Source organism: Dermacentor andersoni, chromosome 5 (genome assembly GCF_023375885.2).
Source record: "Dermacentor andersoni chromosome 5, qqDerAnde1_hic_scaffold, whole genome shotgun sequence".
NCBI lineage: Eukaryota > Metazoa > Arthropoda > Arachnida > Ixodida > Ixodidae > Dermacentor > Dermacentor andersoni.
Window position 1 is genome coordinate 188,816,620 of NC_092818.1, and position 71,624 is coordinate 188,888,243.

Here is a 71,624-nt window from a genome sequence, read left to right on the forward strand (position 1 = left end):
AGACAAAACAATGTAGACAGGCAATGTCTACTTCGTCTTTGTTCCATCATGTCTAGCTTATTTTGCACTGGACAAACTTAGTACTGAAAAGAATGTATGAAATAGCCCACGAGCGAATTCTTTTGCCTACCTTGTGCTGGGCAAAGTGGTAAATGGAATAAAAGATGATACAAGGAGAGAAGAAATAAAAATAGACATGTGGGTAATGAAGCCAACACTGTGCGAAAGTTGGGATTTGGGGTAATGAGTCCTGTCGGGGGGTTGTTCAAGGACTCGACCTAAAAAACGGGGATGGGAATGGGGGGGGGGGGGGAAGCTGGAGTTTCAGGTGAGAGGAGCGATCGAGCCAATTCAAGTATCATGCGGCTTAATTAATTCGACTACCTCTGTGTGCTTAGTCCACATTAATAAGTAGGACGCTATTTAATTCAGTTCAGTTTGTTCACATCGTGCAGATGTGGGAAATCTTGGGTGAAAAACGAAACAATTCGCTTGAAGAAAGCTCGAGCCCCCGTGTAGAAAGCACACAACAGAGGCGTACAAGCGTTTTACATACATGCAATGAAAGGGTAATGTATATATACGTGAATTGACAGTTTCTGAGGACGTTACTAAAAAGGCTACAAGATTTAACAAAATTCACGAGGCAAAAAGTTGTAGTTTCTAGTTTGAAATCCCTCAGTCGTTGATGATAAACGGAAGAGTACAGGAAAGCATTTGATGTCAAGTTCAGCACATTTGTTTATCTCGAAACAAACTATAGCACTGGCTTTGAACTCTTTTAAAAAAAGAAGCTACTGTAAAAATACGTCTTTAATATCTCGCCAGGAGCGGGTTCTCAGTAATATTGTCACGGGTTTAAAACTATTTACACGATGTGTTTAGACGATGCGTATATAAACAGCAGCCCAGAATCCCGAGAGGCTGTTGCCACTTCGTCGTCCTCACGGTCGACTACCTTGTCCTCTTTTTCCACAGTAACAATATTCCACTACTTCGTAAGTGTTCAACAAGTTAGGCATAATTACAATAACTTTTGCCGTCCGTATTCAGTTCAGCAAAAGGGAATGGTCCAGAAATCTTGATTGCTTACGAAACGAGTAGCAAGGAACATTGGCTCTTAGAGAGGGAGATTTATAACAGCATACTGATTATATTAGACAGACCTTTTTATATTTGACAGTTTAAGTTTCAGTCATAAAGTTTGTACGCTGGTGGACATTAAAACGTCGAAACAACTAACTATACGGGCGCGATAATCAGACTCAACTACAGACCGACAAGGTTAGATAACCATTACGCTGTTCTACAATACAATGGACAGGGAAACTTAGTAAGCTTTAGTAACACTTTGTGGGAATACCCACACTATGCCAGCAATGCATGGAGTAGCTACGGCTACAAATGAAAAATTTTTCGCACAGACCACAAATTTAAGCCACGATCTGAATAGTCATTAAAAGTGAATAAAAAAATTCAAGAGGAGCGAAGCTCTACCTTTGTATCGTGGTAATTAATCTCCACGAAAAAGTAAGAGGGAAAGCCTTAGATCATGTTTACTTTCTTTCTGTCCTTACGGCGGCGCGTCATTTGTCTTTTGGCAACGCTATTCGAGTTATCAACGGAGTCGGATAGACTGCATGGTGATATTTTTTTTACCTCTGCAAACCTTGTAATAGGCAATATTTTGCTCATTTGAGCTATATGGGACTTCTTTATATGCCCAAGAAAGCGCCATGGAGCCGCGCAGAAATGCCCACCTAATGGTAGGCCTGCCATATCAGCAGTTTTTGTTAGATTCCCTGAAAACGACAAAACGCTCGTGGTCACTTTAACATGTGATTTGCCTTCATTTTGCATTCACTTGTGATGCTCCAATTATTATTATTGTTCATTTAAACATATACAAACATCACAAAAGACAAAGAAAAGTGGACTAGCGTATCCTAAAAGAAACATGCATGGCCAGCCACTTGCGGAGGCGAGAGAGAGAGAGAGAGAGACGGGAAAAGAAAAAAAGAGAACACGACAACACATCGCACACTGACACGCAGAGTAGACGCATTACAGACGCATGTCTACTCCCGTAGCTGACAATAATTCTTGTACAGCTTTGTGAGCCTCATATAGAGTTGAAGCACACCCTTTTAAAAAGAAGTTTTCTTTAGCGCAGTTCGGGCAAAATTAAGTTGTTGGAACTCGCATACCAGCACATGGCAACAGCTATTGAATGTCGGACATTATATCAACAAGTGTTCAAGCGTTTCGCTGCAGCATGCACAAGCAATGCGCGAGGGGCTCGGCGCATGTCCTTGTCGGAGAAGGTGATTTGCAACATTAACGCATTTTATGCGTAACTTGAGCAGTGAAGAGCTACTGCGGCGAGTTGAAGCGTGGCCAGAGATTGGTGTAGGATACGATTCTACGTGACGCGTTCATTCGGATGTGACCTCTGTGGTTCGCGTATAAGCAGTCTAGCGTCGTGGCGTTAACGCAAATTGGTCAAGGGTGTGCGCTGACGTGCACCGCCAGAGCATCAGCTGCCTCGTTTCTTGAGAGACCAGTGTGGGATAGTAGAGACTCTTAGCGTGTCCGCTATTCAGGCAAACCGGGGCGGTTTGGGCGGATTACCGGATGGTAGGGGCGTAAACGTGAGTGGCCGGAGTGGTGCAGTCGCCTGGTGTTGTAGAGCTCAATCACACAAACACAGAACTAAAATTGCAGCAACCTACTTTATTCTGCTTCGCTGCTGGTGCAAATTTTCGGCAACGGCGTAATTGTGTTTACAATTACGCCGCTGTCGAAAACTTACACCCCAGCTAAGAAGAATATAGTAATTGGCTCTGTGTTTAGGTGGTCGAGCTTTGCATAACCAGCTGGCGCCATCAACCTGGCCGTTCACGTTTACGCCCCCGACCATCCGGCAATCCGCCCAAACCGCCCCGGTTTTCCGGAATAGCGGACACCTCAAAGGTCTCTAGAGGGGGGAAGAGAAAAGTAGAAGGCAGGGAGGTTAACCAGAATAACGTCCGGTTGGCTACCCTACACCAACCGGACTCTAGTATCCATTAAAACATAACTGTTCTTCCCGCAGGGGTGATTTATTGCGTCGTGTTAAGCATAATTTGTGTAAAAGTGGTGTCACTATTGGCGCTATACAACCGACTGGGATCTCCATGGGAGTAGACTAAAATAACAGCTTTTGATAATTCAGATTTTGTATTATGTACTTGAGTGCCATATTAGCTCAATATTTCTACATATGTTGGACATGCCGCATAATCTGTTCGGATAAAACGTTGTGCTGCAGGCTACGCGCCATAAAACACCGAAGTTGTACTACTTTCGTGAACAGAGGCGTCTGTGTAAACTTTAGTAAAATTTGTATATGTGTTTTCTTCAAGGGACACTGTCAAATTGGCGTATACCTGAAAGGCATACAGGTGTTTTTTATCGAACTCCTGGAGCACTTAACTCTACGAGCAGCCGAGGACGGTTGTGTTCTCGCTAAAGGGCCGCGTCTTCTTTGACATTCACAATCTCAAGGAAGGCAGACGTCATTTTCCCTATGCACGGCTCTGGTTAGCCGACGAGTCGCTTAAAGAACTTCTTGCCGTCGTGGACCCGACAGAAGCGATCATGTGATGTGTTGATCAGCTTCTCAAATGGAGACTGGATCCGCAAGGCAAGCTCCAAACAACGGTCGTTCCTAAAAAATACTTAGCCTTCTAACATTTGGTGGAATGAAAGCCAGTCTTGGCTTTGGTTTGACCCAATGTTGAGAGGCTAAACATTCTTGAAGGACAGACGCTTCTTGTGACCTGCTTTGTGGATCTATAAACAGTGGGTTACAATATCGCCCTTTTATTACGCACTAATAGAAGACAGTAACGTCGCAATTTCCCGGTTTTCTAAAAACCTACTTCGCCACTTTATGTAGTACTAAGAAAACGCAAAAAAAGAACCCTTAGATTGGCACTTTTCAACAGATACGTCGTATTCGTTGACTAGAATGCGTACGCAGCCGTTCACTCCTTCACGAGGAAGGGCTTGAAGAGGTTGCAGGGTTCGCTGAGCTTCCTTCGCTTGAAACTGTTAGGCTTCATGGTGATGAGCTCGGGGTGTTCGCCTGAGTACTTGGGCCATGTTTCGTTTGAGGCTGGGAGCGGAATTTTTCTGCAGAAGAACACGAAAGAAGTGACAGTCTATCAGTTTCGGCTTGTGAAGTTAAGCGCTACCAAAGCAAGGTAAAAAGAAAATGATTATTGATTTGTTAGATGATACTGATAATTATTTGTTGAGAATTAATGAGGCTCAGAGGATAACACACTAGTTGACAGTCCCATACCGAAATTATATATAAGTGAAAAAAACAGCAAATGGAAAATTTGGTTCCTTATGAAATGAAATTTGAAGGCAGTATACTGAAGTTTTTTTCCATTGCTGTTCTTGCCACCAAAGGTTCCATTACCTTTCGTTCGAGCACCTGCAATATGAATATGATAATTATAGAAGCAAGTGTAGAGAGGAACGTACAACCATGTCCTTAGGTAGAACATGCACGTATGTTAGTTGGTACTTCTTTATAAAATGCTCAGTGTGAAGCAAACAATGATGACACAGACACATAGACACAGTGTTGTTACCGTGTCAATGGTCTGGTCGTTTACTTCAGGCTAACCATGTAAGAAAGAAAAACCTTGGCCCGGCCATGCAGACTTCGTTTTAAGATGTATTAAACTAACGCAGTCGTTTTCTCTATGTCTTTCGTTGCTAGAGGTGAGGAATTCTGGACAGGAATAACCAGCGTCTTCAGTAGCCGGGAGCACAAAGCACACGTTGAAACGCTGCTCTTTGGGAATAAGTAACTGCGCAGTAAACAAAAAGAAAATGAGGCAAAAGTTGATTATTTCGCCCATTTGGTCGTAACAAATGTGTTACTATACAAGTATCTTTCTACCAAGCTTTGCCTAAACACTCACGAAGTTAAAACAACGGGGCTCTAAGAAAACCAACAAATGATTACTTGGAAAACGAAAGCCACAATTTGCGCAGAAGATGCCGTGTCAAGTCGAACTATGAATTGGTCATACATAGTTTAAGGCCATGGTTATAGTTTGCTGAGAGCAGCACACCTTGAACAGGCGCATGCTTTCCCCGAGCTGCAGTTTCCAATGCTGTCAGAAAAGCTAGCGGAAATGTGTAGATATAAACCTGTTCGTGCCAAGGATCGCCAGCTGGCGTAGTGGTCGATTGGCCTTGCTTGCGTGCACGTACGTTGTCCGATGGTGGGAGCGATCCTTGTTCTCCCAGCACAACAGCGCGACGATCAAATTCATAGGCAGCAATTGCATACACACTTCTCTCGTGCCAACGGTAAGTAGCTCTTCGAGACAATTGGCATCGCGTAGCAGGTGCGTGGGAGAGAATGTGCGCGCCAAACCTCATATGCACGTGCCAGTTCCCATTAGTCTTCAGACGCGGAAATGAAACGGGCGAATAAGAATTTGGAGGACGCTTAAGCTTCGCCTTTGAGAGTGGAACGCGATAGCATTCAAAGACCCCTGACTGCTTTTCACGCTTCCTGGCAAGTGCGGTTTATCTAGCCGTAACGTTTACCGGGAAACGCTGGCGGCGAACGCTATGCACGAAGGCAAGCTTTCTGGTAGAAACGTGGCCTCTTGCGTGGGTCGATTTCCTGTTATTGTTTCGCACTTTTATTATTTCAGGCTGAGAAGGGCTAACATAAAATATATGCACTGTCGGTTGATTTTTGCTCATTAGATTTGTTTGTGCGCTGCCGTTGTCAAAATTCCGAGGAATTACTACGTAAAGAATGAAAGACAAGCTATGAGAAACTTTGGTGCTAGAAGAGGGGTTGGATATGCGTGGTCCGGAATTCGGTTTGGAATTATTTTTGCCGAAGCAACGTCGTACGCTGGACGCCAACGCCGGATTTTTCGCGACACGGGGTCCTTAACGCCATCACGTTAATAGTCAACCTTACCGTTGTCTTTTGTGTCGCACTTCTATCTTCCATGCATCTCTCCTCATCATTCTTCCCTCGACAAATATCAGACGTCGCCTTCACCCTCGTGAGCATCATCTTCGTCGACGCCTCGTAGTGTGCATTTCGGCGTAGCTTGTGAACAGGTGCAGCGTACAAAAATAAATATTGCATGACATTGAATTTGCGCCTTGTGCGGTGCAGAAACATTGCATGAACATGAACATGAATGAACATGAACATGAGTGTAGTTTCATAGCACCTAATAACCGCTTCACATGGATTCCAGCATGCACGGTGGATCTGTGTAATGATCTTCCGTCGCGTCGGTTGGATGGAGTCATACATGTCATTGCTTGGGTTGTAGTGGGAATGGTAAATATTTAGAACCTTAAAAGCACCCTTCACTGGAAAAACTTCACGGAACGTATATTAGTCAGACTGCGCAACGTGGACGACTGTCTGAACACAGCAATAAAAGTTTGACGTAGTGGGAAGTAGCTATATTAGGAACATAAGAGCATTCCCAATTTTTAAGAAAGTAACAAACGAACGCTGCCAAGAAAATGAAAATAAAAGAAGTAGTTACAAGAAATTACGATAGGCGAACTATTGTGTTATGTACAAGCAAACATACTCACCCTTTCTTGATGAATGAAGACCAAACATCAACAATTTGTCGCATGAATAAATGCTCTTCAGGCGTGAATCGAACTGATTTCACGAATTCCCTTGTTTCTTCAGTCAAAGGTGGCGTAAACCTGCTTTCATCTGAGAAAAATGGTAGGACACCAAATGTGAACGGTAGTTCTTCGACGTGCGTGGGACCGTAGTGCTTAGGCCATAGACTATATGATGGCCGATGGTCGAACTCATACATGTATGTGGCAACGCCTTCTTTCGCCGCTGTTGTGGCGAAGAAATGTGCAGGGCAGTTAAACAAAACGTCTGCGAGTAGAGTACCAACCGTTCTTATCACATTTTCTTCGTCATGCTGTACTTCAGGACCACCAAAGTAATGTTCCGCAATCAAGTTAGCTCTGTCCATAGGAATCTCAAAGACTAGGTAAAGGGCGAAGGCGATTCCCTTTCTGTAATCTTCAGTCAATGCGGAGTCCAAGTCCGGGGCAGCGTTACGGATGATGTCTATGAATAGGGCCCCTTCCTCAGACGTAGTACCAATAAACATCTCGTCAACATGTATTTTCTTCCAATTTTCTTCAGAGAGAAGGTTTGCTGGAAGGAATTCATCTCCCGAGTCTGGTACGAATAGTTGGCTTTGTATAGATTTAGAACCGATGGCACTGTAGATTGTCTTAGCGTCAAGCTGACGAAGGCAATTCAAGATTTCCGGCACTGTCTTTCGAGTTTCTACTTCAGAGTCATAACAGCCCAACTTTTCGGCATGGTCACGAAACAGCAGTGAACCCGAAAAGGCCACGCCGATGATTAGTGTGATCGGCGTGCCACTTTGAAGGATGGCCCTTTTGAAAAGGCCACGGCTGGCGGCCGACGTGCTGTGCAGTCCCACGCTCATGGCTCCCGCGCTGTGCCCTATAAGAGTGACATCGTCGGGATTGCCTCCGAAACATGCGATATTCTCTTTGACCCAGCGCAATGCTGAGAGCTGGTCGTAGAAACCGATATTACCAGGTCGGCCGTCGGGTGATGCGGGGTAAAAGCCCAGGATGCCCAGTCGGTGGTTGAACGTGACGTACACGACATCAGAAAGCGCAACAAAGTTTGCCGGATCATAAATGAAGAGCCCGGCGTCTCCCCACTGAAACGCGCCTCCGTATATGAAGACGACCACGGAAAGGTTTTTCCCGCTGCAACAATGTTCTCCGTCGCAGATGTGGGATGGCCTCCACACGTTCACGTGAAGGCAGTCCTCGGTTGCCACAGGGTAAGTCAAACTCACGTTTCGAAGCGGAGTGAAGTCGGTCTGCCAACATGCCATGGTCTTCATAGTGACATTCAAGACGCCATTCCAAGGTTTCACCGGAAGGGGTTTTCGAAATCTCAGCCGTCCTATCGGTGGCGTCGCGTATGGTATTCCGTAGAACGTTTCAACTTCTCCATACTCAACGTGCAAGCGTTGTCCGGCCACGAATCCTGAAGCTGTGCGGACGGTCGGCGTGTTGAGTGACGAAATTTCGTGTAGAGAACAGAAGGTGGCCAGATACGCCAGGAGGCAGGCAACTGAGTTCATTTCGTTCACACCGATCTTTTTTGGCGGTTCTCGATGAAGATCCTGTCGCTGTGCAATGCGGGAAACACCCGTAGCAAGAGGATGCACGAGCGACTGACTGCCTTTTAAGGCTGTTGCTCTGTAGCACTACAAGACGGGAATAAAACACAAAGTACAGGAGCCTAGTACGCGCGGCGCACCCTTTCCTTTGGCGTGGCTGGAGCCATTGGGTATCATGCGGACAGCAAACCCCCTGAAGGCTTCAAGCGGTATAGTGAAGTGGCTCATCATCGCACTTAAAGCTTTTCCTCTGAGGTTCCAAGGACATTTTGTTTTCTTTCCTGTGTCACGGTTCACAGACATCACGCACCTGTTCGCACACCCTCTCCTTTCATATAGCTCTCTCTTCTTTATTGTTTTACTTGGCTGAGAAGAGGCATGAATGAAGCTAGAAAATACTGCTTCCGCTTCATGCCGCGTAGAACTTGCCGATCGCGAGCCAAGCGCATCGAGTAGGTATGGCAGATTTCTCAGTAAAACCTTATTTACATTGTCAGTTTTCTTATCTGCACCCGAACACGGAATATCTATAGGTGCGGCTTCCACTGACAAGCGTTGCGCATATCCTTAGTAGGTTTCGGACACACAAATATCAGCCCTACTGAGAACCATTTCTTTCGTTAGGCTACATCACCTGTGATAAGTCCACAAACTGTAGCTCACTAAAATGCTATTGCGCTTTGATGCATTTCCGTTAAGTGGTACGAACCATATGTTCTCCTTGCCAGAGTCAGATACAGCGTCATTTGTGTGAATCTGATGCCCTTGCAGAGACTGAGCAACGTTTCTACTTGGTGTTCTTAGGGGTCTGTTTTTACTCCTTGCTCAACTTGCTGCAGCCGTGACATAATGAGGTAGGAACCCAGTACTCAATAGTTTGACATCGTCTTGACCTCAAATAAATAAATCTGAGGTAAATAATCACAACAGAGAATCCCCCAAAGCGCAGTATATACTATACCAGCATTTTGTATGCATTGTGGTATGAGGTGCACAAAGCTACAAAAGCGGTGTTGCGACTTTTGATGGCTACCGGATTGAGCGGTTGTATGGGATACCTAGCTGATAACTTTCATTACGTTGGTGACACCAACACTGCACTCTCCTCCTCTTAACCTTTTCTCCCCTTTTTCCATCCTCCAGCACAGGGTTGCCAACTAGACTCAGTCCTGGTTAACATTCCCGTCTATCATTTATTAGTTCTCTCCCCCCTCTCTCTATGCAATATTATTGCTTTTTTATGGTGTCACCTCTAATGACATTGACATCAGCGCTATGTTACAGGTGATGCATAAAGATGACCACGCAATAAAATAAGAGAAAAAGGAAGCACTTTGATGAAGTTTTTGCAGCTGCTTCTGGCAATAACGGTGACAAGGGAAACCACTCCCGTTCTCTGGACTCCTCTGAGTGCTCCCTCATTAATTTCACGTCGGTGGGCACCCGCTGATTTCCTCTGGGGCGTGGATGAGCCGCTGTAGTTTTTCTTTTTTCGCCATTGAGTACCCGTCTCCTAATTGTCGACAACATGTTGAGGTGATGTGAAGATGCCTTCTGAGGCGTTTCAGACACAAACAATTCTTATATATGGTATATATAACTGAGCCTCGCTCAACTGGTTTGAGTGTACCAACGAATGCACTGATTGGGTGCACTGGTGGCCTCACTTGCAACACAGAGGAACGCGCTCACCAACTGCATGGCTGCTGCTGCAGCGCTCTTGATTGCGATGGTGAGGTTCATGATAATGATGATGATGGTTATGGTCATCAAGTATGGTGAACAGGCCAAGAACCAGGCGGAAGAAGAGCAATGCCGTTTCTTTATCACGAGTAGTTGGCTCATTCTTTTTTGTATCTCTCTTGCCCCCACCCCCTTTCCTTCCCCTCCTATAGCCCCAGTGCTCTAGACATGCATTTTATTTCTTTCCTCCCTTTATTTTTACATTTTGCGATGAAGAAGCAGGTCTAGAAGTTATCAGAAATACATACAGGAAGTAATTACTTGCTGAAAAACCGTATTGATGACGTTATATGCCGCAAAATCAAGTGTTCGTTGCCTTCCCAGGCAGCTACAGTGGTGCGTGCCGCGACGCACGAGACAGACGCAAGCGAACTCCGAGGACAAAGAAGCGAAGCTGCATGCGGGAAATGAACCGCAGAAAACAAGAAAAAGAGATGGAGCACAAGCGGCGGCGGTGGTTCTCCCAAGCGACAGAGAACAGGATATGGTTGTATCGGCGCACATCGATGAGTGAATGATAGCATTGAAATGTCTCGTCAGTGTCGCAAACGCTACACGCGTATCGCATTTTCTTGCGATAAAAAAAAAGAACACGTTTGCGATACACCTTGAAAAGAAGCAATTGCCATACATGCAAGTATGCAGGAAGCAGACACGTTGCGTAGTAGAGCTAGCTCTGCGGTCGTGGTTCGGCGTGTATGTTGATCCAGCGCATAGAAACGGGTACTTGCGTTTGTCTTGCGTATAGCTTTGCAGAAGCTCTGACTCACGCGAAAGCCGGTACCGAGCCGTACCAAAGCCTGACGCGTATGCACCATGACAGCTTGGGCTGAGTGCGGAGTCGTATTTGAAGCGCACGGTGCCGCGCACATTTTGCGTGAGGTAGTGCGAATCTTGGGTGAAACTCTTGGTAATTGTACACCCTCTGTTAGCCTTACTACGCACCATATCGTGATTTCTATTGTTTGTCGTCTATCTGCTATTTTTACTAGTGCTTCACGTTTTTCAATAAGGTCTTGTTTTCATGCTTTTTTTCGAAAGTTTCCTCTCATTCGCACCCAAGCATGCGACAGGCAGGCTAGTAAACAAGCAAGCAAGCAAGCAAGCAAGCAAGCAAGCAAGCAAGCAAGCAAGCAAGCAAGGAAGCAAAGCGAGGGAGCGAGGCAGCAAGCAAGCAAGCAAGCAAAAAAAAAATTTCGAAGTTAATGGTTAAAAGTTAAAGGCGGCTTCAGGCCATCATAACACAACTCCTTGTACTCTATATGCTAAGATGCAGAAGCACACGAGTCTTCTTCGAGTCAAACGCGCCGGCGGCATCTATACATGACTCGTCGAACGTTCCAGCACAATTGACGGTGTCCACGTGACTTCCAGAAAGTACTGCAGAATACGTGTAGCGCATACAATCTGATCACACAAAGTTCGGCGAGAACACACAAAACAAACAGAATCAACGATAACATTCGAGTAAGTTCCAAATGACCCAGGCGCGTCTTGCCGTGAGCGATAACTTCTAGCTGTTAACGGGTGAAATGCAGTCCCTCGGAAAATGGTAAGTACACGTGCCAATATAATGGACTTGCCTGTGTTTAGATTCACTTTTATGTTTGCTTGACATGCTGTTACTTTCCTCAACACTGGAGACAGCTCACGGTGACCTCAGGGCAGGGTGAAATAATTCCCAAGGAAACGCTGCAGCAGTGGAGTTTGGTCACCCACTCTATAGTTGTTAAGGGCAGATGCGTTACAAACCGTTGATGGAATCGATAGCGTGTATGAATAAACGAGAGAAGGTCGAGGTAAAGTTGTCTGCATACTGAATGAGACATTCAGAAATATATGCTGTACAACTGCAGGGGACCATGGTATCAAAGACCACTTCAGAAATCTTATTGTAATGGCCTAATAATTACTTTTCCGCATTTCGAAGCTTTATTTCTGTCTTGCAAATTGTGTCGAGAGGCTTTGTTCGAGGCACTGCATTAATATCAGGTTACTCGGTAACTTCTACGCCTTACTGATACCGCGTTGCCCGTCATCGTGCATGACTTATGCCATTGGAAAATGTAGACAGGCTACACGTAATGCACGTTGCAGGCATAATAGCTGCTGTTGCGCAGCACGCCGTGGCATTCGCCTTGCCTACTGACTGAGTTTGCGTGCGTACGCGGAACGACATGTTTAGTAATTTAGGACATTGCACTTGAACACCTACGAGAAAACCTGTTCGTCTTGAGGAAACTCCGTAAAACCTGTGCACGAATATGGTTACAAATGAAGGTTTTCATTTTTTATTCTGCTTACCACCATTGCACTAGGCGCGCTTTAATAGCTGTGGCTGTAATCCAGGAGATACACGAAGCAACTTAAAACAAAGTGAAAGAAAGTAACAGTCTTTTTTCTACCGCTACATGCGTAACAAGTGATTGCACGCAGCACATGTACTTTTATCCACATCAGTCGCAGTGTGCGCATTTGCGTACGCGACATCGTTCCACCATTTCTGTCTCGTGGTGCGCAAGGAAAAATTACGGCAGAAACCATCCTTGATGATTATCTATGCCAATGCGAAGCATTTCTTTCCTGCGGCACGTGATGCAACGCCCTAACGAACTCACGTCCTCCTTAGGAAACGCTTGCTCGAGGACCGCCACTTGCGCGGGCTGCGGCACCGTGACGGAACCAGAGGCAGCCACAGACACCACACGTCGCACCAAATTCGTCTTCGACAGCGTGCTTTTGAAAGTACGCGTCTGCGCCCCGCAACGTCCGGTTCCCCAATCAGGGCCACTTAGTATCAGCGGCCGCTCGCTTGGCCTCCCATTGTTCTTCGGCCGCGCGTCGCTTGTCTAGTTGCTGGCGCTCCACGGCCACGCGAATGCCGCCGTACAGTCTCCTGCGTCGACGCTTCGGTACACATCGCAAATCTCTGTAGTCTCTGCAGAGTCCTCGCGCTATTCCGCTCCTCTTCCGCTTGATACTTTCGAGGGCCCATTGTTGTATCTGCAAGTGGAGATCACCAACACAGCGTAACCGAGCCACGCCTATTCGTGGCGCGCACGCCCGTGCGAGCGAGGGGTGCAAGAAGGTGCCAAGCCATTAGCGGCGTGTGCGCGGGCGCGTGGGGGTGCGCGCCTCGGCGACAAACTACCTTGGACGGCTAGGCAAAGAAATGCTTCGCATTTAAAGACCAATCTGCTTATTCAACGTGACTCCATTTCGTTTTAGTCTGCAGAGTATTGCTATGCACGACCGCCTCACTAGAGGCGCTACTAGTTTGATGAGATGATCGAGTAGCTTTGTCTCGTCAGTAATGTCGAAGGAATAGATTTTCCTTTCTGCTTCTGCACTGTTTTATGTATTTCTGGGAATACTGCCTCAAGAATTAAATAAATTCGGCAGTATTACGTGCCAAAACCACGATATGATTGTGAGGCACGTCTTAGAGGGGAACTCGGGATTCATTTTTGACCAGCTGGGTTTCTTCAACAAGCACCTCAATCTGACTATATAAGCTTTTTATAGGCTAGCTGTATATGGCTTGGGTACCACATTATTTTCTTGTCCGCACACAAAACTACCGTCATCAATGGCTCATACCACCGTAAACAAGCAAAACATGCAATGGCTCATAGCCCCGTAAGGTTCCTGGCTACTCACTTTGCGTCGGTTAGTTGCGATCCCACTACCCGTATGGTCGTTATCGGTGATTTCAATGTGGATGTGTCGGGATCGAGAAGGGAGCGGTTGACGTGTTGTAGACATATCGCTTGCATTGCCACATCGATCCGGCCTAACCGACCACCCAGCGCCTTACGTGCGTCGATTTGACATTAATAGATAGTTTTAGAATTGGGGATCCAGAGTTCGCGTTGCGTTGGTTGCTCTTGGGCTTAGAGGAGCAGCAGAGTTCGAGAATTGGGTCAAACGCAGACAGCGTTGGGTCGAGCGCTCAGGACGCCGCAGTGGGGAAAATAGAAAGGCGCTTGAAAGCAAAAAAAGGAAGAAATGCTTTTCTTATAAGTGAAAACAAACCAAACGCATTTTTGAGCGGGAAGGGCAAACAATAAAATGTAATAAACGTAATTACTGTGTTAGGACTACGAGCTCAGTATGCAGTCTAAAGACCCAAGACGGCTTGGGGACCCCCGCTAATTTTCGATTTTTGGGTCTTGGGATACCGCGAAAGCAAGAACGCAAGTCCTGGGTTCTTGCGTTCGCGGTATCATGAAGATTATGATGATGATGATGATGATACCGCGAACGCAAGATCCCAGGACTGGCTTGGATTCTGCGCATGCGCACTTGCGGCCCACAATTGCTTGCGTCTCCAAGCCGCTTGAGTGCCCAATTCTAAAACTTACTATTATCAAAGAATGTATTTGCAGTTGCTAGTATGCCGATCGATCAGTGTATATCATAGCGAGCACAAAGCTATTGTAACTGTAATTGCTAAGTGACAATGAGTGATGCAATAAAGTAGTTACCACAATTTACACAGAAGCGCATGGACGACGAAAGAAGAAGACGGGACACAGCGCTAGCGCTGTCTCCCGTCTTCTTCTGTCGTCATCCTTATGCTTCTGCGTTATTGTGTAAATAATGTCATACCAATTAGCCCACCAGTCTTTCTTGTTGAACTTTACCACAAGTTTTCTTACTACGATGCTTACAGCTGCACTGGTCATCCACCTTCGCAGTGTGGAATGACCTTAAATTTGTTGCATTTCACCCCCGTCGAAATGCGGCATGCGCCGCTGCAATTAAACCCTCGACCTGAAGCTCAGCACAGCGCATCGTCATAGCCACTTAGCTAGCGCGGCGGGTGGTCTAGTTCCAGGTTTTCAGGCAGTGACATAGAGTGTCTGTACTTTTATTAGTCGTTTGCATGTCCACTGGCTCACCTTCGACAAGGCTGCGAGGCTGTGCCACGAAGCAGATAGCGCCCTCCCGCGCGTAGCTTTTGCAGTTTTGTACGTGAAATTATTCGAGGGAAAGGCCTCGTGCTCCAGTATAGTTTAGCGTGCGTGAACCGTCAGGCTGTGTATGCGCGATGCTCGTATCAAGTTCAGCGTATCGCCGGCTCGAACGCTTCCTTCACTTATTCCTGTGAACAGTGCGTCGTCTTCGCGGTGTACTGTGCAGAATGCGAAGAAGCCAGCCTTATTCTGTGCTCGTGTGAGTGGCCGCAGGAAGAGCTTGTTTTACAGCCTGCGTCAGGAGCACATAAATACGGGCGTCTCGTCTGCCCCTGGGCCGTGCAACAAAGGCGGCTGGTTCCACGGCGAACAGTGAGTATAGCACCTAATGTCAGCAGTTCCAGAAATCGCGGGTCATCACTGAGCTGCAGTTTTTTAGTAACTTGGGGGCCGTGGACAAACGTTGTCAGTACCAAATTGGGCGTTCATATCATGAGGATGCTCTTCACGGAATGCACCGGTGGGTTTATCGCTGAATCTGAGGCAAAGTTTTCCAAGAGAAAGTTGCATGTAACACGGATGCTTTGCTAACAGTAAACGCGTGCACATAAAAGAAATTCGGATCGGGACCGAATTGCGCAAGCCAAGTCAGGCGTTGTGTGCCATACACAAGTAAAAAAGTCGACCCTGTTGGGTTGATGGCGTCGTAAGAAGTTGTCATCTTGCTCATGGTCAGTAGCATTAACGCGGAAGCTAAAAATTGTTGCTGTGGTCACAGCTATCTGGAGATTCTGGAGTCTTCTGGAGATTGCTGAGATCGCAGTACACGGCCTCCACTTGCCCCCTCTGGAATACTGGCGCAGAAATCTGTATCATGAAGCTCGCACAATTGGTGACTGTTGGGCAACCACAGAGAAATCTGTATTGGTTTGGGGCTAACAAGCTCTTTACGCTAGAAGACACTATGGTGTGAAGGGTAAGCTAAAAAACCTTGGATGTGGCACTGAGGAGTGAAATGGAACCGTAGTTTGAGACGTTTTCGAACCAGACTTAAAAGCGATTGCTTTCACGGTTAAAGATTTTTATTTTTCGAAGTTGATGCTATGCATTGCATATGACATATGAACACAGAAAGAAGGCTCAAAGTCGCAAGACTGAGAGTGAGGCCTCCTATAAAACCATATATCAGACAGCAACATCTCGGTAAACAGGGGTAAAAACAGAAAATTGAGTTATGAAAATGTTCACTTACGCAAAAAATAAGACATATATACAGACATATAAACATAAGAGCACTTATTCTGAACATTAAGAAGTGTTTACGAGGGAGCAGGCAACAAGGGAGCAGGCTTGTAGGCAAGGAATTGCTTATCAAAATAATTACTTTTAATCAATTGCGCATTTTCGTCATTTTGTAATTTAACGAGTACATTGCTTACCAGCTGACGCTCAATGTAATTTAATTGCTTTTGTTAGTAGGCAGTTACAAGTAACCAGTTACATTTTAGACGAAACAAGCTATAACAGGGGACGCACCTTTGAGCACTTAAATTTGTTGGGAACTACAATGTTCAAAGGAATGAAAACGTGTACACGGGTGACCTTTTTCTCACAATAAGCGTCCTGCAGCTGCGCTTTGATAATCTGAACATGGCAGGCTTGCATATTTAACCACCTTTCGTGGAAGCCCTACCTTTGACCCTTTCTTTTACAATACCAATTATATCTCTCTGTCTCTTCTGGAAGTGCTTTTAAACTGCCTTTATAGGCGGTAAGAATTGCTATTTCATTCTTCTTCGCTTCGTGTAGTTTATAACTTTTCTGATACAGACGGAAGATTTTGGCCGTTAAAAGTATATGTTTTTATCTGTCTGCTATATACGTGACTCGCATACGTGCATTTTCGACATTGTAACACACTTGCAACATTTTTAGGGCTGAATACTATGCAGGTTTCTAATAAATTACATCATAGACTTGCTCACCTTTTCAAGGCATGCGCGTATTTGCTGACGTCCGTTGAAATTAGACGCTTATGTCTAAAAGGCCAAAGAGTTAAGTGCGCCCGGAAAAGTCCCTGCAAATGTTGCCCGACAGGCTGAAACGGCGCTTCCATATTTCGATAGTGATGGCCACTTAGATGTCGTGCCAGGGAAACACCCATGGGCGATTTTTCAGTTTTTCACTGGCCCTATCGGTATCGCCTTCGTCTAGCTCCAGCAACAATGAAGCACTGCGCTTCATAGGAGACCCAGACCCGAGCGCCGCGGCATTGAGTGGCTAAGCAAGGTGTTCGTGCGTTATAACACAACGCTTCTAGGCAGCGCACACATCGAGTGAGTTCTCAATGTTACTGTGGATGTCTTCAGAAGAAAACAAGGGAAGACGACCAAAGAAAACTTTGAAAAGCAATTCTCAGCGAAGGTCTCAATTGTTCTTTTTCTTGTATCTGTATCATGTTAATAAATCTATGGAGGAAAGCAACGTTGAATCAATCGATCAGTAATTGGTGACCATAACCAATTACATTTTCGAGGCAAGTAATTTTTTTCTGTAACGTGTACAAGTCTGCCAGGAAGGAATTGTTAGTTTGGGTGTGCGCATGCGTTGCGGCACTTCGGTGTGTTTTCTGAGTGCATTTCTTTACCTCATTTTTTGTTTGGGCGCATAAAAACGCACTAGCTTAGAATAGATCTTCTAACCAAACACGTGAGCAATAAGAACGCTGTTAATGGAAGAGGCAGCGAAATTCTCGTGCTACGTTTCTTCTGATGGACGGCGCTGTGGCACAGCGGCACTGAAGCTCTTCACTCCTACTTAGACCTGCATAGCGAAAAGCTGTGTTCTCTTTCATTCGGGGGATTTGCCACAAGACGTATCAACAGTGAAGAAAAAAAAATAACACGAACAAAAGAGGCACTGTATAAACGTGTTCATTCCTGTGGGATGCAGGTACTGCATTTGTTATCTGTTATCAGATTGTTCCCAACTGTAGGAAGGCGGGCCGCTGGACAGCTATTGCGTCCCAATGCGTCAGTGCTGTCAGTATACGCGTCAGTGCTTATGTACGTATGTACTATTTGCTTAAATATGCTCTGCAATGTAGGTCTATGGTAAAGTTAGCCAATAAACGTTAAAAATCTTCACATGATGAACTAGATTTAATGAGCTTATACCTTATAGTTTTATTTTCTACCGAGTCAAATAATACTGGCACACGTGTTTTACTTTCCCGTGCAACGTCAGGTTTGCTTTTTTCGTTCGGCAGTGTCCGTGTGATCAGTCGATTCTCACGTAGTGCATGCCACATTCATTCTCGCATGGCAACAGTTATAGGCACTCTAACACTTGAAAGACAGGCGTTTCTTATCAAATTGTACGCGATGCATGCAACAAGTCGAAGAATTATCGTAATCTTCACCAGGTAACTTTCAGTGCTCGACGTCGGACTGCCCAAACAGGCGCCGATTCTTTCTGTTCGACGACAGTTGAGCACGCTATTTATTCTAGCGGTCACCGAACGCCCTGTCTATTCGTACTCTTTTTTGCGCCTGGCACAGGTTGGCCGCGATGAATACTTGAGGCTTCACTTTACCTCATATTTGTCCATACGCCTCCAGCTGTAATAATGGAGCTGGTTGAACTTAGTGCAGCATTTTTTTTTTACAGCGGTATCATCTTTTGCGGGTTCTCTGAGCTCTCCGTAAGGAAGCAGCATAATTATAATACGTTATATGAATAAACCGAAATAATGGTGGGTCATTGCCGTGATTAGCCATAGCAAATCGATACATATTATCGATTACACTCACGCACATGAGGAGACTGAAGTAAGTAACAAGAGCAGTTTAGACCCGCCGTGGTTGCTCAGTGGCTATGGTGTTGGGCCGCTGAGCACGAGGTCGCGGCCTCAAATCCCAGCCCGGCGGCCGCATTTAAATGGGGGCGAAATGCGAAAACACCGGCGTACTTAGATTTAGGTGCACGTTAAAGAACCCCAGGTGGTCGAAATTTCCGGAGTCATCCACTACGGCGTGCCTCATAATAAGAAAGTGGTTCTGGCACGTGAAACCCCATAATTTAATTTAAAAGCAGCTTAGACATCTTGGTACGTATAGAAAAAGTAATAGCACAACAAACTAGACAACGGCAGAGGAGGCGTTACCCCATGTCGTTGTCTCGTTGTTGCGATGTTGCTCTTTTTTCAAGTAATTGGTATTTGCTTCTACAGAAAGAACTGCAGATATGGGATAGTGCAGGTTGCGATAGGGTCATATATGCAAGTAGTACATTTTCAATATAATTTTATTCGTGGTATAGGTAAGGCTTCCAAAGTTCGCATCGCTCGTAAGCACTTCCGGCGGTGAAGTTGTTTGGACGAAGGAGTAAGCTTCGGTACGTGGGCGGAGCGTAGTACGGCCAGGAAGTGATAGCCTGAGGTGATCCTGGTTTCCTGTAAAAGCGCAAAGAAATTTCACGCAAAGTCACAGAAATTGGTCAGAAAATTGACGATTCAGTTTTGTGTTGTACTGCGAGGGTATAAAAAGCACACATGAATAAGTCGTCAATTTATATTGTCACATTTAAACTGTTTCGCTTAGTAAATATAAGAATTTATGGATTTTTATGGTTACGCTTTATCATAGCTGGGACGCATGCAATAACTTTAAGTAACATGATCTAACAGGAATCTGTAAATGTAAAAAAAATAAAGAACTTTTCGTTACGTATTGATGTTTGTTGTACTACTCTGCTGGCACGTAAAATATATGACTGGGGACATGTTTCAAACCTCAAGTCATTTTGGCAACAATAAGTGCCTTACATTCAAGCCGTCGCCCGCCTTACGTGCATGCCCGGCGGAAGTACTCGTAGTGATAGGTATCACTATGTCGCATAGCCATAAATAAGGGATGAAGTTAAAATGTTTCCCTGCCCTTTCTTTTCTGCAAGCTTTTTGCAGTATACCACGGACGCTAAGCATGCAATTGCTGTCTGTGAATTTGCAGAAGGGCAATTACGTACTCTCCAGTAAAGGCACACTCACCCAGATTTCGTGAACTTGTACAAGAGCTCCATCAGCTCATCCGAGAAAGTTTGTTCTTCTTTAGTAGGAGCGACAGCCGAAAGCAGCTTTCTCGCTTGCGAATCGAAGACATCTGTGTATTTGCTCTTGTCGGAGACTTGAGAATCACTTCCATAGAAGAAATATATGTCGTCAGAGTGCGCGACACCGAAGCTTTTTGGCCAGAGGCTAAACGATGGTCGATGAGCGAAGATGTATTTGTACGTCGGAATACCCCCCCTGGCTGTCAAGTTGGCGAAAAAGTGAGTCGGACATTCGAAGAGGGAGTCACCGACGACTTGCGAGAAGATAGCGAACACGGAGTCGTTGTCATGCTCGACGTCGTAATCTCCGTAATACTTGGCCACAATCCCTCTAGCGTCCTTAATGGGTATACCGTACATCGTCGCCATGAACGCCATGACTGCGAGCCTGTAGTCTTGTTTGAGGACGAGGTCAATTTGTGGGCTTAGGTAACGAATGTTGTCTACAAATAATGTACCCTCGTCTTGGGTTGTCCCTAGCAGAACACTTTGCACGTTCAGTCCAGCCCATGTAGCCGCCACTTCAGGGTCATCGGGCATGAAGGAGTCCCCGAAAACGGGGAAGAACGCCTGGTTAGCAGGGTCCTGCTTCCTCACGGCGTCCATAATTACGTTGGCTTCTAGTTTCTTCAGGCAAGCGACTATGTCGGCTGCCTGTTCATTCGCGAACCTCGTAGCGTTGTAGCAACCCAATGCTCCTGCCATGTTACGCATTTTGGCGGCGGAGCTCTGGGCTCGCCAAAGAATGGAGCTCAAAGGGGTTCCGCTATGCATGATCACCTTTTTGAAGAGCCCGCGGCTGTGGGGTGAGATGGCATGGAAGCCGACCGACATTCCCCCAGCGCTTTGTCCGGCGAAGGTTACGTCGTTACGGTCGCCGCCAAAGCTTGCGATGTTTCTCTTCACCCACTTCAAGACGAGGTTCTGGTCCCACAAGCCGTTGTTCGCGGGAGCGTCCTCGGTGTTAGTCGTCAGAAAACCGAAGATGCCAAGGCGGTAGTTGAACGTTACGAAAACCACGTCCGACTTGGAGACGAATCTTTCCATGTCGTACACGAAAAGACTGGAGTCTCCCCACTGGAAGCCGCCTCCGTAGACGAACACAATTACGGGTAGCCTGGCGCGGCAGCGTCGGCGCTGGCACTCCTGAAGGGCAGGTCTCCATACGTTGAGGTAAAGGCAATCTTCCGAGGACTTGTCGTAGTGCAACGTCACATTTTCTAGAAACCTCAGGTCTAGCTGGCGACAAGGAGTCGGCTTTGTCGTAGCGTTGAGCACTCCTTTCCATGCTTTCGCGGGTCGAGGCCTCTGGAAACGGAGTTCTCTGACAGGTGGTTCAGCGTATGGAATGCCGTAGAAAGCATCGACGAACTTGTTGTTCACGAGCAAACGCTGTCCAGAAACAAGTCCCGAACTTATTTGCACCACGGGGACCCTAGCAGCTGCGCAATATGTGAACGTGGTGCACAATACAGAGAGGAGCCACATTTCTTGGCAGCGCATTGAACGCCGGCTGGAAAAACAGGAATGATGGGGAGAGGGATCGCGCGTCGTGTCTTCTTATAGCGGGCTGTCGCTCGCATTTACGTGTAACTTTCTTTTTTATGTCTTTTGGAACGTTATCTGAACAAAGCTGTGCGCGTTACATCGGCTCTCTCTTCTTCGTTATGTGGATCTCTGATTGGACGCTCAAAGTTCATTGAACCTTAACACGAAACCGTGACGTCGAATTGGGTCTTGAGGTTTGCCGAAACGACCATGGCTCTGCGACCACCGCCGTTTTGTGGCCAGTCTTGACATAACTAAAATATGATTGTACTCAATGTCCAATGTCCGTTGGAACACATCTCAAATACGGATAAAAATAGTTTTTCGTGGTGAGGGATGTTGGCAATCTTGGTGCAACCGTTTGGTAGGCTATAGTGCTCACTCGGCAACATCTGTCCGATAATTTCAAAGTACGGAAAAACGGGAAGTGGCTCCACACGTTAATGTACAAAGCCACCTGAAGCGTCTAACAAAAACAAAGGCAGACAACTTGACTCCACGACGCGATGTCACACAGACTTAGCTGAAAATATCGTCGTGTCCTCGCATTGCAACGGTGGGTAGACCGATACGACGGTTCAAAAAGTCCAGACACCGAAAAGACAGTTTCCGCTTTTTTTGACCCAAGAAGCGGTGACTTTATTTTTTGCTCAATAGTCGACCTCGCTGTCTGAAACACGCGTGTCCGAACTGTAAGCCTGATTGTGAGGCCATCTCTTTCTCTCGTTTTCTTTTTCCGTGTTTGTGATTTCTTTCGCACTCTTTACCTGTTCTTAAGCGGACTTTCTTTAAAAGGTACTTTCAGGTGAAAGCAAAATTGATGGCTTTATGCGTGTGAGCCGTTGCCTTCGCTTCCCGATTGCACGTCGACCAATGATGCAGAAAGCACTCTGTGCTGCAGCACACGTGCGGCGGGGGGGGGGGGGGGGGTAATGCAGTTTCATGCCCGAGCGTCGGTTGTATGGCAGCGCTGTCGAGGTCACCTTCCCGCTGACTCAAAGACAGGTGATATGTGCTTAAAAAACAGCATCGGAGGTCACTGTTCCCTACACACCAAGGCAACTGCAATGGTGTCTCAGCGACGACAAAAAGAACTTCTTAGACGCGGTTCATTCTTTTCTCTGTTGGGGATCAAAATCGAAATTCTTGCACTCATAATGACGGGCCTTTAAGTTAATGAAAACAGTTTGTGATAAACATATTTATATGGAAAGAGAAGGGGTAGTTCAGTGGTGTGAGGCATCCCTGTTGAGTCAACGTTGCCTTGTGTTCTGCTCAAGTAACGTACGCAGGGTATCGTATCGGAAGGCAAGAACCTTTCAAGGTGTTTGCTGTTGCCCATCTCGTCGTGTTTTTTAACTCTGAAGTAACTTAAAGGAATATTGTTATCCTGAAGGTTTCGGCGAGTGATTTTGTTTTGTTTCTTGGGGGGCAAAATCAAAATCTTTTTATTTTTAAAGGCGGTAGAGATGTCTTATGCTATACCTGTAAACGATTCCTCGCGTGCCTCGAATGATAAACATTACGTTTCTTTCAGACAGAAAAAGCCACTATTTCAAATTGGTGCATAATAGTAGCGCACCAATGATTGATTTTGAACAAATTAGGTTAGCAAAAAACCAATCCAATTTTATTTTTCCCATGTCCTAAAGATACATCGCTTGCTGTCACTCTGCATTGTTGATGACCGACAAATTAAGTGTTATTTTACGAGTTCATGTTTCAACTTACCTTACTCATCATTCTTGATCACTGCACTTTCACCAGGTCATTAATAGGCGTCTTGCACTGCGCTACATCCGTTTAGTTGGGAGCTGCGTAATTAAAGTACACGGATCATAAGGTATTATATGATTATTTATTTACGTACACTGTTGACGCCACGGATAAGCACATAAAAGTTTAGTCGCAGAAATGAGCATTATTTCTCCGAAGCAGGAAAGAAACGTCTTACAGGAGGCATTTTCCTCACAGCTGTTCTCCTTGGAATAGTTTGCACATGACTCTCAGCTGAGTACTTAACGGATTTCGCCATCACTCACAACTGATTGTTACCATGAGTGCGAACGGACGTCGGAGAAGCGAGCTTTTGGAAGAAAACAGATGCCATCGCTCGTGGCACTAATGTAGCCTTTATACAGTACGAGCACACTCACGGTGGCGTCTGAGCACATGGATTTTAATGTAGAGTTGGAGCGGCTTCGTGCACTCCATCGCTGTGCGGAGTGGCGATACCGGTGTACAAAATCCATCCATGGCCTTAGGACAGGCAGGTGAAAAGAAAAGAAAAAAGATCCAGCGTCACGTGAGTAGATTAGCATCTAGATCTTGGACCCCTGGAAGCAACTTTCCCACATCTGGAGAACCATAGGTGGTCTGTGTTCTCTCCCTAACAACGGTTTGCATTCTTCTAGAAGCGGTTAAATGTTGAGGTTGCAGACGACTTTTGTGCAAGGATCTCGGCCAAACAACCGGTCCAGGCTTTCCTGCCCCCAGCCACATCCGTGCTTCGCGTGACTACCGCATAGATTTTCCTTTCATAATGGAGGATCTTGAGGCGGCTCTTGCTCTGTGTAGGTGTTCTCCATCCACTCAACCAGACGGAATATCATACCGCGCCTTGTGCAACCTCAATGAATGCGCCCAGCGAGAACTTTTAGATCTCTATAAATTATCCTGGCAAGATGGTATGGTTTCCGAAGAATGAAGGAGAAGCCGCTTGGCCCTTCTCCTGAAGCATGGCAAGTATCCGTTTAAACTTACCTCACACGGCCCAATAGAGCTTGCCATATGTGTGGGAAAGATAATAGAAAAAATGACCCTTGCCCGCTTGGACCCGGTACCTTGAACACTACAGCATGTTCCCTAATTGCAAATCTAGTTTTCGTCGAGATTGCTCTTCAATAGACAGTGTTGTTGATCTTGCTACGTATGTCCAGCATCAAATGTCTTACTTGTGCAGCTTTGTTCTTGGATGTCAAGGGAGCATACCATAACGTATCTCACGAGACTATTATCGATTCTCTTGAGATGGTTGGCCTTGAGGCCCGAGTTTTTCAATGAATATCTAATTACCTATTTATGATATCGTTCTTTGTGTGTACCGGCGATGGCCAAACCGCAAGAAGCTACACCTCAAGGTGGAGTGCCAAGTCCCACCCTAGTCAACGTCACAATCATTGGTCTCGTTGAACATCTGCCAGCAGCGATCAAGATATGAATGTACGCAGGCGACATATGTGCATGGACTTCAGGTGGGACACGTCCTCAGATAAGGGCAAGACTTCAAAAAGCTGCTATTCTGACAGCTGTTACCTTCGCAACCAAGGTCTTGAAATGTCGTTAGACAAATGTGTGCTGGTGGCATTCACTCGCAAACCAATGACACCCTAGTCATCTCAATAAATGGTCAGATCATTTCTTAAAAGAAAACTCGCAGATTTCTGGGAATAATAATTGACAGAGATCTCTCATGGAGCCCGCACCTTACTTACTCGAAACTGCACCTGACAGCAATCTCCTAGCTTTTCAAATTTCTGGGCAGAAAGACTGGGGGGAATGCTAGTGCATACAATGTTGCTATTATACAGGGCTCTCTTTCTGGGCTTTTTGAGATACAGCTTGCCCGTACTGACCAACACTTGCAAGACAAATCTTCGTGCTCTACAGGCTGCTCAAACTCAGGCTGTAAGAGTTTGTCTTGGTTTGCCTAATTTTGCATCAGCAGTGGCGACAATTGCAATCGCCCGAGACCAACCAATACAGACACACATTGTGATGGAAGTGCTGAGAGTGCACATTGGACACTTTGCCCAAGCGCATTCCTATCATGTTGCAACACCACCGCCAGAAGGACCGCAGGCATCATTTTGTATTACGGTTTCAGATTATTGCCCCCACCTTCCTTCAGGCTTCACCCCCGCCACTAAGCTATCGATTCCTCCATGGTGTTTGACTCACCGTGCCAGGAATAAGAAAAAATAATCTGAGCTGTTAACACCTGCTTTTAAACAACTAACTCTGCCACTTTTACACGAAAGGTACGCCGACCCCGTACATAATTTATACCGATGGATAATCAACTCTCCAATGTTTCTCTGGAGCCATGGTTTTCCATGCGAGAGCCACCACCATCCGTTTCAAGACGTGTCCTAACGACACCTATGGCTGCCGAACTTGCATATCCTCGCGCTGCACTTGATCTCGTCAGCCAACAACTACCTTGAAGATGGTCCATTATCAATGACTCGAAGGCAGCACTGCAGTCTTTACTTTCATCCCTGCGGCGCGGACCAAAACAATTGGTATTCGAGATTAGAGAAGTAATACATATCTTGGCTGAGAAAGGACACCACGTGATATTTCAGTGGCTTCCAAGTCACTGCGGCATCATAGGCAGCGAGCACACCGATAACGCTGCTTGGTCGGCTCTTCAAGGCGACAAAGAGGAGTCGATATTGTTATCAAGGACAGCTGCCGCTAAAAAACTTCGACTGTTCACCCACGATATCACGTTCTCCATGCGAAACACACAAAGTTTTCAAAGCAACCGGCTGCACCACCTAGACTCTTCCCTTCAGCTTTGCATCCCAGCTGGACTATGCCGACGCGAAGCTGCCCGGCTTTGTCGAATATGGCTAGGGGTGGCCTTCACGAAGTCCTTCGCTTTCCGAATCGGTTGGGCCAATGACGCCTCGTGTGCTGACTGTGGTAGCGGGTAGACTCTTTAGCGCCTTTTCTCTGTGGCTGTCTTCGCTACAATTGAGAGAGACGATCACTCACAATCGCGATCGAGCTTGGGTCAAAAACCATTAAGAGAGGAAACCATCTTAGATTGCCGACATCACAAGCCAACGCAGCTGAGGGAGATGAGGGTTGTGTTGCAGTTTCCAAAGTCGACAGAATTCGACAAGCGGTTGTAGCCTGAAATGATGTTTATAGTGCTACAAGTGCTACTGTGCTGTGCGGTGATTGTATTCAGTGACAGTGACCGCTATGCCTGTGTATATGTGCTCGTTTCTTTCTCTATCTCTTCTTTCTTGTCACGTTACCTCCCCCTCCCTTCTAACCCAAGTGTAGGGTAGCAAACCGAATCTTCCCTTCTGGTTAACCTCTCTCCTTCCCACTTTCTTCTGTCTCTCTATATATTAAATATTGCAGAGAAATCTGGTTTCGGAACTCCGCTTGCTTTGAAGGCCTGTTGAGCCAATTAGGCCTTCAAAATACTGTTATGGAAGGATGAAAGGAGAGAGGAAGAAGATCGCGGGACGTTGGCTGCTGCGTGTTGTTGGTGGTGAGTCATCTCAACTACTCTGACTCATATTGTGTATATATATATATATATATATATATATATATATATATATATATATATATTGTAAATACAATCTTCTATACTCCCTACATCCCCGTAACCTATTGGTGAGAGTTGCGGGGAACCACGGCTGGCAACGGAGCTCCGCAGTGGACGTCGCATCACCGTCCACACCATGAATGACGGTGAGCACTCGGGATCAACGTCGTTGCCCCCTCCTACGTCACCGTCACATGCTAAGTCGCTGTCACCTTCGGTTGTCGTTGTGCGACCCAAGGATCCTGGAGCTTTCTGCGGGACCGATGGCGCCGACGTTGAAGAGTGGGTAACCATGTACGAACGCGTGAGTGGAATCAACAGATAGGATCCTACGCTTATGCTAGCTAACCTGTTGTTCTACCTAAGAGACACGGCAAAGGTGTGGTACGAAAACCACGAAGAGGAGCTAACCAGCTGGGACCAATGTAAAGCGAAATTGACAGAGTTGTTTGGCAGACCAGCCAGCCGTAAAATTGCTGCAAAGCAGGAACTGGCCTCCCGTGCCCAATCCCCCACGGAGTCCTATGTCTTGTACATCTATACGTGCTGGCACTTTGTTGTAAAGCCGATCACGACATGACAGAAGATGAGAAGGTCGGGCACGTGCTTAAGGGCATTGCTGACGACGCGTTTAATCTGCTCATGTGCAAGAGCTGCTCTGCAGTTGATGCAATCATTAAAGAGTGCCGACAATTCAAGCAGGCCAAAAGCCGACGTGTCTTGCAACCATTCGCCAGACTTCCTAATACTGCCGCAACGTCGATGTGTGAAGATCAACCCGCTCAGCAGCATGCATCGCCATCAGAGGACGTGGTGTGAATCGTTAGACGTGAACTGGATGCGACGGCGCCCGTAGCTTTCTGTTCGCGTAGCCCTGATGCTACCACATATTCAGCTTCCCTCGTACAAGGCATCGTTCGCCAAGAACTTGAAAACATTGGTTTACATTCTGTATGTGCTGTCGCCAATCCCAGAGCTAACGAACGCCCTTCTACTATTTTCGCTCCACCCCGACGCTTCTCTCCGCGTTATCGCAACCCGACTGAGCGGAGAACTGCGGACGACCAGCCGATATGTTTCATCTGTCGCCGCATTGGTCATGTCGTCCGATACTATCGCAACTCGCGGCCCTCAACACCTCGCGCGCCGACCAACCTGAGCCGTTTTGATGGAAATGCCCGCAATGTTTCGCCCACCGTCGAGTCTAACACCGCAGACAACTCTGCTCGGAACACGTGGTACAGCCGCTCACTATCGCCGCGCGGACACCAGTCTCGTTCACCGCAAGCACGTCGCCCGTCTTCCCGTTCGCCGCAGCCACGTCGCCTTTCGTCCCCTGTGGCTTTTGGCCGCACAATTTCGGAAAACTAGGAAATGCAGCCCTCGGAGGTGGTGCAGCATTGCCGACTACTGCAGCAAATCTTCTGTCTCTGCCCACAAGGAGAAGTGTAATTGAGGTTAAAGTAGACGGCGTACCTGTCCAAGCACTCATCGACCCTGGAGCCCACGTATCTGTGATGAGTGCTAGCCCACGTAGATGTTTAAAAAAGGTCCTCACCCCAGCAGCTTCCCCACTGCTTCGTGTGGCTGACGGCGGCGTGCTGGTCGTTCTTGGAATGTGTACTGCGCGTTTAATTACAGCCGGCTGCCCTACTTCTGTTCTCTTTGCTGTGATCAACAACTGCACTAACGACGTTATTCTTGGATTGGACTTTTCACCCATTCATTCTGCTCTCATCGACTGCGTGACCGGCATCGTTTAGTTAGAACTGCCTCAACTCGCCGAGGCTCCGAGCACCGCCCCACTGCCCTTGTGCTCGCTTCACAATGTGCGTCTGTCACCCGAGGCAGTTACTTACGTCACTTTGACCGCCCAGCCACAGGTTCCTGACGGTGAATATGTGCTTCGCCGCACCATCGACGTGCTTTTGAAACGGAACGTTGCTATTCCGCATACGCTGGTAGCGGTTACTAATAACGACGTCGTTCTACCGCTTCTGAATTTCAGCCTGTGCCCTCAAGTGATTCCGGCCGGCATGTTCTTGGCCAGGGTTTCTAGTGGTTCCAAATTGGATATTGAGAGTCTGAATGCCGAGAGTGGTTTATTAGCACTATTGCAACTCACAGCTCCGGTTCCTTAACGGATAACTTCGCGAAAATGATTGCGCCTGACCTCACCTCTGCACAGGCCACGGACATACGTCTCCGGCTTGAATAGTACAGTGACATCTTTAATTTCGCCGACAGGCCTTTAGGCAAGACATCTCTTGTTCAGCACAAGAGACCGTAGACACGAATCCTTATCGTCGGCGTCCCTATCGCGTATCGCATGCTGAACGACGAGTCATCCAATCAGAAGTGGACACAATGCTCCGCAAAGTGGTCATCGAGCCATCAGCCAGTCCTTGGGCTGTCGTCCTTGTGAAAAAGAAAGGTGGTACTTGGCGTTCTTGCGTCGATTACCACCACTTAAACAAGATCACGTGAGAAGACGCCTACCCACTACCACACATTGATGACGCTTTGGACTGCTTGCGCGGAGCTAAATACTTCTCGTCCATCGATCTTCGATCCGGCTACTGGCCGATTTCAGTTAATGAAATGAACCGCGAGAAGACAGCCTTCATCACGCCAGATGGCTTATATCAGCTCAGTCATGCCCTTTGGTCTATGCAATGCTCGTGCGACATCTGAACATATGATGGACTCTCTTCTGCGAGGCTACGGATGTACCACCTGTCTCTGTTACCTTGACGACGTTATTGCTTTTTCTCCCCCGTTCGGCAGCCACCTTACCAGACTCGCTGCCATTCTTGCGGTCTTGCGAAAAGCCGGCCTCCAACTGAACTCCACGAAGTGTCAATTCGGGCGCCGTCAGATTACCGTGTTGGGACACCTTGTTGACGCATCCGGTGTCCAACCAGATCCGGAAAAGTTCGCGCCGTACGCAGTTTCCCTGTGCCGCGTTCTGCTTCTGACGTGCGCTGGTTCGTCGGCCTGTGTTCTTACTTTCGCCGTTGCGCCAAAAACTTCGCCGACATTGTTCGGCCCTTGACAGATCTTCTAAAGAAGAACACGCCATTCTCATGGGGCCCGGAGCAGGCTCACGCGTTCGCCGCTCTCATCGGATTTCTGACCCCTCCTCCAATACTTGGCTACTTTGATCCATCTGCACCGACCGAAGTCCACACTGACGCAAATGGCCATGACATTGGCGCTGTTCTCGCCCAACAACAGAATGGTACCGAGTGCGTGATAGCTTACGCCAGCCGCGTGCTATCACCTGCCTAGAGAAATAACTCAATCACCAAGCGGGATTGCATGGTTTTAGTTTGGGCTGTCGCCACGTTCCGGCCATATTTGTACCACCGCACGTTTTCGGTCGTTACAGACCACTACGCACTCTGTTGGCTGCCTTCCCTCCGGGACCCGGCAGGATGGCTTGGTCGCTGGGCTTTGCGGCTCCAGGAATTTTCGTTTGTTGTCAAGTATATGTCTGGACGTGTGCACAAGGACGCTGACTGCTCTCTCGTCACCCCGTGGATCCCCCTGAGCCTGCTGCGCATGATCCGATGACCTGCGTGATGGCTTTTACTGATATGACCGACATGCGCGCTGAACAACAACGCGACGAGTCCTTACAGTCCATCATCGCCGGAGTGCAATCTGGCAGCACTGACGCCACGTGCCACATGTTCGTGCTGCATGACCGCATCCTCTACCGCCGCAATATCAACCCTGACGGCCCTGAGTTTCTCCTTGTCCTTCCTCGTCACCTGCGATCCGTCGCTCTCCAACAACTTCACGGTGCACCGACGGCTGGACACCTTGACGTTTTGCGTACATGCGACCGCGTACAACGCCGGTTCTTCTGGCCGGGTCTCTACCACTCCGTGCGTCGTTATGTCGGAACTTGCGAATTTTGTAAGTGCAGGAAGAAACCCCACCCCCCCCCCCCTGCCACCTGTCGGACGACTCCACCCAATTGAAGTTCCCTCTGAACCGTTCTTTCGCGTAGGCCTTGGCCTGCTTGGCCCTTTTCCGACGACGACTAGAGGGAATAAGTGAATCACCGTCACTACTGATTACGCGACACGCTACGCGATAACAAAGGCGTTGCTGGCTAGTTGCGCAACAGACGTTGCCGATTTTGTGCTCCACGACGTCATTCTCCACCACGGTGCACCTCGATAGTTACTTACAGACCACGGCCGCTTGTTCTTGTCTCGAGTTGTCGATGACCTCCGCTCTTGTGCCACTGAGCACAAGCTGTCCACCGCCTAACACCCACAAACGAATGGTCTTACGGAACGTCTCAACCGAACAATCACAGAGATGCTGTCGATGTAAGCTTCCAACGATCACCGCGACTGGGACGCCAGGCCGGACTACGTGACGTTCGCGTATAACCCGTCCCGACATGACACCACAGGATATTCACCCTTTTATATTTTGTATGGTCGCGACCACACATTGCCGTTTGACACCATCCTCCCTTCTGTGCCACGTGTTGCAACTGAGTATGCTCGTGAAGTCATCGATCACTCTCACATGGCACGTCAAGTCACCCGATCTCGTTTATTAACCTCGCAGCATATACAAAAAGAGCGTTATGACCGGTGCCATCGCGATGTTAAGTTCGCGCCAGGTGCTTGGTTGCTCCTTTGATCACCATGTCATCGGGTTGGCCTCTCCCAAAAGCTTCTCTCTCGCTACACAGGGCCTTAGAAGAGAGACAGGGGGGGTGGAGAGAAGGGAAGAAGGAAAGACAGGGAGGTTAACCAGACTGAGTCCAGTTTGCTACCCTACACGTGGGGAGGGGAATGGGGAGTGAAAGAGAGAGAGAAAACTGAGGTGTGCATGTCTATAGTCGGGAACTCAAGTCTGTTGCCTTCAGGTAGTGAACTGTTGCCTGGGCTAATGAACTGTGAGGCCAGGCTCCCAAGATCTTCGCTTCCGTATATGGCCTGTCATCCCGTCTATTTAAGGCACACTGGAGAGTCTGACGTTCATTATCGAGGCGAGAACAGTGGCCCAGAAGATGACTGATCGTCTCTGCACACTTGCACTTACCGCACATTGGTAAGTCCGCCATTCCAATACGATAGCTGTAGGAGTTGGTGAATGCTACTCCTACCCATAGCCGACACAGCAGTGTTGCGTCACGTCGTGAAAGGTTCGCTGGTAATTTAAGTTTCAGCGATGGGTCGAGGCTGTATAAACGACACTTAGAGTTCTGTGGTGTATGCAAGTAAGCTAACGTGATGGTACGAGCGAGACTGCGAAGCTCTGTTGCAGCGTCTACTCTCGACAAAGGTATAAGGAGTGTCGGTGCGCCAGCCTGGGCACGTCGCGCAGCGTCATCGGCGAGGTGATTACCAACGACGCCACAATGTCCCGGCAGCCACTGAAATATGATATCATGTCCTCGTTCAGAAGTGCAATGGCAGGTTTCGTTGATTTGTGACACCAGCTGTTCATAACTGCCACGTCGTAAACTTCGCAAGCTCTGGTATCACAAAATATTGCCCATTTGTTGGGGAGTTCTGTTTTAATGTATTCGACAGCAGCGCGAGGAGCGGCCAGTTTGGAACCTGTAGATGTCGTTACGTGTGAAGTCTTGAACTTGATGACGACCGATTGAGATGGTAGAACAATGGCACCCGTCGAATTTTCCGAGACGGGGCCTTAGGAAGTCCTACGTCAAGTTAACGATGTAAATTAGGAGATTTCGCCTCTACAGTTTGATTCATCCTCAAGTCCGACGCCTGTTGACGTCGTGCACATTTCGCGGCTGAAGCCATACTTCGCTCGCAATTCTTCGCCTGTCATGCGCCGAGACGGTGCTTCGGCACCCGGGCGCCCTGTTACGGAAGGATGAAAGAAGAGAGAGGAAGAAGATCGCGGGACACTGGCTGCTGCGTGTTGTTGGTGGTCAGCCTTCTTAACTACTCTGACTCATTTTGTATGTATATATCGTAAATACAATCTTCTCTACTTCTAACATCCCCGTAAGAATATAATAAATAAATAAATAAATACATAAATAAATAAATAAATAAATAAATAAATAAATAATGTGCACGGTAAAGAACAGCGTATTGTGGAATTAGTTCGGAGACCACTATGGCATCCAATTTGTCTCTCGAAAGCTTACCGTAGAACTCGTAAATGACTGCAGCAAAGCCCTTGTTACTTCGAAGCTGAGAAATTATTAGTTCGTCAATATCTGAGAGCACCTATAACAAGGACACAGCCTTTACACCTAATATTTCAAAAAACTGGCCTCTTTAATATGGTAAGGTCCCTGAAACCCAATGAAGCTCTCAGATAAGACAACTTGACAGTCGCCAACAAGGACGGAAGGTAAGGCGAGTTTGTCACTCAAGCACAGCGTGGAATACGAGGACATGAGAAAGAAAGTCAGCACCGTGTTTTTTCTTTTAATGCGAAGCATTCTTTGCTTCCTTCTTGGCACATTGCGGCAGGTAGGTAAATAGGTTATGGCCTCGCCTCACTTTATTAAAAAGAAAATATGAGCATTGGTGGAATCCAATCTCTGCCCTGTAGCACAGCAGCCCGGTACTCTAAGCCATGATCGCTTCTTTTTTTTTTCTTGATCGCACGCATTCTTCTTTGGTTCCAAAGGAAGCCTTTGGCAGCGCTTTGAGACACCTGGCACACGCGCCGAGTGCCACTTTCTCGTCTTCTTTGACGGCTCGCGCTCTGAGGCGCCATGTCACACTGCACTATCGCCGGAACCAACCAACTTTTCGCAGCACTTTTTCTCGTAGCAGTTCACGCCACGTAAAGCCAACTTGTACCAACGTTGTACCAGCTTCATGATCACCAAAGTAATCATGCTTTGACATTTATTCACCGGAATTCGAATGCCAGCGTAGTTTTAACATAGATGGAGGGTTGCCACCTGTGTCAATAAAATAAAATACAGCACGATTCCGGGTCGGGAGGGGTGGCGGGGAAGAGGTGAAAAGTACTACTGCATGAACACCGCTTTTCCGCGGTTTTCCAAAGAGGAGTTTACAAGTTGACCTCGGTTCTAGTAACGTTGGCTGCGATGGCATCCGATGAAAGACATGCACAGAGTCACTTATTTAGGGGAGAGCCGGAAAACTTGCAACTAGGGCACCGGTATTAGGTCGAACGGGCAGTCGGCACCGTGAAGAGAAAGCCGGTTGTGCCGGAGAAAAACCGGCGAGCTGGCAACTCTGATCGCATGACATAGTCATAGGTACATACGATTGCATAACACGCAGTTGCTGATGACAAATTCTGATCACAGGTGCGTGACTATGTGCCGACTGTGAAACACCTCAAGTGGGCGCACCGCTTACCGCGCGTCCTGAATTACTTTTGCGAAAGAGCGATGCAAGGGTTGCTGACAGGATGCGCGGAAAGCGGTCGCCCATGTTGCACCTCAATGCGCTGCAATTCGCAGTAACATGGAACACCAACTAGGCCATTCTAAAACCTGCTTGAAATGAACAATTTATATGTTCACGATCACGTGCATCTTTGACGATACGGATTACAATTATGTACTGCTTATTAGGAAATTAACTGCTAACATATGTTAACTGCATTATTATTAATATTAATATTATTATTATTATTATTATTATTACGATGATTATTTTTTATTAGTAGTAGTGGTAGTAGTATTAGCTGCAGTAGTAGTGTTAGGTTTTTGTTGAAGTGGCTATTTTCTTCATTTGTTAGAGAACAAGAGAGAGAGAGAGCAAGTACAGGAAAGGTAGGGAGCTGAACCAGATGACAAGGTTACTACATAAGGCCCGTCAGAAGTGCGGGAGTATGTAACGCAGTTGGTTATCGTGCAAGCAGAACTTCCGACTTGTAGGAAATAATAGCGGGATAATATGCCAAACCTTGTACATGAAATTGAAGACCTCGATTTTCAGAGATGTTATTTGTCCGGGGAACCGGGAATAAAAATTCTACTTTACTGTTGTCGTGTTGAGCGCGTTATATCCATCAATTATTCTTGGAAAAATCACAAGAAAGCAATCATAGCTAGTGGGCTGCGTGATTATATGCCGATGAGAATGCGCCCGTATGCAAAATAAACTGAAATGTGGAGGAGAAAACTAAATATTAGGAACATGCAAAAACTAGTGTAATCTAGCGCTTCACAACAATGTATAGGAATATGCACATCTACTTTTCTGCACTTATGTCGCAGTGTCGTTATGTCCCTCCCTTTCTTTTCATTGTGCACTGTTATTCTACATTACTACTCACCTTCTAGCGCATTCTCAGTGCGCTCGCAAGTTAATTACCATGCCGCGGATAAAATTGTTTAGTTCTTATTCTTTTAGCAGCCTCTTCGTTTGTTTCCGGAGCTTAACAATAATTGATCAGGGGCTGACGGCGCTACCGAGCTATTCATTTACAGCTCCTCGGTAAAGTAACTTTCTTCATAAGCACAATACTACGCACGGTGACATGTAAGCCAAATATTGTTGGAACTTTACACTCACCTTTCGTAATTTCGACGCTCCAGGAAAAATAGACGCGCGTCACTCACGATCGGCGACCTGTGCCAGTTGAGTTGAGATCGCCCGCGCCATTTACTTTTAAGCTCCATAGAGCCTGGTATACTTATCTTTGTGTAAGAGACCGCTTGAAAGCATTAGCCGGCCATTAAGAACCTTCTAACGCAAGAAAGTTTGCGATAATCACCGACCTTTTGCAGCGCAGCGAAAGCTTTCGAAGCGCTTATCTAGGCCTGTGAGTCCGCCTCGCCACCTGGCGACATTCGCGTAAATGCGAGAGAAACGAAGATGCACTCCCGGCTCTAGTTTCGCCTCCTCTCATGTTATTCCATCGTGACCAAGACTCTCCGTATCGATGAACTGCAGTGCACTGCGCAATACTATGAGTTCTACCGCAGTAGGCGTCGTGAGATGTGATGTTTTTAATAGTACTGTAATTCATCTTTTAATATAACCAAAGCGGCGCCAGAACTGGTCGATGGTCGGCGTAGTCGAGCCATCAGTATTGGCGTGCGTGTGGTTGCCTCAGCTCTCGTACAAGAGAGATAAACGAAATTGTTTTAGCACAGACGTTGGCAGAACGGACTTGTTCTGAAGTCCTGGGATCGTGAGTTCTACTTGACGGGTCTAACACCACGGAGGAAACAAATGCCTGGCCGCATGTGCGTGCACTGGTGTAAGAGAGGCACGGTGAGCGCCGACGGTTGCACTGGGTGTCGTGCGGGGCCTTTCGATGGGGAGGCTGGCGATGTACTGAGAAGGGGACCGGGTAAGGTGCCTGGCGTGTGCACACATTGTCTTAATGGCAATGTGCGTCGTGATTGTGTAGTCTTGAACAATGACAATATTTTTGGCCATTGAGACGATGCGCGGTAAGTCAAGGGTTACAAGGCAAGTCAAGGTAAGTCAAGAGATAGGGTTTGGATGCTGTGAATTGTACGCAGGTTAGTTTCTCAGGTGTTGCATATGATGGGCAGGCTGTACCGCAGGAATCCAGCAAAGCAAGCCCTGTATAGCCGTAATATAGAGAGAACGGACGCTCCCCTGTTCTTTCCTGCAAGGAACTTACACAAATGATGAATAGCAGAGATCCGTTTTTATGTAATGCACGTGAGAAGTCCAAGACATGCCTCTGTCAATCTGAACTTCTAAAGGCCTGTGAGTTCTGCTGTGCGGTATTATTTGTCCATTGATTGATATATCGCGTATGCACGGGTAAATGCCTCCACTGCGCCCTTTTCACATGACATCTCCAGTCCTTGCTTACAAAGATAGAATGATGTCAAGGTAGTTGACTTGTCAAGCCGAATGCGAGGCTGAAGCCTTGTCACACTGAACGTCCAAATACAGATGTCGTTGGCGTAGCCAGAGGAGTCGAACGGGGCTTAGGATATTGTCGACGAATCTAATCAGGACCGGAATGAAAAGTTTCTAGCGAAGTAACAAAAAAAAAAAGATAGATTGAGGTGAACAGCAATTATGCCCCCGGTTACGTGCGGTCAGCAGTTATCTTTATAACTTAGGATCATGCCTTCTAAGACAATATCACTATAAGCGGGTTGCATGTTTTTATTAACCTCGTACTCATAGGAAAACACTGTATACCTTTGAACCAGTTACGTAAAGACACAATTAAGAACCAATACAACCCCTCTCGTGTCGCATTTCTCGCTGTTTTCGAGGAGACTAGACTTAGCCAATTAAGGGTAGCATAACGTAGGCAGCGGCTGCATGTCTAGCAGGAGGGCCGCGAGTGGGGCGGTATCATGCAAATCTGATTCTACCTGCTTGCAGGAGTACAAGTTCACTTAGTGACTCGATCTTATGTTTGGTCGAATTCCTCAACAAGGACTCCGATAGGCAAAGCCTCAGTAACCATAGCAGTGACATCATTTTTAAAAGCCGATGTTCTAACTGCAAACAGCGCAGTGAGGACAATATGAGTGCGGGAGGTGGCGCTGCTCGCATGATGGATATTGAGCTCTTGTATATGTCTCCCAACTTGCAGAGCCATATGCAGTAGCTCAAGTTGGATACCGCTGTGATTGTTTGAGCTGTTGGCCGTTCATGACGTTGTGGACGTTGCCCTGAGTATCATGGCCTTGCCTTGCAGAGTTGACATTGCCTCCCTTGTTGCCCCGTGGTGAAGGCAATGCAAACAGAAAGATACGTTCGCGGAACTCTTCTTTATCACCACTGGTAAATTGTAAGACAAGCTAGCGCAACAGTAATGAGGCTTGATTGAACGTTGACGGTACTCGATGACGGTCGTTTCTTCAAGACCGAGTTCGTTTTGTCGGGTGAGAACTTCCCCTTTGATGTCTTGACACTGGGTTTTCCGGTAGTGGTTTTCTGGGATGCTGGGTCGGACGAACTATGCGATGAGGACCTTAGTTAAAAAGAAGAAAACGAAAAGAAATTGTGAAACGCTTCTTGTATTCACAGGATGTGATTGCGTGTGCATTGATTGATTCCCATCTCGATTCTGGCAAGATAAAGGTTACCAGCACTCGTCACTCACCCTTGTGACAGTAATGACATGTCATGTGATAACTTATTTGTAGATCGCAGGGCAACAAACTGGTGACAAGCTTGATTGAGCCAGTGGAAAGACGTCACTTTGCAAAAGTATGTCTTGCGACCCAGCAAAAAGCAGAAAAATAAATAACATAGAGTGAAGTAACATGAAAAACTTACAGCAATAATGCGTTTGGGTACTTGATTCAATAACTTTACGGAAACCAGAGGTAATCTTTTTCCATTAGCAATTAAAACTAAGGTAGCTATACAAAACTATAGGTGACGGAAAACGTATGCTTAGCCATATTTCCTTTCTTCTTTCTTTCTTTCTTTCTTTCTTTCTTTCTTTCTTTCTTTCTTTCTTTCTTTCTTTCTTTCTTTCTTTCTTTCTTTCTTTCTTTCTTTCTTTCTTTCGTGACTTATTTAAGACAATGCACAGATTGTTTTAAGGGACGCGGCTAAAGGCAAACATTTGCCTTACTAGGCCGTGCCACCCGTACATCGGCAGCAAAATGGCAGTGGCAGACTTTCAGCAGAGCACACATGAAATTAAAGTAGTACATATTTTCCAACACTTGAGTACACAATTCACGTAAGAAAAAAGAAATAAAGGTTAAATCTTACACAGTTTTCTAAGCGCTTGAAGCACAAAAACAGAGCCCGCGCCATTTATTAGCCATATCGATGGTTTTCACAGCCACAGGCGTTTGCACAGTCGAACGAAGGACGATAGGCGGTCGCTTTACTTTGCAAAACGAACAAACAAAAATATCACAATATTGAAGAGACATCTCCCTAACGTCGAGAAACCATATAACGGACATCTCCAAGTCCTGTTTGCCGGTTCTTTGCTGCTGATTTATCTTTGAACCCTTCTGCCAATCTGCCAAAGGCCACCATCTTGTTGGTAAGAACGTTATATTCACCGATATTCGCCACACGTTGACGTTCTGCATCGGCTGTGTTCATCTTTCGATGAGCAACTTTCTCTTTCATCCCTTGCCTCGAGCATCAGCAACAGTCATTTTAAATGGTTTGGACAGCGCAAGCTATCTATGCTGCAATAGAGTACTGGCTGCTCTTGCGTCAGAGCTACATGCGCAGACCTCGCATAGCTATCGGAGTCCGCGAACTCTGCTGAAACAACCAAACGCTTAAGTTGCGTGATAGCCTAGCGGTTACCACGCACGACTCCCAGCTTAACGTTTCTACAGTGGACACAGTTGGATCCGTGGTGCTAGGCGTGAGTAAAGTGATTATTCTCGCCACATTGCTTAGGAAATTACCGCCGCAACCGGTTGGCACGCAGCACACGTCCGCTCACAGCTGCTATGTTCCGATGTCAATGATAATGACGTCAGCCGACCGCTAAGTTATTCTTGAAGAGTCTATGCAGTTCATGCCACCCCAAGAGAATTGTACCGAGTGGCTAGAGAACTACCACTCTTTGTGGTAAGAAAAGAAAACAGATTCCTGTGGCGCTTCAGTTACTTACTGCGACAGCAGCAACCTCCCACAGCTTGACATTGCCCTTGCCTAAATAAGATTGGGCTTACGGTAAAGCTCTGCAAGACTACAAATAAAGTTGTTACAAACCAACCAACGGTACTGGCACTCCTTCTATTGTCGGTATGTGCCACTATTCATGCATGAAGCCTTTAGCGTCATCACATCCTGCAGTTGATGTCTTGCTTAAGTAGTGCGGACAGCGCTTTTTAAAAACTTTTGCCGCCCTTTCATACCTTATGCTTTCAATTCAGTTTACGAAAATTGTAACTACTTGGTGGTTGAGCAGTTCGGTGGAAGTATGAATGGATCTTTTTGAGAATTCGCTTTGAAAGAAAGTTGTATATAATGACGCCAAGCTTTAGTTATTTTTACTTTTCTGCTGCATCAATTTTCGACCCTTAAGGTCATTAGTTTGCGTTGCAAAATAATCCACTACTGTAATATTTTTACATTATAAAAAGCGGTGTTCCTTTCATCTTGTATAAATATCCCGCTTACATGTTGTCAATCTCCCAGCAGTCTTTTGCTAGTTAGTCTACATTGCTTATTCATGGGACCTGTGCCCAACTATTCCTCAACTCTGTCTGTGTGTATGTGTGGGCGTATATGTATATATATATATATGTATATATATATATATATATATGTATATATATATATGTATATATATATATGTATATATGTGCGTGTGCGTGTGTGCGTGTGTGTGTGTGCGCGCGCGTGTGTGTGTGTGTGTAACAATAATTGCAAGCGAGTTATGGAAATATTTACACGTAAATCTGATCGTTTGACTTACTTGCGCAACAGCAATGATTTCCAGAGGTTGCAACGTGATCTGTGCTGCTCCGCTGTCACGTTGAAGCTGCTCGGTTTGAGGCTTACGAGTAGCGTATTGCCTGTCGTGTGCACCGGCCACTTGTCTCCAGGCGTCACCATTGCAGGCGTTCTGGCATAGAGGAGAGAGAGATAGAGAGAGCGAACATTGTCAAAAGTAGAGGGAGGACAGTTGCCCGGAAGTAAAAACCTCGATTAACACTGGAAATAAATTCTTTGTTGAGCATGTAGCATCGACGTCGACGAACATGAAGAGAACGGCGGCTGGTGTAGGGACCGGCCATTGCCTCAGAAGCGGAACGGGCGCGGGGCTCACATCGCGAGCGGCCGGCACGAGGTCGTCGGGAGATTTATCCGCCGAGGAATGACCGTCTGCTAGCGGCCTTCTGCTCTGTAAAAATATACTCCTGTTTATTGCGGACCATCGTCATCGCTGATTTTGCACGCTATAAATAATAACCCCTGTCAGCACTATTAAAGTTACCCAGCAAACATCGTCCGTTTTATATCGACGGATTTCCTGTCACTCCATACTATTATTCACGGTAACCAATTACGCTTTATTTTCCTCTTTAATATCATCTGCTGCGATATTGTGCGAGACACTGTCACAAATACTAGCGCTTGCCTTCTGTGGTGAAAGCAGTCTGCCGCTGTTCACTCACCCGTAAATAAAGCAGCCATGGTTTCCTACCACAGAGCGCTAGTTCGTATACTTAATTCCAAGGAATAGCATTAACTTTAAAATAGGAAGAAGAGGAAATCTTTGAAAATTCTAATTTCATGAAGATTTCGGCACTCGCTTAGAAGTCCCCGGGGTCTCAAGGTAAATGCAATGTAGCCTTATATAGCTGAGGCAAGCACAGAACGGAACACAAGACCAAGATTGAAACACCACGCTTACTATTTTTTTCGCTTAGGTCCCATTGTGAGAGAACGAAGGTGTACGACACCTCTTGCACGTGGTCACAACCCCTGACTGGAAAAAACAAGATTCCAATTCCAATTTGAAAACATAAAAAAAATACCTGCTGCTTAATTAAGAATACTGCATTACGTTTCGCAATCAGGAATGACTGGCTGAAATTTCAGTACATATTCCTTTAATGTCTCCGTATTATCATGGCAAAGCGTACAATGGGACCCGGAGTCTTATGATAGGAAATATACAAACTATACCATACAACCCACTGGTTAGTTTGTAATCTGGAGTCATTTTCTACAATGAGTATGGAAGGATCAACGAGCAAGGAGTGGGGGGAATTCAGACTTCCATGGTAATCTAGCGGTGGTTATGAATACACATCGTAAAATAATTAATAACGTGTTGATAAATGTAGCGAGAATGGCAATACTCAGTGATGCATTACGACCTGCACGCATGCCAGTAACGTAAATGCCAAATGGGGTGCATCTAAGGGCGAGATTGCAGTCCATAAAGAGAAAAAAAGAAGCGCAGAAGATGAAAAGAGAGGGATAATGTTAAGACAGAAATTAGGAGTGAAAATCTGTAGGATAACAGAAAGGGGAATGTATCGCTATTTTACGTGTGCTAAACGTCGAGCGAGAGGCTGAATTTGGCTCCGACCAGTGCATTATGCGTGACGCAATAATGGCGCTGTCTGTTCACACTACACGTGCATGATCGCGTACTGGCTTCTTTGGTCTACACAATGATACCGAGGTAAGCGGTGTTGCATGGTACTTTGAGTATTGCATCATTAAAGGTAACGTAATACCGCATCATCATCGTTATAGAAGGTGTAATTTTGCATAGTGGCATATTTTTGCATTTTTTGTTTTTTTTTTGTAGTCAGACCTCATGCATTTTTTTTTTTTGTAGTCAGACCTCACGTTTCTTTTTCCGAACTTTATTTCTTTTATTCATGTCAAATTCACTTATTCATTTTCTTACGCGCATCTACTGGTCTGGACAAAGGTAATTTGAACACGGGAGCTGTGGCCGAACTAGATCCCAAAGCCCTATTGCTGCTTAAGGTCGTTGGAATGCTGTTAGGCCACAGCTCCCGGGTTCCAATTGCTATTATTCGTATCTGTACGTCGACGTTGGCCTTCTCGCGTGTTGGATTTGGTTGACAGGCTTTTTTTTTTACCAGAAGGTACCAAGAGCCGATACCGAAGGTGGTGCCCTCTACGGCGCAGTGTGGCCACCTTTTTACTATATTGCCGTTAACTACGCCCGTATCGTTAACATTACTTAATCTGCGGCTAATTCTTGGTGCATGTATAGTCGAGATGTACATTTTGACAACTGGTTCCACAATATGGAGGCACGAAAGGGAGGTTTTCTTGACCAGGAGGCCAGACAGATACCCAGATCTCACGTACGCCAAATCCGTGGGAAGTCGCCAAAGAAGAGCATGCCTTCAAAAGCACAAGTCGTCATGTATGCTTCCACCACAAAACCGAAAATAAAGCTTGCATTAGTCATTTTGTTTCTGCATTGTTTCGAAAGGATTTCTCGTTGTCTCACATGCGATAATTTGCGATATCTTGTTTAGCAGACAGATATAAAAAACCGGAACTTAACATTTGACTGTTGCAAAATAATTGGTTAACTTGGACTATTCGATACCGAATAGTTCATTTTTGAATAATAATACTTAGTATACAGTATTGAATTCGTATTCCAAACTCCGAATATTCGCCCATCCCACGTTTTATGTATACATTGTACGAATTCGTAATAATACGCTTTAGGAACGCATTCACACTATTTTACATGTGTTACTACAGAATGACTGAAATTATTGCTACGCAAAATTGTTTGTGACATACAATTATGGTGGGCTAGGCGAATTACTGCTCTTCGTCTTCGCCTGTAGGCGCTCCCTGACTCATGCCGTCGCTCGCTGTCACCTGAATGCTCAGTGCATGTATTCCCGTTGCTGGCTCTGTTGCTGTCCATAATCGATAATTTTTCTTCCGTTCTTACCCAGTCTTGCCACGATGCCATATTTATAGATGACTTCACCAGAATATCAGCACGAGCTCCTCTAGAACATGTTAAGTGCAAATAAACAAATATTTGTAATAATAAAAAACGAAAAACGGTGCCAGAACTTATCGCCCCTAAATGTCTAAGCATTAGATACTTATAGGATGTGAAATCTCCCCATCTGCGCGTCCGGGCATCACGGGCGGCCTTGCCCGCCATTATTAATGAAAATGACGTTTTGTACACTTCGCGTGTCTTACAAACTTGAGATTTCGTGCACACTGCGACGCTCTCACGTTCGCTTAACACACTTGAAATTTTCTCTTATATATCTTCAGAATGGCTGAAGCCCACTTATAATTCTACAGATAAATGCGTGACCGATGGTGAGACCGAACGTCTCGGTTTCTGCGAAGCAGCTGGTTCGGCCGCGATCATGCGCATTCTTCACGGGCCAAAGTTGCTCTCAGTTGAAACTCCCGGCGCTCGTGTCACGTGCCATTTCCTTGCAGTCTTTCGTCGTGACAGCTACCACTTTGAGACGCTGATAGATGGCGCTTACTTCGGCATCGGCCCACATTTAGGCAGCGTTGCCTTCGGGAACGGACCACATTTTTCGTCTAGCGGATACCTACAAAGTGTGTGTAGTCTGCCCGTGATGCTGTCGCATTAAAATAAGTTGTTTACGTGCACGTGCGAAACGTTTGTCTGCGGAGATTAGTAGCGTGCTTGTATTAAAGAAGTATAACAAACAGACTGTAATAAGAGCGCAACAACTAGAGTTAGCTCTAGTCATTCCGGCACACGTAAATCCTCCTTGAACGCTGAGTTATTATTGTTTCTTTCGAAATATATACACATGACAGGAAAGAGCAAGCAAGGATCAGGCTGGCAACGGCCACCGGAAGGGGCACATTGGCTGCCTACTCTTCAGGAAGGAGAAGACAGAACACTGAGCGAAACTTCGATTAGAACACATTTTTGTGAATACGGACATTTTGCTACGTTATTTGAGTAAGTTTAGCGTTTGTGGGTTCCTGGAAACATATACCGAACTTTGTGCTCATGCTGTCTGACTGTGTTCATCGTTTTTTGGCATATTTTGTACGAACATTTTTCTTTACCAAGCGAAAGGGAGTAGCTGGCGCCATTTTAACGGGACTGACAACTGACCAGAATGTGTTTTGTGACGTTGATGGAAATGAAATGACCATGATTTATAGTGATAGAATCCAGCACGCTGCTCGGGAGTTAAGTAGGAAATATAATTTTAAATTGGCAAAGAAAGTCGGAAAGGCCAGTAAGTTGCGAGGCCTGGTGGTGAAATCTTGATACTTCAAAATGTAGTCAAAATATTACTGTACGTCAGTTGACTGTCATTAAGTACAATACAATTATTCCTTAAAATTGCAGTGAGTGTATGATTAGAAACTTGATCTGTATTCTATGCGAATTACGAAGTAAAGAAAGTCCACGGTAACGAGCGGCGCTCGCGTCGTCCCACATGCATGGCGGCGCACATGCGGTTGTAAGCGCGCGAGTACAGCGCGAGTTTGCAAGTACGCAGACTTTAATGATATCCCGGTGATACAAGATGCCATCGACGAATTGTGCCGTAAATGGGTACGTTTTTTACCTTCGTGTCGGTGTCTATGTCACGCTGTACCGACGCCGAGCTCGCCGCCGACCGTCGGCAGATTGTCGGCGTCGCTACAGTACGACAGAGGCACCGACACGAAGGAAAAAACGCTGTCGCCGACAGCCGGCAAATCAAAATCGGCGTCGCGTCGACCTAGTGCAAGTGAGCCTTTAACAGTCGGCATTATCCAGGCGCGCTGCTTGTGGCGGGGACAGTGGCCTGTCGTGCCAGTCGTATTCGTCGCTTCCACTGCCGCTTTCATCCATCGAAGCATGACGTTCGGGTGCTACTTTGCAAGGATCTAAATTCTTAGCACGCACGTGAGCTAAAATCCTTTGTTCCAGCTCCCTCAGGTCTTCGAAAGACGGCATCGGAAATCGGAAGCGCACGCTTGGCTACAGCAACACGGGTAAACCACGTGTAAAAGCGTCGTTTAGTTTCCGATGCGCTTGGTTTCGTTTCGAATAGTCAAATACCAAAAGAGTTGGACAGGAAACCACAAAAACACATAGCTATTATAGCAGAAATACTTTAACACTTTGGAAAACATTAATTGCAGGAACATCGACTCGATAAACAAAATAATACTTTCTCGCACCTACAGCCGCACTTGTCGTCTGCCTCCCACTAGTGCCGGCTTCTAATCGCTATCGCGCTCACCTATCACAGTTTCCAGCATGCTTCTAGTGAACGACTTCACCCTTACTGCAGACCGAAAAATTCTGAAAAATATTCCCTGGCGTTCTCCGCGTTACTACTTCAAGATTAGGCGCTCTGGCCGGTAAGCTTTCTATTGCACTAAAAAAAATGGGGGTAGCATAAAAATTGGTTGTCAGTCTCTTTAAGGCGCCAGCCTCTGCTATTGCATCATGTCAATAAAAACAAGAAAAAAAAAGCACTTTCCAAATGCTGCGCGAATTTTTCTGACGTGAGCATGTAAGTGATTCTTGTTTTTTATATGGTTAGCTCTGCAGAAATATTCATCTACTCCAACCACTACTCTTGTATTCTTGCCAGCTTCTTTCGCGGGTTACGTAGTCTAGGCACGTTAACTCTTAGCTGCTAGCGAGAAGTGCCTGTCTGGATAGATGCCAAGCGGCCCTGGCAATATATACAGACATGAAACGTGCTACATGCTCAAAAACTAAATTAGCTGTTCCTGTTTTTACGTTCTTTAGCTCTCCTGCTGCTCCTTCTTCTTAATCCGTGTGGCTGCAGGATGTCGCATAACAAGAACATTATCATCTCGAGGTGGGCACACGCTCAAGAGCGTTTCAGAATTCATTGACAGAAAAGCAAACTTAATTCCAGGACACGGTCCTCACCTGCGCAATGTTACGAAATTAATTTTTTTTTAAAAGCAGCGTACTCTATAAATTACGAGGCAGGCGACACCTTAGTTAGACGCAGCTTCCTTCCAGAGGTTGAGTTTTAATTACAAGGTGCGTTTTAGAATGATGGTGGTGTAATTTCGTCTGCTGTTCTGCCTTGGCGACATGAGTGCAAATCATTGTAATGAGGAAATGGCTTTGCTGGAGCGAGCTCGATGAGGATTAACTCTGCAGCTAAGAATAAACGAGCTTGGTCTAAGAAGTGAGCAAGGAACATTTAATTGCGAGTATGGTAGCGCAACACAAGACGAGGAAAAAAAGTAAACAGGATGGGTGCTAACTCACAAATGTTCCCAGCAATATATCATGCAGCTCAACCTTATAATTGACATGCGAGCATAAAAAGCGAATGAAAAAACTCAATGCGAAAATTTCAGCAGGGAGAGCATAAAGAAAGGGTCACTTACTGAAAGAACAACTGAACATCACTAAACATAGCGACCCCATGTAGAAGTTGCATCTAGCGGGCAGAAGAAAGTATTATACTTATCCTCATTGCATGAAGCAAACATCTGAGCTTTTGTAACAGGAAGGTTGATATTCGCGTTAACGATTTATTCTTCATTAGGTTCCCGCTTTTCGAACAGCAGTAGTTATACTACCTGTATTATTGTTTTCTTACTTGCGCAGCCCCCGGTCAATCCCATAATGTGTTGTGGGTTTTTGAATAATTTACAGAACGAAAATGACAAAACGTGCTCTCTGCTAATGGTGAACTACTCTAATAACTGACACATGTCATTATGTTGCTGTGCCGTAGATGTTGCAGCCGAAAACGTAGAAAAAGAAAAAAAAAAGAAATACCAGTGCTACATGGGATTCAACGTGTATCGTAGATTACCTTAAACGGTCTTGCGTGTACATGTTAATTAGCCGGAAGAGGGGCTGCGATAAACGAACTACCTTATATGTATTTACCTATAATGTGGCAATGACGCCATGGAGAGGCTTTGGACAGCGGCAGTTATACCCCATCGCATACGTACCCGTGTTTGGCAAACGCCGCCCAACTTGCGATTATCTGCTTCGCGAACTCTTCTTCGGCAGGAGTGTGTGTCTTTTTGAGAATCAGGTCACGAAGTTCTTGCCCAACCGGAGGAGTAAACAGGTTCTCGTCCTTGGGTAGTAGCAAAGAGCCCATTGTGTAGGGTAAGTCGTCCGCGTGCGTGACGCCCATCCATTCGGGCCAGTAGCTGTCCGAGGCTCTGTGGGCGAATATGTAACGATATGCCTTCACCCCTCGCTGCGTCGCCACGTCTGCGAACATCAGTGTCGGGCAGTAAATTGTTGCGTCAGCGAACAGTTCACAGAATATATCGATGACAGATTTTTTGTTGTGCTCTACGCTCTGATCGCCAAAGTAGGCAACCGTAATATCTCGAGCGTGAGATAGCGGAATATTGAACATGGTCTTCAGTGCCAGTGTCATGGCAAGGCGGTAGTTACCCGAGATGTAGTCTTCAAATTGAGGCGCAACGTCGCGTATATTGTTGAGGAATACCGTGCCTTCGTCCGTCGTCGTCCCGAGCAGGATCTCTTTTACGTGCAAGTCCGCGTACGTTTCGGGATCCAAGGGGTCGTTGGGAAAAAATTGGTCGCCGTAGACCATTGGGAACATCTGCTTGAAGGTGGTCTCCTCCTTCAGTTTGGCGATGATGACGTCACTTTCGACCTTCCTGAGGCAGTTGACGATGGTAGGGGTTTCCTCTCTCCAGTCTTTCGAGTTGTCGATGCAACCATGCGCGTTGGCAACGTTGACGAATTGACCAACCACGTTAAAGCTCATGGTGAGAAACAGCGATAGCGGCGTGCTGCTCTCCATAACGATTCTGTTGAAGAGGCCCTTACCTTGTTGCGACGTTGCGAGCAGGCCGGCTGTGATTGCGCCAGCGCTCTGACCCTTCAACGTCACCATCGTGGGGTCACCGCCAAATTTCCCGATGTTCTTCTGAACCCACTTCAAGAGGAGAATCTGATCCCACATGCCCATGTTTCCAGGAAGGTCCGGGTTCTTGGCGGAGAGGAATCCGAACATGCTAACCCGATAATTAAACGTGACGAAGACCACATTCGATTCAGCGACGAACACTGACGGGTCATGCAGGAACAAACTCGAGTCTCCCCACTGCAACGCTCCGCCATGCATGAACACGATTACGGCTAGTTTCGCCCCGCACGACTCGGACCGGGGGCAGCTTGACGATGGCCTCCACACGTTCACGTACAGACAGTCTTCGGTGCTGGTATTGGAATAGTGTAGGCGTTTACCTGCGAGGAACGGCATGTCCAGCTGACGGCATGGAGGCGGCTTGTTGACGGCCTGCAGCGTGCCGTCCCAAGCGTCAGCTGGCTGCGGCTTCTCGAAGCGGAGATTGCCTATCGGAGGCACGGCATACGGTATGCCGAGGAACGCGTCCACCTGCTTGCCCACCACTGTGATCCGCTTGCCAGAGATTAGTCCGTTTTCAATCCGCACCAGGGGAGGCTGGGACTCATCGGCGCGGCCGCCATCGAGGCACGAAAGGCACAGCACTGCAGCGCACGACACTAGCAGGGAGGCTAAGCTTTGCTGCCGTCGGTGCTGTCTACGAAGTGGCTGCCACGACTCCATCGCAGGCAACAGGAAAGGTCACACACGCACTCTAAGGCGAATCGCTTCTTCGGCTCGTCATGTGTGCAAGGCAACTGACTTGTGACGGTCGCCAAGGTTGGAGCCGGCGGGCCGGCAGCTTTTTCCCCGCGAAGATATCCGGCGATGCCACCGCGTGGCGCCCGTACCCCTATTTTTTCCTCAATTATTCTGTCGCAATCGAGAAGGAAAGAAGCTAGAACTCGATTATAGGCAACGAAAGTATAAGAACAGCGTCATAGAAGTTGATTTGCACAGGCGCGCGCTACTAAGCTGACTCATCGGGGAACGTTGACGCAGGTGCGTAAAGAGAGAAAGATAAAATACATGTTGACGTCAGTGAACATTTGTTTTATTGCGCCTTCCGCGAGTTCATCCTAACCCGCCGGGAGAAATAACGCGATATGCGTGGCCTGCATGAGTAATGCACCCGTCGAACGTGTTCCTGATTTCGCTAGTTAAAAATGCGAAGAAACGCGTAAGTAGCAGCGCACACTGTCCGGAAGCACTGTAGGTGATAAACGTCTGAGTTTATAGAGGAGAACACAGTTCGCGGATAATGCAGCACTCGAACGAATCGAATATGTTGCCGCGTATTCAAGTGTCTGCTCTGTTAAATTTTGTCACCATCTTCGTTTTTGTAGATATGTGTTCAAATAAAAGACAAAACATGATCCTGGATCTGGATATAGGAGTTTGTGCACTGAGATATGACCAAGACTACAGCATGTGCTGTTTGAAATGAGATGTAGTTATGCAAACAAGACATACTGCAGCTGTTCACGCAAGAACAACTGTAAACCATACTTTACCTTCACCCAACTACCCAAAAAAAGAATATATATATGAACGAGAAGAAAGGAAACCGAGGGGCCTCATTTTATCAGTCATATCATAACATACCTACGGTTAGTTCCAGTAGTAACACATGAATGCCCGAGAAAGTGGATGGGATGGAAAACGGTGCCGCGGTAGCTCAATTGGTAAGAGCATCGCACGCGCAACGCGAAGACATACATGGGCACGTATCCCACCTGCGGCCAGTTGTTTCTTCATCCACTTACCTTTTCCTTCATTTATCATTTCTTTAATTCAGTTAAGTACTACAACTACTTTTATCTATGCTGTCCTTGGGGTCATTTTTTGTTGGCTTTTTCGATACTACTATATTATGCATATATATTAGATAGGTCGAGTTTTAGAGCTGTCCGTGGAAGTGATAGGAAAGCTCCTAATACCTTGGCTGATATCATAGATTTGTTGAGAAGCATGCAATAGGGGTGTTTAAAAGATGGAGTGAGTAAACCTTGCGATACAAAAACACGGAAGTTTCGTGTCGACGGCCCACTGTTTACTCAAAATAGGAATCCGTACTCAAGTGAGTCTCTCTTAAGGAATCGGAATATGAAGTGTTGGTGTTGAAATTAGCCGGATACACGATGATAGTGACGTTAATGAAAGCAAGCTTCTCTCGTAGACGTTCTTACAGAAGCTAAACAAGTTTTCACAACCTACAGCCGTTCTCATCTTATGGCTGATATGACTGCGAAGTTTAATCTGTGTGGGGCTATATTGGAGTGTTTGAAGTAATTTTCTTATTGCAACACTTGAAGGTGTTACACGCCTTTTTCCCCTGTGTACTGAGCAAAGGAAGCGTGAAATAGAGTTCAAAGCTAGCAGGGATAGGGGGCCACGTCATAGAGCATACGCGGGCAAAGGGTTGAAGCGCGTGGTTTAATTGCGGTCATTAAAGGTTGTTCATACAACTGTTTGGGCTTAAAGGTTGGCAATGTAGAGCACGTCTGCTTCTTTTTTCTTTCTGTATTTTTACGTCAGTAATATTTATGCCACAGATATAGGTTTGATTTCTAAAGGCATCATCCAAATGCCACATTTTATTGAGGAAAATCCACTGTGCTTTCCTCCGAACCACCCTTGGGCTGTTTATACAAGCCTTTCCGACATCTATGGTTTTCCACGACTCCGGACGGCGTAACCTTCATGCATCATTAGATGCATCATTGCCTATAATCACAGCGATTCTTCTGCAGAAAGGCATGTCTTCTGTACTGCGTATAGCGTTGCGTCAATTTGCTGCGTCAATTTGCTGCCGCGCTCAGGCCTGCTTGCTTTGTGCTGCCGAATAGCTTACGGAAGCGAGACAGTAGAATTTAGGCTACTGTTTTTCCTTCTTTAAACAGAATAATTATGACTGCTCATAGTTATAGAAAGATCACTCACTAGCATTTACAAACTTGGATGTAATGAATTAGGTATATTGTGTAAATATAGCCTCTCGTGGGAACCTAGATGCTACAGTATTAAGGCACAGAAATTAAGCGCGTATTATGTTTTAGAAGTGGGACTGTTTTCCTGTGTCTTGTGCTATTAATTGGGCAGCATTTAGCACCACTTCCTTTGTATTACAGGACTCTGATATATTGATCCAACCATGGTTATTTAGTGGCTTTGGTGTTAGGCTGCTAAGCCCGAGGTCTCGGGATCGAATCCCGACCACGCCACCCGCATTTCGTTGGAGACGAAATGCGAAAACAACCGTGCACTTAGATTTAGGGGCATGTTAAAGAACCCCATGTGGTACAAATTTTCGAAGTCCCCCATTACGGCGTACCTCATAGTCAGATCATGGTTTTGGTACGAGAAAGCCCATAATTTAATGTAGAAGTCCTCGAAAGCGGAGAGCCTTCGAGAATTTATCATCACCACCACCACCACCACCACCGCCACCACCATCATCACCACCATCATCATCATCATTTATGTCAATGTAGGACGAAGGGCTCTCCCTGCGATCTCCAATTACCCCTGTCCTGCGCCAGCCGATTCCAACTAGCGCCCGCGTATATCCTAATTTCATCGCCCCACCTAGTCTTCTGCCGTCATCGACAGCGCTTCCCTTCTTTTGGCACCCATTCTGTAACCCTAATCGTCCACCGGTTATCTAACCTGCGCATTACATGACCTGCCCAGCTCAATTTTTTTTCTCTTAATGTCAATTTGAATATCTGCTATACCCGGTTGCTCTCTGATCCAAACAGCGCTTTGTCTCTCTTAACATTGCGCCTAGCATTCTTCTTTCCATCGCTGTTTGCATGGTCCTTAACTTGTTCTCAAGCTTTCTTGTAAGTCTCCAAGTTTCTGCCCCATATGTCAGAACCGGTAAAATGCACTGAATGTACACCTTCCTTTTCAATGATAATGGTAAGCTTCCGGTCAGAAGCTGACAGTGTGTGCCGTATGCTCTCCAGTCCATTTTTATCCTTCTGTGAATTTCCTTCTCATGGCCAGGGTTCCCTGTGATTAATTAACCTAGGTAGACGTACTCCTTCACTGACTCTAGAGGCTGAGTGGCGATTCTGAACTTTTGTTCCCTTGCCCGGCTATTGATTATTATCTTTGTCTTCTGCATATTAATCTTCAACCCCACTCTTGCACTCTCTTTGTTAATGTCCTCAATCATTTGTTATAGCTCGTCTCCAGTGTTGCTGAACAGAACAATGTCATCTACAAACCGAAGGTTGCCGAGATATTCGCCGTCGATCCTTACTCCTAAGCCTTCCCAGTTTATTAGCTTGAATAGTTCTTCCAAGCACGCAGTGAATACCATTGTAGAGATTGTGTCTCCTTGCCTGAGCGTTTATTACGACGGCTGAATCACTCTATTTGATCTTTCCCTCTTCAACTTCCTGTTCTTCCCTTCCTTGACCGCTTTGTTATCCGTCATCACCTTCATCTGCTTCTGTTCCTGACCAGGGAATCTTATCACCCTCCCCGCCTTCTGTCGTCATTCCTCCATGGATGGTAAGGAATAACGTTTCGGATGGAAGCTTCTTCTTTCTTCCGTCTCAGTCCTTCGCAAAAAACAGTTCATGAAAAAACGCAAAAACAGTTCGTAAAAAACGCCGCGTAGCTGGGCCCAAGCACGAAGCTTGTCGATACGAATAGCGGCACCATTGTCGGTGACCTTGACTTTTACGTTCCTAAATATATCCCTTTCAAGAAGCAAAATGACGCAGTTCGTGTCTTCTTTGCCAGGCTCAGCCGCCACAAATCTAGTGCATTCTTCTATTGCCGCCAGAAATGCTTGGGTCTTCCGTGCTTCTTCCTCTTTCTTTTTAAGTTCAGCGAAGTCAAAGTGAACTATACTTCGAATGATTTGCCAGAGTAGGTTCGGAAAACTATAAGGTTTCTACGAGGTCTGAATTTGGCCTTGCCTATTTGGCACTCATGCCAATTCTTGATGCACTCAGCAACATCAGTTTTCATGTTTTTCGGTAGGTCCTCCAGAAACCATCGCGTCCACCTGACTCAGGACTGTTATGATATAGACGCAGTATGGTTGGAACATACGTCTCAGGTATGTGCACCCGGCCATTCTTCACTTGTAAGTTTTATGTTCCCTCCCATAGATTGGCCAAGTTTACACTTTCAGCGCTCGCTGCTTGGGATACGTGAAGTCTTGACAACGCGTCAGCACCCCGACTATTCAGCCCAGAGTGATGCAGCACTTCGAAACTGAATTGATGGATCTCACTGATCTATCGGACCATCCTTCCTTTAGGCTGACCTAGTTGAAGGCTTGTAAAGACTTGATTATCAGTGCAGAACCTAAAAGTGCGCCCTTGCTAGCAGCTCATGAAATATCTTAGAGCCATGACTATTGCGAGTGCCTTTTTTTCTGTAGTTGCGTAGTTCATCTGTGCTTTTGAAAACGTGTAGGAGTAGCAGCCAATTGTTGCCTTCCACTGGGCTTCCGCATGTCTCGTTGATAAAGAACAGTGCCACTTCCCTAATGTGAGGCATCAGTTTACAATTTGAAAGGCAAATTAAAGTGAGGCAATGTGAGTATAGGGTCTGATGAAATGGTCCTAACAAGTTCAGCATACCAACTTTTGTATTCTTCGGACCATATGAAAGGAACGTATTTCTGCGTTAAAACTATCAGGCACGTTGTATTTGTAGCGTAGTCTTTAATGAAGGCTCGGAAGTGTACTGAGAATCCTAAGAATACTCGGACAGAATGCAATTCGCATGGTTTGACGAGTTGCGAGATACGTTGCATGCTTTCCTCCTTCGTGCTCTTCATTCTTCCACTGAAAGCCTTGCTAAGAAAAACAAGGCAAAATAACTCACTCTTGTTGATATTAATTTTCAGTCTTGCTAGACTGATTGCTTCAAGAATTCCCGATAAGTGGATCCCCTGGTAATCCCTTGATATCGAGTAGACAATCATATCATCAACATAGACACTGCAGAGCTTTCCGATGCACTCTTTTAGAACCAAATTCATGATTTTTTGAAACCACGCCCGTGAATTTTTCCACCCGAACGGTGTAGCCTGTTGTACTCGTATATGCCAAAAGGTGCAACAAATGCTGTGAACTTCTTCGTTTCTTCTTTTAATGGGACCTGCCAGTTTCCTTTACATAGATCTATTCTTGAGAAACATTCACAGCCACCCGTCTCATCAATAATTTCGTCTATGCGTGGCATTCGAAAAGGGAAGAGTTCTGTTTGGTTGTTAATTAATTGGTAGTCCATGCACAACATAATTGATCTGCCTTCCTTGGGCACGTTGGTTATTGTTTAAGCAAATGGTGAAGCTGATGGTCTTATAATACCAGAACCGAGTATACCTTGAAGCTCTCGATTGAGCCAGAAGTTTTTCACTTGACTTAAGCTATAGGGCTTTTTCCTCACAGCGGACACATCTCGCAAATCAAATGAAACTTTTATAGCCGTTGTAGGTTGTGGATATGTGCCTACACAAATTAATTCTGGAAAGCTAGACGCAACATCTTCAGAACATGACGCAGTTCTTCTTGTCTTCTCGATGGTTGTTCCGTTTCTTCTTTGTTCATCTGCAGTGATCACGTATTTCCACAGTAAATTAATATTTAAAAGTTTCATGTCTGGCCTTGACAAGAGAAAATCAAACTCAACCCCAGACAATACCAAACATTTTGTCGGTATCTCGTGGTCTCTAAACTGGACCTTTGTATCTGCCCATCATTTGAACTCCTACGAGGCTCCATCGTATAACTATAGACTCGAACTGACTTTCCCTTGGTAATGTTCGCCTCGTACACAATTTCTTGAATTTATGAGGCTGATTTATGCGCCAGTGTCTACGAGCGCTGTCGCTTTCCAGCCATTTACAAGCATAGGGACGAAAAGAATGTTAGTCTTAACAAGAAATATGCTGTCGTTTTGTTTGATTGCTTCATCGTCATTGCAGTGTGACTTCGTAACTGTTTCCTCACATTCAATCAGTCTCCTTTGCGAAATTACGGTGTCGCAATGATGCATACACATTGGGTTACTTTGCACATTACTCATAACCAATTTGTCTATCCCCTGCCCTGTTGTCGGGCATGTGGTTTCGACAACAGGTGGTGGTTCTGAGATGGTGATATATCTTAATAATTATAGAAGGTCTTCTACGGTGGAAGGCCACCTGATTTGGACATGTTTGCCAACATTCCCTTCTCATTCCGAGCATGACATGTGACACCATTGGTGAGTCGGGAAGCATGGGTTCCGCTATTTGTAACAGACGTTGCTTTTCAAAAAAGTAATTCAAAAGACACTCATCTTTCTGGTTATAGGCGATCGCCTTCTCCCACAAGTCAAGTGGGTTTCCTCTAAATGCATGCTGAAAGCTGTCCCTCCATGTTTTAAACGGCTGCTTCTTGTTCTCAGAGATGCCAAGGTCGAACCATTTTTTTCACATTTCCTCCAAGGTACTTCCGCATCTGAAACACGCGATCGGTATCGATGTACCAGTTATTGCGTTCGCAAGCGTACTCATAGTACACGGGCCATGTAGTGGTACTAGACGAAATACCGTCGAATGACTCAGGTTCCACCGGTAATTCAACTCTTCTATAATTTGCAAGAGCCGTTATAAGAGCTTTCTGCTGCTGAGTTTGTTCCATTTGTATTGCGGCAAGCTTGGCGAGTGCATCTGAGAGATTAACGGGAGACGAAGGCGCGCGCATGGTTGCGTTGCAGTTAGCCGGAAGACCATGACTTGTCCAAAGGTTAGCTCACTCAGTTCCACGTTGATTTCTGCAGCACCTTTAGCGATGACGTCTTCCACTGTAGTGACGATGACATCGAACAGAGCCGGGGTGGTCAGCTCGTCTTGTGCACAAGCGATGTCCCCCTCATCCGGCTTGTAGCCTGTGATCACTGACTGGCCTTCTCGTTGTGTCACGTAGAACGTCGCCCACATGTTCAAGGCCGTAGCCGACTACGCAAAAATGTAGAAGTCTCCGAAAGGTGGGAGACTTCGAGCATTTATTGTTCTCGTTTCCTAGAGAAATAGCGCAACCCACTCTGGGGGATCGACCATGAATCAGGTGGTGAAGGAGCTGTTATCAATTTTTTTAGTAAGTTAGGGTGAAATGAAATTTATTACGATAACTTAATCTCCAAATGTGATCTCTTTATTCTAACTTCCTCTTCTTCCCTTCCTTGAACGTTTTGTTATACGTCTTCAGCTTTACCTACTTCCGTTCTCAACCAGGGTATCTTATATGTAATTTGATATTTTGTACAATATTTTAATATTTTGTGTAATGCCTTTCCTTGTGCAATTCAATTTAGGTATTCTCGATCTCTTACGTTGCTTGTGCTTCACCTCTCCACTCTGTTTTTTATCTTTCTGTCTCTCCTTACCCCGTCCCAAGGGTAGGGTAGCAAACCGGATGCTTAGGTTAAGCTCGCTGTCTTTCGCGTATCGTTTCTCTTTCTTTCTAATTATTCAGCCCATCAGTCATTTCTTGCCGTTCTTCTCACTTTTGTGCCATAGTGCACAACGTGACGCTCTTATCGTAGTTTTCTCTGTCACGTGACGTAGGTCAGCATATTAATTCATGGGTGCACGCTCCCATACGCGCTTCACACTGATTTCCCTGACGTGGGATAAAGCGTGTGGGAGTGACGAAGGGTGTGGCTGGTAGTCGCTACGAACGGGAAGGAGGGCCGGTCAGTGCGAGTGGACCTGAGTTTGAGCAAAAGTTCGGTTAACGTGTGTATCAGCAAAAATTGATGACAGAGAGTTTGAATGAATGTAATTATGAACATAAGGGATTGTCAGGTGAGTGTGAGTGGACTTCAGTACGAACGTAAGTGCTGGTGAGTGCGAGTGGACACGAGTATGGGCATCAGTAAGTGCCGGTTAGGTGAATGAAAACGAGTGGGAACGCAAGTAAGCGTCGGCGATATGTGTAGGCTGCAACTTGAGTGAGTGCCGACCAGTATGAGTAATATCAATGTGAACATGTAGCCCGAAAATATATTGGTGAGGGAGTATGAGTAAATATTCACTTATTATGCCGACCTATGCACATGGTGATTGCACTCAAGTCTTCTCATGGGTAGCAGAATAACTTGAGGCCCTTACAGCCTTTTTTTTATGTTGTCACTTTCAGGGCTATCTTATAGGGTAGTTCTCACAATCTCTCGGGCTCTCTTTTTTGTCTTTGTTTGTGTATTGTTCTGGGCAGCTCTTATGTACATTTGTCCATATTTTTGCCGAATTTGTCCTCCGGTTCCCTTTTGTGTGGTACCTGCGTCGGTCTTTGGGATGAATAAAGGAGAAGTACTGGAAATTCAGGGTGACTAGAAAGAAACAACGCAATGAGTAATAAGTAATGTCTAGTCATGGGATATGCGACATATCCTAGCTGTAGAGCAAGCTTCTAATGGGGGTTTCTGTGTAATTTTAAGTAGGTAGGAATGGTACGTAAGTCAGAAACTTTGATAATTTAGTGTGTGAAAGTGATGAAAAGTTCGGCGCTTGGAATAGAAGGACAGAAGCCCGAACGTTCCAAATTCATAACTCCGAAAGCAAAAACAGATATCTTAGTTCTGTCAACTGCAGTTGTTAGGGCATATAAAGCGGAGAAATTTCATGTGTAATTTGCAGCTTATGTAATTTTGTTGCAATGTTTACGAGGATTTTGGAAAATATTGCAGTTACAAATTAGTGGTTTAATTCGGAGAGGCGAAAAACAAATTTTGTCCTCTTTAGAAGCATTATTCAGTCTATAGACGGTTGCAGAGGCTTGTCGACTTAAGGTACTGCTATAACAGCACCAATATAGGGGGAAAACACATGCGTCTATTTCTTCACGTTTGATACGCAAACTTCAACACCTGCCATGGTTGCTCAGTGGCTATGGTGTTGGGCTGCTGAGCACGAGGTTGCGGGATCGAATCTCGGCCACGGCGGCTGCATTTCGATGGAGGCGAAATGCGAAAACACCCGTGTACTTAGATTTAGGTGCACGTTAAAGAACCCCAGGTGGTCATAATTTCCGGAGTCCTCCACAACGGCGTGCCTCATAATCAGCAAGTGGTTTTGGCACGTAAAACCACATAATTTAAATTTAAACTTCAACCATCACCCGTTGTACCATGCTCCATACTCGAGGAAAGCTTTATTGACGGTGTACTTGGCGAAATTTATGTGTTTCGGTAGCTAACCTAGAAAACGCAGGTACAAAGCGGGTCACATTTCTTAGCGCACTTTTGCAGGAGGATGAATATAAAATGCAGAGTTACCACAGTTAACCACAGTCTCGCTGCACAGTTAACAAACATTGAATTTGGCTTAAATTATGCAGTCACCGTAGCTAAGGTAAGTGTCGCTTGGAGACGAGAGGCTTGATGTACGTTTACCTTTGATGTTTGTCTCCGTTTAATGCTAACAGAATTGAATTAAAGCTGACGTCGCTCTTCATAAGGATGACAATAATATACTATTACCCATACCCGAAGCATGCTCTTGTTAACCAGGACAGTGAGATTTAATCTCTCTCTCCACATTATCAGAGCTGATAGCAGAACTTCCATACTCCTATTTTTATTAGCAATTTACTTACTTCGATAGAGGCGGCCAGTTTTGAAGCTCTACTCCTCTTTATTTTGATGGAACGTAAAAGGATCTTTCGTTCTGGGTTCTTCATCAGTTAAAAGAACGAACTAGATCTTCTTTTTTTATTCTTTCGTTTTTCGAAGGAGCAGGAGATTGGGAAGTACTCGCGCTATAAGTATAAAAAAAGCAATGTTGTTCAGGTTATGTTTTTTTGCAAGGTATAGCTGGAGATCTTAACGGAAGACTCGTGCTAAAACCAGAATGGTCGAGATAAAGCCCCCTATAGAATGAGTAAATTACGTATGAGAAAATGCATTTGTGTTTCTGTTTTCAAGTTAGCAAAAGTATTGGAGCTATAGAAACAAATTCTCGAAGTGCAAGAACATCTGCCGACAACCATTGGCTATGTTTCTTTTTTGTAGATTCCATGTGGCATTTAGTCCATGATATCGAAGCTTGATGTTGTTTATCGCAAGACGCAAGCACGTATTGTCTTACGACAAACATGGTCGCAAGCGTTAGAGATCGTTCAACCGCCATTCCAGTGCCTCGATGAGAGGCGAGAGTACCACGATCCGCAAGCACACGTAGAGTTAAAAAACCCACCTGTCTCTGTGAAGCCACAGCCGACGGCTACAAGAACTTGGCACTTGATCACTTCACGGAATTCCCGGCTGACTCAGTGCGCCGCCGTCCCCAACTGACGAGGTCGCTTGTTGCTCGGGCAGCCGAAGTCACCGATGGGAGCACCTAATCTGTGAATTGAAATTTTTGGACGGCTATAGCGTCATTAGTAACTGCCGTATACGATGCCGGGAGCAACGCAAAGCCTTTAGTTATGTATCGAAATCGACGGTTCCCCTGGAACGTATAACCTTTTATGCTACTGTCAATACTCCTGGGAGAGCGAGAAGACGGTATTTCATTTTAACTTAGGCTAATATTTGATGTCCTTCTGCTAACTTTGGCATGAGTCCTTTGGCTGATTGGGCAAAGAAATTATGGATGATAGAATATAGCGCAAGTATAGGCAAGCAGAATATTACGCATTACAAAAATGTGTGTCTACAAGGGGCCCCATGTAAGTTGTGCCAAAATTGAAAAAAAAAAAAAAAACACGGAAAGTGCCAGGCGACTAGTCGCACGGCACGTTTTTGTATTTTGCTGGTTTTCTTTCAGGATTGGAAAAAAAAAAAACTTTTATGCTGCACGTATAAAGCAACAGAAAGGCTGATCGGAAATTTTTCATGATAGTCTAGAATTTCCTGACAGATACTTTTGTTCTGATTATAATATTGGAGACTCTAATTAATTGTAATAACTAATTATGTAGTTAGGCAAAATACATAAAATAGCCTGACTTGCTCCAAGCGACGGAAAACAACATTACCTTGCTTCTGTCCAGCTATGTGGCACTGGCATATACATTTAAATTTTGGCGCGAGTTATGTGGAGCAGCCTGTGTTTTATAAACACAGCTACGTACCTGCGTTTAAAGGAGCGTTCTTCTACATGAGCCACCAAGGCAGTGAGCGGTGATAGCTAACACTCCCAGGGCTAATGTACGCACACACGAATGCCTAACAAAGTGGACAGGAGGATGGTCGCCGGCGTAGCTTTAAAAGGAAACTTAGCACGAGAAATAGAGAAATGCTCTCATGAGACAACCATTCGACCGAATTGTATTAATTTTTTTGCGTTATAGCGAGTAGGCTATATGTTATCGACTGTAGGTAGCAGAATTTTCATTTAGGATTTCCTGTTACTTAGAAACGTTCCCAAATATTAGTAAGCATAAAAATATTGAAGCACACGGCTTTTAAATCCGTCAGTCCTTAGCGAAAAGACAGGTGCCACAGTTTTGAACACTGTGATAGCTAGGGCACCTTATGCGGAAAATTTTGATACTCCGTAAGATTAAAAAAAAGAAATGTTGTGTTGAGTGTTTTGCAACAGTCCTACTTATAAACCAGTGATATAGTTCACAGCAGTGTAACGAATTATTTTTGACCGCTTAAGATGTCTCAATACGCGCAATTTGCAGAGTTACGATATCTTATATATTGCAAGTCACTCAGTTGTAAATTTGATACCTCGGTTTTATCTAGGTTTGCAATTTACTACAATTCATATATAAAAGGATTGACCGCCTAAATAAAAAGAAATGGCTTGCTACAGTCACTATCATCTAACGTGCTCGTTTAAGTGCAAGAAACCTCATTAAATTTGGTACATTCGATGCCGAGCTAAACAATTTCTCCGTTCTCTTGTATGTAGGAGATCCTGAGCCAAACCTTTCTTTTAAGCGGTAAATCAGCGCAACGTCTGATAGGAAGGATGTGGATTCGGCTCCCACATGCGGCAAGTTATATTTTCTTCCGCTTTCATTTCTCTTTACCGCAATACTGCAGCATTTTAATGAGACATAACAATTCAGCCTGTGGTGCTCCAGCCTTTCCGTCTGTTTATTCGTATGGTTACGATTTAAGGTGATAAACACGTGGAAATCGATTATGTTCCTTCGGTGCTATTGTAAAGGGTTGAAACAAGGGACCACGCCACATTTTAGAGCGCTTTGAAAAAACATGTTTGACAGTCTAGATTTGCATGACTTATTCACGTCAATGTCGGTCCCCTGGCTCTGACACTCTCGCAGCGGCGATACGTAGCTGTGCCGCAGACGAGCAGTCGCATACGTGGTCAACGAGTGCGGCTAGCCGGTCGAGACTCGTCTCCTCGGAACCCGCCAGCACCATGCGTGCGGTCTGTGGGAGGCGCCGCAAGAACAGCTCGTGCTAAATTGGAAGTTGGTTCCCGTTTGCGGAGTCGCCACTGTTACGTTTCGCCTACAACGCGCGGTAATGCCGGCGCGGATGCAACGGACGCCGGGGCTTTGTTCAAAGCGGCGGACATTTTGGCCCGTCCGACGCCGCCGCAACGCCTACCCGCCAAGCGTGTCCAGGCGTGTTTCAGTGCCACGTGTCTTCGTGTGTGTGTGTGTGTGTGTGCCCACGCTTGTCAAAGCGCGGCATCAGGGGAGCGGAGCTCCCCAAGTGAAGGTTGGCGATGCGTCACTACACTCGGTTCAGCAGGTCTCTCGGCTCGACAGTTCGCGCCGTCGTGGGGTCATGCTCCGCCGTCCCGTGACCTTCATCCCGTGACCTTCATCCCGTGACCTTCTCTTTTGGACCGCGACGCCGAGGGTATAAGAGCAGCTGCCCCCGGACGCCAGGAGAGAGGCTCCGATTTGTACTGTTGAGTTACGTGCTCTCCCGTCTCTCCACTTCGGTCGACCTGACCGGCCGCTCTTTTGCTATGTTAGAATAAACAAGTTGTTCTGTTACCAGTCTTCTCATGCTTTGCCGGGACCTTCGGATGCTTCCAGTGCCCCAGGCCGCCAGGCCAACGCTACCCTTGGGGCTTGCGACCCATTGGCAATAACGGGCGTCAACACCGAGCCCCCAACAACTCGTGCCAGCGGTGCGATTGCAACATCTGGTTGCCAGCGGTGAGATCGCGACAACGGAGGCCAGCAGCGAAGAGATGCGGTTGACTGTATGCTGAGCAGCACAACGACCATCCGGGAGCAGTGCAACGAGCCCTGTGTGATGACTGGTTGCCTGCAGCGGAACGACTGCGCTGAAGTCTTGGCTGCGAGGTTTGGTGAGTGCGGGACTTTCTTCTTCTGAGTTTTGCCAGGCTTTTGTTAGTGTTAGAAACAGAGCTGGTAATTGGGGTTGTCGTTGCTGCCGGGTTAGTTTGCGGCAAGACAATAGTAGGCAGTAGAGAAAGCAGCATTCAGAGCAGCCATGGATTTGAAGTCGTTGCGCAAACCGATATTGCTGGAGCTTGCAAGAGAGTTGGGTCTGGATGTCTCAGACAAACTCAGAAAACCAGAACTGCTAAGGGCTATTCTTGAGTTAGAAGCTGAGGATGACGAGCTGTCGGATTGCCTTGAGACCATTGAGGAGCGGGCAAAAAGACATGAGCGCGAACTTATAGAACAGAAAGAAAAAGAAGAGCGTGAACACGCTTTGGAAATGAAGCGTCTCGAGTTAGAGATGGAACGCGCTCGTAATGGAAGTCAGGCACACGGTGCAGGAGAACGAGTATTGTTCAAAATGACTGACCTGATGCGGCCGTTTAAGCTTGGAGAGGACATTGGTTTGTTCCTGGTTAACTTTGAGCGAACGTGCGAGAAGCAGGGGTTCTCTCGGGAAACGTGGCCACAGCGCTTGCTCACTTTGCTACCCGGCGAGGCGGCCGACGTAGTCGCTCGCTTGGAGAGAGGAGGCAGAGGATTTCGACAAAGTGAAATCGAGTCTGCTAAAAAAGTACCGGCTGTCAGCGGAGGCGTTCCGTCGGAAGTTTCGGGAAAATGAGAAAGGCAAAAGTGAGTCATATACAGAGTTTGCGTACAGGCTTATGTCAAACATGCAGGAGTGGCTCAAAGAAGAGAAAGCGTTTGGTGACCACGAGAAAGTTCTGCAGTGTTTCGGGCTAGAACAGTTTTATAGTCGGTTACCTGAGAACGTGCGGTACTGGGTCTTGGATAGGCCAGACGTTAGTACGGTGGCTAGAGCCGCTGAGTTAGCCGAGGAGTTTGTGACGCGTCGGGCTCGCGGAGCTAAGGACGGTCAAAAGGGTGAATTTGGCTCCAAGTTTGAGAGGCCGAAGTTCACACCCATGAGAGCAAAGGGGGATACACGTAGTGCGGATGCGAGTGAAAGCAGTCCGACCGAACGTAAGGAGACGGCGGCAACCGAAGCCGAACGCAGAAAGAGGTTCGAGACGAGGCAAGCGCGCGTTTGTTATACGTGCCAGAAGCCGGGTCACTTTTCGGCGCAGTGTCCAGAAACAAAAACACAAGTCGTGTTTTTGTCTATATGCAGCACTGACGAGAACATGAAGCTTCTCGAGCCTTACATGCGAGACCTCCTCGTGAACGGGAAAGAGTGCCGAGTGCTTCGCGATACCGCAGCTACGATGGATGTCGTTCACCCCTCTTACGTAGAACCCGATATGTTCACGGGCGAGTCCGCATGGATCAAGCAAGCAGTGGAAGCTCATAGCGTGTGTCTGCCGGTAGCAAAGGTGCTTATTGAAGGACCTTTCGGAGCACTTGAGACGGAGGCCGCAGTGTCATCTATGCTGCCCCCCCAGTACCCGTACCTATTTTCGAACAGGTCCGATCACCTCCTGCGCGAGAAGGGGCTTTTGTTTGGTGAGGCTAGCGTTCAGGCCTTAACCAGATCGAAGGTTCGGGAGCTCGCTGCAAAGGCGGTAGTTGCGGGGCCGACGTTGTTGAACGATGAGAGAGGGTCAGAGGCGCAGCAAGCTGGTATTCAGGGCACGCCCGAACGGGATAAAATTGAGCCTGTAGCGTTAAAGGCACCAGATACTGGAGAGGAAATTCCCGATGCGGGAAAGTTAGAAGAGCTTCCGGTCGAGCTTCCGGGACTAGGCTCAGTGACAAACAGGAAAGACACCGATCAAGTCATTAGTGACTTAATAAGTAAAGCATCGCTGTCGCCTGAGCAGAAAACCGAACTACACCAGCTTTTACAAGAGTTTCAAGGTCTGTTCTCTGAGAGGCCTGGTAGGACTTCTGTCCTTACTCATGACATAGAACTTACCTCCCCAGAGCCAGTACGATCCAAGGCGTACCGGGTGTCACCCCGCCAGAGCGATATTATGGAGGCTGAGGTAAAGAAAATGCTACAGCTCGGTGTTATTGAAGCGGGTGAGAGTGATTATACCTCCCCTTTGATTTTAGTTGAGGTACCGGGCAAGGAACCTCGTCCTTGCGTCGACTACCGCAGGCTTAATTCCATCACTAAGGATCAAATTTATCCGATCCCTAACATCGAGGAGCGCCTTGAGAGAGTGAGTAGCGCTCAGTTTATTTCCACCCTAGATCTTGTCAGGGGTTACTGGCAGGTTCCACTTACAGAAGAGGCTAGTAGGTATGCGGCGTTCATTTCACCAATGGGGACATTCCGTCCTAAAGTTTTGAGTTTTGGTTTGAAGAACGCGCCATACTGCTTTTCAAGCCTCATGGATAAAGTGTTGCGGGGACAGCAAGAATTCGCTTTACCGTATCTAGACGACGTAGCGATATTCTCCGCATCCTGGCCGGAACATATGGCGCACTTGCGGGCAGTGCTAACCCGCCTGCGCGATGCGGGCTTGACAGTCAAGGCTCCCAAGTGCCAGTTAGCACAGGCCGAGGTTGTCTACCTCGGACACGTGATTGGTCGGGGTCGTCGCCGCCCCTCTGAAATAAAGGTGGCCGCTGTGCGAGACTTCCCGCAACCGCGTACGAAGACCGATATTCGGTCGTTCTTAGGTGTCGCCGGCTACTATCAGAGGTACATCCCCAGGTACTCTGATATCGCGGCTCCCTTGACGGATGCTCTAAGAAAGACAGAGCCGCAAACAGTCGTCTGGGATGAGACGAAGGAAAGAGCTTTTAGCACCCTAAAGAGCGCCCTAACAAGCCAGCCTGTGCTACGATCGCCCGACTACACAAAAGGGTTCGTTGTTCAGTGTGATGCTAGTGAGCGAGGCATGGGCGTTGTACTGTGCCAACGGGAAAATGGAGAAGTAGAACACCCCGTCCTGTATGCTAGTCGTAAGCTGACGAGTCGTGAGCAGGCGTATAGCGCCACCGAGAAAGAGTGTGCGTGTATCGTGTGGGCCGTTCAGAAATTGTCATGTTACCTAGCCGGCTCGAGGTTTATCATTGAAACGGATCACTGCCCTCTCCAATGGCTGCAGACCATCTCTCCCAAAAATGGCCGCCTCCTGCGCTGGAGCCTCGCTTTGCAACAATATTCCTTTGAGGTGCGTTACAAAAAGGGGAGTCTCAACGGTAACGCCGATGGCTTAAGTCGAAGCCCCTAACGTGGGAATCAGCCTCAAAATTGCTTGTTACTGATGTTTTTCTTCCTGAGGCAGGATTTTTAACCTATTGCTTTTGTGTAGTGTTTCAAAGTGATGATGTGCTTTTTAGTGCAATTTTTCCGATTTGTGGACGCGTTCTGAGTGCTGCTAAACTACTGTAAGGAACTAGGCAGCAGTATAAAAGGGGAAAGAGCCTGGCAGGGCTTAGTGAGGGTTGTGCCGTGCTTGCTGACTGAGCGGTTGACTTTCGGCGTAGTTCTAACGCTTGCCGGAAACGAGAACAAAAATGTCAACTCTCCCGAAGTCACTTTGCAGTGTCCTGTGTGCACCTGAACGTGAGAACGAGGCCTTCTCTGTGCGCTGCGCTCAAGAAACGCCAAAGGACGCCCGACTACGGTTATGAGCATCATCGAGCGACATCCCTCCGGACAGCGGATGCAGTCCCCTGACCTTCGGGATCTCCTTCCCCCGGCGGGGCGGTCTGTTACGTTTCGCCTACAACGCGCGGTAATGCCGGCGCGGATGCAACGGACGCCGGGGCTTTGTTCAAAGCGGCGGACATTTTGGCCCGTCCGACGCCGCCGCAACGCCTACCCGCCAAGCGTGTCCAGGCGTCCCTAGTAGCACGCTTTGTTGCCTCAGTGTGGCCACAACGTTAGCTTCTAACATTGCCTTAACGTGGCTAGCGTCCTCTTTTTGCAACGTTAACGCAACATACATAAGACAACGTTGAGACAATATTGCTCCAATGTTACATCAACTTTCAGTCAATGTTAAAGCAACTTCTGGAGACAATATAAATGCAACATTGCTACAACTTTTTATTTGCACACATGCAACGTTCCCACGACAATGTCACTGCAATATTGCCGCAATGCTGTCATAACATTTCAGAAACTTTGAGACCGCATTCTAAATCACTGAAATATTTCAGCTATCAATGGTTGCTGGTCAATAAAATAATCTCGTGAAAGGCTAAACAGTCTGCAATGGTATCCTCATACCACAACGGTTACGGCAGTTTAAGGTCGCAAGAATGAGCAACTGACCATTACTCCTTGCTACACAGTGATGCGGTGCTGTGCTATAGAATACAAATACTTACAAGGCTGCACAGCACAACACATTGTTTTTCCATACTTTTCAGACCGCTTACTCTAAACAAGTTCTTTATGTAATATTCATCAGCTCTCTACTAGTGCTCTTGATCATCTAGATGCTACAAGCTGCCGTAACCTGAAGATACCACTGCACGTGGTTATTCTGACAATTAGAATGATTTATATATATGGGTGCACATCACAAGTAGCCATCATTTGTTTCTGATAACGCTATTTTATTTGTCAAGAACTGAATCAACTACACTAGCATCAAGCTTCAGACTGCTGTATAACTGCACTTTAGCTTGGCATACAGCTAGTTTCACAAATATAACTTAGAAAAAGGAAGCAGACATATAATACACTTAATATTACATGAACACATTAGCACAGCTTGAAAAATGTGCCATGTGAGCTTACATTTCACTAATATGATTTATATTATTTAATTACTTTATAAATATGATTATATTATTTAATTACTTTACAAAGAAACTTGCAACAATCTACAAAACAGCACACATGCAGCCTATTTTGGCTACTCAGGAACAAAAACCATAGCTAATGTTTTGAACAGTTTGAACAAAGAATGAAGGCAGGTTCCAAATTTGTCGAGCACTGCAGTGACTGCACACAGATTTTCAAGTGTGAAAATCATTAGCAGAAGCAGACCACAAACCACATGTGAAGTGACAGAGGCGCATTATATTAAAAATGCTGGTTCACAATATGTGAGCAATACTTCAGTTGCATTATATAACATAGAAATAGTGTTTCTTTAACGTTTTTTTTGTGATAAAGTTGTGATATGTTCCTTTTTCCTTGTACGGTGTGCGCCTGCGCTGGACTGAGGGCATTTAAGTAGTGTCTGCATCATTAAATAACCAGTTGTCAGTGAGCGCCATGTTTTATCCTTCTTCCCAACTTAAGTAAAACGGCGAGATAAGCGAATTTGTACATACTTGAAGAAAACAGTGCAGCAACAGGGACAAGACAGAAGACTGTACAGGTGCTGACTAGCAACTGAAGGTTTATTGAAAAGGAAAACATAAAATATACTCCCTTTACAACCTAGAGCACGCATGGTCTACACCAACAACTCTGATAAGCTGTCAACTTCAGTCATGGTGGTCAGCTACAACAGGTAACAGTCATGAACGAGGACGGATGGGGTGATTACGCATGTGTTGCGGACCCCATCCGTCCTCGTTCATCACTGCGAACTGTTGTAGCTGACCACCAAAACTGAAGCTGACAGCTTATCAGAGTTGTTGGTGTAGACCATGCGTGCTCTAGGTTGTAAAGGGAGTATATTTTATGTTTTCCTTTTCAATAAACCTTCAGTTGCTAGTCAGCACCTGTACAGTCTTCTGTCTTGTCCCTGTTGCTGCACTGTTTTCTTCCAAGTCTCCTTCATCCCTTGTTTGGCCATGTGCCGTTGCACTGGAAAACTACAAATTTAAAGTACTGTCAACATTTGCCTCAAAAATTCAGCACATCTAGAAACTTCTTGTCCCCTTGTCCCCTGGTGGCCTCCAGCTGCTCATGATGATGGTCTGATTCATGACATCAAAGGCGAAGCTGCATCCCTGCAAAAAAATAAATAAATATGTAAAGAACCAAAAATTTTCTATCATAAGCATCTTGGTGGACACACTTCCAATAGCAAAACCTCTAACAACAAAAAGTGCAACATTAAGTGCAGGTTGCTGACACTGCTCAAAAATATGGATCAAGGATGAGGAAAAGTAAAATAACATATATACTTGCACTAAGATATCTTCCAAATTAACAAAACACTTCCTATTTTGTCTGCCCCCAACTTAAAACCAGAGGTTATTTAAACTCCAGTAATGCATGCAATAAAATGCACATATTTATTAGGAAATATTTAGTGTTGGCGCCTCTAAATTGCTGATCTATAACTGCCAATCATTAAAGTACTGAACTGTCTCTTACCGTTTCTTCTGTCTTGATGGTGCATAACGGAGCCATTCGGCAATCGAAAGATGTATTTGTGACTCCGTGGCCTGTGCGAAATTGCTTTTCAGCGTTTCTGAAAAACAAATGAAAAAAAAAAAGAGAATGAATCATCAAAGACAAGGCTACATTGGTTGGCTTGGAGAAGAGGGTTAAAGTAAGATAAGAGAAAGCCTCATGGCTTGTGCTGAACAACGGCCTCATCACCCTTCGCTATAATAGGCAAAGCAGAAAACCAGCAGGGTGATGGCATGCCAGGAAAAGCCCATGCTATCAGTATAAAAAAATATACTGCTTATGTTCCTTACACAGGAAATGCATTCAGTGCTTCAAGCCTATGCATTGTTAACTGACAGCTAAAAATCATGGCATGCTGAAATGCGAATGTGCGTATGCATGCTACACATGAGAGATATATAAATATAGCACCTGTGAGGACTTGGAGCAGGTATAGCCCAATAAATGGCCTTTTTCCTTTTCTCCCAGTCAGAGAAAAGTCCTGGGCCAACGTGTCACACATGCATCTCCGCATAATTTTGCGTACAGAATCTTGCACTGATGTGCCACCGATTCGCGATAAATGGGCCATCTAGAAAAAAAAAAGACATCCACATAAAATTTCATGCATGTGTACTTGCAGAGCAAAAATTTAACTTACGAGGTCTGTCCTGTTTTTTTCATCATGAAGCTGCCACTCCAATTCTTCCAGCCTCTGATGAGTTGCCAGGGGAAGCAGTTCAAGAATGGCACTGCTGACAGGTTGTGCACACGGTTGTTTATTTTCTGTGATGGCTTGCTCTATCCTTTGGATGGATTTTTCCAGGCCATCTACCTGAGCTCTTATTCCCTTCACCTCCTTGAGCAACTTTCCAAGCATGGCTAAAACAAAGAAGAGAAAAGTAACTTGACCAAGCTAAAACATTTCACTGTAATGGTTTTAATCTTATGTAAGCAGTAACCTAAGTATGTCTTCATTCTTTCTACAAGCAAAGCAATCCACCTAAGAAATAGTAGTAACAGTTAAATAAAGGATTCCTGCCATTTCTTTCTTTAACCAATAATCTGCAAAGGGCCTAACTTAAGTTGCATGAATAACACTTTGCATTTCCAATACAAGAACACCATGCAGAAACATGCACACGTAACTTCACAGGATCCTTAACACAGCCAGAGTACTCGTGCTGCAATGAAAGGTATAAGAAATGCAGATATAAAACAAATTATTCAACAGTCAGACTTAAAAATGGTGAATTAAACATATGCAAATATTCTACTGTTAACATAAGTGCGTTTTCCCAAAAAGTATTGACTAAATTTAGGGGATCTACAATAACAGTGAACATATTTGCTTGTAAACGCACTGAAATAAATTAAAGACCTATTGCACTTTGAAGACTTACTATTTACATTCCACTCCCACTTTTGCTATAGCTCCACATGGAGCTGTAGAATATTTAAGTAAATGAATAAAATTAAATAAGATTAACTTATGGCAATGACCAATATGTGATCATGTGGCTGCTACAACTGAACAGACCAACTTTTCCATGCTAAATTGTAACACCATGGTTGGATGCAACCTAAGTGCAGTGAAGCTCCGCCCACATTTGGGACCCCCACACCGAATTCCACTGCAAAAAAATGTAGTCAACTGTTAAAGCTTTTGTGACCTAAACAAGAAGCTAATCACCAGACGAAATGATAAGACCAAGAATTTTGATGCTCATGCTTGCTTGATAAATTAAAACACTAAAAGCTGCTCTCATTTACTGTGCTGATTGGCCAGCAGAGTAATATAGAGAATGTGAACCATGGCCCAGTGTTACCAACTTCTTTTTAAAATTGTATCCTACTACGGTAAAGCTCACAAATGCGGCAGGCACCTGCATATGACACCAACAGATGCATCACCAAAATTAAACACATTCAGTAAGGCAATGTTAGAGCAACACTGTCTATAAAGTGCCTAATGTAGAAACATTCGCATGATCATGCAACCTGCACCTTCCCTGTATGGCGGCCAGAAATAAAGGTTTGCTGTCGTCTATCTATACGCTCCACTTATGAAATAATCAACTATAGCCCTTCTATAACCTTTACAGAATTAAAAAGCACCTGACCAGACTGTACATAAAGTTGGACAAATTCTTGCGACCTGCAACTCATGTCGCAAGCATAATAAATGATTCCAAAGGCTGACAGCAGCCCCTACCATTTTGGTCAAGCTTCCTTTTTTCAGCAAAAGAATCGCCATCATCTAAAGCCACTTCCCGGCTAGGTGGGGCCTTTTGTATCTGGGGATCCTGTGAAGCAAGTGACTGGGGCTTGAACCGTGAAAATTTCACAATTTTTGGCGGTGGTGGTCGTGAAACAAACTTCGCAGTTTGTTGCGAAGAATTAAAGCACTGTCCTCGTAGAGGAACAGGAAAGTCGATGCTCTCTTCATCTGAAGACTCCAGGCGCGCTGGTGGCCGCCTCTTCCGCCTTTGCTGAATTGTTTCAACATCTGAGGCCAAATCTGATGTGAATTCTGCTTGCTGCTCTTTTTGTCTAGCACTTTCATAGCTGCCTAAAAAGAATGAATGTAATATTTATTGCCCAAAAAGAAATGAAATGCAAAGCACTAGTTTTAAAAAGACAAACAAAAAAATTTATAGAACTGTTGAACACTGAGTGGTGAAAGAAATAACAGCATAATATAAAAATGACATGTCCAAATTAATATGTTTAGTATATTCATCTACTCAAAATTTGCCACCTTCACTAGTTTCAATACAAAAGCAACC

At 45.9% G+C, this 71,624-nt stretch overlaps 3 protein-coding genes across 4 annotated transcripts in view; all 3 read right to left on the reverse strand.

Moving 5' to 3' along the window:
• Window positions 1-3,848: 3,848 nt before the first annotated feature.
• On the reverse strand, window positions 3,849-13,242 carry LOC126531748 (acetylcholinesterase-like). Of its 2 annotated transcripts, none has more exons than XM_050179455.3 (2): window positions 6,649-8,375; window positions 3,849-4,176 (listed from the first exon to the last, which is right to left on the reverse strand). In XM_050179455.3, exons 1-2 carry the CDS (start codon window positions 8,217-8,219, stop codon window positions 4,029-4,031), a joined length of 1,719 nt encoding a protein of 572 aa, XP_050035412.1. In that variant the 5' UTR covers window positions 8,220-8,375; the 3' UTR covers window positions 3,849-4,028. The 2 variants fall into 2 exon arrangements, 1 of the variants encoding a protein (XP_050035412.1); XR_011894855.1 differs by lacking the exon at window positions 6,649-8,375 and adding an exon at window positions 12,620-13,242 and having other exon boundaries at window positions 4,086-4,176.
• A 5,965-nt stretch (window positions 13,243-19,207) lies between these two features.
• LOC126532222 (uncharacterized) lies at window positions 19,208-49,047 on the reverse strand. Its single transcript, XM_055070579.2, has 5 exons — window positions 47,303-49,047; window positions 40,290-40,439; window positions 37,659-37,853; window positions 19,968-21,542; window positions 19,208-19,373 (listed from the first exon to the last, which is right to left on the reverse strand). The coding sequence occupies exons 1-5, from the start codon at window positions 48,925-48,927 to the stop codon at window positions 19,226-19,228; spliced, it is 3,693 nt and encodes a 1,230-aa protein (XP_054926554.1). The 5' UTR covers window positions 48,928-49,047; the 3' UTR covers window positions 19,208-19,225.
• A 17,508-nt stretch (window positions 49,048-66,555) lies between these two features.
• Window positions 66,556-71,624, reverse strand: part of LOC129383461 (uncharacterized) — an 8,298-nt gene continuing 3,229 nt past the window's right edge. Inside the window, exons 4-8 of the mRNA XM_072288397.1 lie at window positions 71,051-71,407; window positions 69,497-69,717; window positions 69,268-69,427; window positions 68,818-68,914; window positions 66,556-68,447 (exon numbers count right to left, since the gene is read on the reverse strand). Coding sequence (XP_072144498.1) covers window positions 68,420-68,447; window positions 68,818-68,914; window positions 69,268-69,427; window positions 69,497-69,717; window positions 71,051-71,407 — 863 coding nt within the window. The 3' untranslated portion in view covers window positions 66,556-68,419. The remainder of the gene's footprint in view (window positions 68,448-68,817; window positions 68,915-69,267; window positions 69,428-69,496; window positions 69,718-71,050; window positions 71,408-71,624) is intronic.

What these genes read in the sequence shown, in the direction of transcription:
- LOC126532222 (XM_055070579.2), bottom strand. Translation starts at nt 48,927, where the DNA reads ATGGAGTCGTGGCAGCCACTTCGTAGACAGCACCGACGGCAGCAAAGC. An exon ending in TGTCTTACAATTTACCAGTG is followed by an intron (nt 21,543 to 37,658) that starts GTGATAAAGAAG and finishes CTGTTTTTCCAG; the next exon opens with CCGGCGTTCAATGCGCTGCC. An exon ending in TACAAGTTCACGAAATCTGG is followed by an intron (nt 19,374 to 19,967) that starts GTGAGTGTGCCT and finishes GCGCTTTTACAG; the next exon opens with GAAACCAGGATCACCTCAGG.
- LOC126531748 (XM_050179455.3), bottom strand. Translation starts at nt 8,219, where the DNA reads ATGAACTCAGTTGCCTGCCTCCTGGCGTATCTGGCCACCTTCTGTTCT. An exon ending in TCTTCATTCATCAAGAAAGG is followed by an intron (nt 4,177 to 6,648) that starts GTGAGTATGTTT and finishes GTTCTTCTGCAG; the next exon opens with AAAAATTCCGCTCCCAGCCT.